Source organism: Tachypleus tridentatus, chromosome 10, assembly GCF_004210375.1.
Source record: "Tachypleus tridentatus isolate NWPU-2018 chromosome 10, ASM421037v1, whole genome shotgun sequence".
NCBI classification, from domain to species: Eukaryota; Metazoa; Arthropoda; class Merostomata; order Xiphosura; family Limulidae; genus Tachypleus; species Tachypleus tridentatus.
In genome coordinates, this window is record NC_134834.1 from 70,813,976 (window position 1) to 70,886,064 (window position 72,089).

At 34.1% G+C, this 72,089-nt stretch overlaps 1 protein-coding gene across 1 annotated transcript; it reads right to left on the reverse strand.

The window, feature by feature from the left end:
* Window positions 1-4,213: 4,213 nt before the first annotated feature.
* Window positions 4,214-46,387, reverse strand: LOC143229530 (synaptotagmin-15-like). Its single transcript, XM_076462005.1, has 8 exons — window positions 45,815-46,387; window positions 28,401-28,557; window positions 24,974-25,204; window positions 17,128-17,252; window positions 15,181-15,314; window positions 12,794-12,955; window positions 11,279-11,396; window positions 4,214-8,409 (listed from the first exon to the last, which is right to left on the reverse strand). Exons 1-8 carry the CDS (start codon window positions 45,906-45,908, stop codon window positions 8,072-8,074), a joined length of 1,359 nt encoding a protein of 452 aa, XP_076318120.1. The 5' UTR covers window positions 45,909-46,387; the 3' UTR covers window positions 4,214-8,071.
* Between the last annotated feature and the right edge of the window lie 25,702 nt (window positions 46,388-72,089).

A 72,089-nucleotide genomic window follows, 5' to 3' on the forward strand; every position in this document is an offset into this window, starting at 1 on the left:
TATACAAACTGTTAAGTGTTTTTTTTTTTTTAACTTAGTTTTGATGTTATAATGGCGTCATCGTACAGTCCAGAAAGTCGTTAAGGTTACCTTATTCTAGATGCTTTCTACCTTTCTTATGCACAGTTTGGGCTTGGCATGGCTTGGTGGTTAGGTCGCTGAATTCGCAATCTGCAGAGCGGTTGGATTCGAATTCCTGTAACTGAACGTGCCCGTACATTTAGCCGTGGGAACGTTATAACGTTATAATAAATCCCATTATTCAGATGTTAAGGAGGAGTATAAGAGATGGCGGTGGGTGGTTTAATTAATTACCTTCATTCTAGTCTATTACTTCTAAATTAAGGATGGTTAACGCAGATAGCTCTCAAGTAGCTTTGTGCAAAATTAAAAAAAAACCCAACAAAAACAGATATTCTTTAGCGAGTCTTACCTAGTCTACATATGGTTAAAGTGTCATTGTAAAATTTCAAAATATATATATATATATATTTTTTTTTACGGTTTATGCTGCACTTAAATGTTCCACTGTGCACACATTATTCTTATGCATTTTCATGTCCATCAATTAATTACATGCAGTTTGCAATTATCCTATCTTGATAATTATCCTATCTTTATAAATCAAATAAAGAAAATTAAGACGTTTTTGTTCAGGCAATCACAACGAAAAATAAACCTGACAATGCTATTAAAGGTAAAGTTAATAAAGCTTGACATTTATACCCAAGACCTTAACTGATTTGTTATATTACTACATATAGCTCCAGGCAATGCAAGATTGCCTTCTATGTTTAGTGTTAACATAATTTTAAGCAACCTAGAGTTCGTTTTCCCTCAGTGGACCCAGCAATTAATCCTTGTGGCTTTACCGTACGAAAAAAACATAAACACAAAGTCTTTAGCTCAACCATTTTCCGACATCATCTGTATTCCACTTGGTTTAGGTACACATTAATCTGTTTACTATATTATTTATGAGTACATCTTCATGTGGATTAACAATAAGTTCATAGAGGTTCTTTTCCACTCGTTTGACCCTGATCAGAGAGCCTATTATACAGCTTGACACAAAAACAAACAAACCAAAGAAATTTGTAATTATTGAGTATGTTTATATGACGAATATGGTGTGATTGAATACTATTCATTCACACTTTTCTCTTACTCTTAAAATTCATAATAAACTAAATTAAATATATATTGTTAAAAATGTAATATGTCTAACACAATGATGCTTCGCCTGTTTGTAAAAGGCGTTCACAGCAGAGTAATTGTTCTTGCAAGAAAGGCGTATACAAGTAATTTTCCAACCAGTATTATGTTTGTTATATCTCACCTAGTCTGAAGAGCTCTGGATTAAGGGAAATGCGTCGTTGGTAATGGTTTGTTGTTGTTGTTTTTTGTTACGCGCAACAATACACAAAGAGCTATCTGTGCTTTCTTCACCACCAGAATCGAAACCCATTTGTACTAGTATAAGCCCGCAGATATACCTCTGTGTCACTGGAGGATCGTCGGTAATGGATATGACGAATCTAATGTTAAACAATAATAGTACTAACATAGTATCTCATAACAAGTGAATTAATCACAATTTATAATTACTAAAAATAAGATGTTTTCGCAATATTCTGCTTCGGTCGTTGTTAGAAAACTGGATATTGACCTTGGATCACGCTTTATCAATGTACCTTCACTTAAATTACTTCTTAAATGCCTCATTATCTAATTCTTACGCTCTCTACTTGTGAATTTAGTTTACTTTTTTTTATTAATTTCAACAATTATGTTTGTTTGTTTTTGAATTTCGCACAAAGCTACTTGAGGGCTATCTGTGCTAGCCGTCCCTAATTTAGCAGTGTAAGACTAGAGGGAAGGCAGCTAGTCATCACCACCCACCGCCATCTCTTGGGGTAATCTTTTACCAACGAATAGCGGGATTGACCGTCACATTATAACGTCCCCGCGGCTAAAATAGCAAGTATATTTGGTGTGACGGGGATTCGATCCCGTGGCCCTCGGATTACGAGTCGATTACCTTAATCTCCTGGCTATCTCTTTTTAGGTATAAGTAACCTTCTTTGTCCTGGTACTGTACGTTACAACAAAAGTCTAAGCATGTACAATATGTTACACGTTAAAAATCTCGAACTGTATTTACTGCATATAACTTTCAACAGATTTGTTGTTAAGTAATCTTAAATTATCTTTCTGCTTTTAAAAACTGGTCTGTAATTTATCATGTTTATAAACTGTCCTCCTCTTTCTTTCAAGCTTAGAGTTGTTGAGCAGATCTTCTTTAGCCAATAATGAAAGAATAAACATAGATTATCACTGAAAAAGCCAAAGGGCCTTTTTACTTCTGGTTGAGATTAATAATCAGTTATTTGAAAGCACTCGCGTTTCTGGATCTTTCGAAATCTATTGTCTTTAGTAAGATGATCCTATAATGCTATGGTGGATTGTGTGGACATTTCGCTGGAACCTAAACAAGTGAGATCTAAATTTGAAAGTAATTTTGTAATTTGTAGTAATTTGCAGTATTAAATATAAACAATTCAATATTTATTTTCGATATTCAGAATAATAGCTGTATTTAATATATATAGCATTGAATGTCTTAAATAGTAACTACTACATTAGCCAGACGTGATAGTCATGATACAAGAAGCTGACCATATGACAATTCTGTTTCACTCAGTGATGTCGAGAAAACCCACTTGTAGAGAAATATATATGCAAAAACGGCTCGTTTGGGTTGAGAAAATATTTTACGTAGAAGAGCGAACAACGTTTCGACCTTCTTCGGTCATCGTCAGGTTCACAAAGAAAGAAAGAGGTAAGTGACCGGAAGCTGATCACATATTTGGAAGGGGTTGTGTAACTAGGTGTCAGAATGTAGAGGGCGGTGTTAGATGTTTGAATATATAATTTTATATTATTTATTTTATTATGTTTAATATAGGTGTAAAGGCGTTCCTTTATATTGGTTTATTTAGGGTTTGAGTTGTTGTATAAGTAAGGCTTCTTCAATTTTGCATTTGTTTATGTTTGTTTCTTTATTTAGTATTTGAGTGATTTCTATGGTTATGTTGTGTTTATTTGACTTGCAGTGTTCGAAAACGTGTGAAGGTGACTTTTTATGTCCTTTGAATTTGGTTTCCATTTTTCTACTTGTTTCTCCAATATAGAAGTCGTGGCAGTTATCACATTGTATTTTATAAATAATGTTGGCGTGGTGTTTGTCAGTGTAGTTTTTACATAGTATAGACCTCAGTTTTGTTACTAGTTTTTGCCAAATGTTGGTTATTTGTCTGCTGATGTCGGGAATATATGGTTTGCAGCAGTATGTGGTTTCGTGATTTTTTGATTCGTGAGATATATTTACTTTTGTTGGTTGATTTTGCTTTATGTCTAGGTGTGTGCGTATAATGTTTTCTACGGTTTGTGGAGGAAACTTATTGATGTTGATGAAGTATTGTTTTATTTTGTCTAATTCATCGTTAATTTTATCTGGTGAGCATAGTTTTATGGCTGTGTTTATTTGGTTTCTTAGTGTGTTGAGTTTTTGTTTTGTTTCATGTGCTAAGTCCCAAGGAATGTATAGTCCAGTATGGGTTACTTTTCGGTGGATTTCTGTTTTGAATAGTGTGTTGGTTCTTGTAATTTTGAGGTTAAGAAATGATATTTGATTGCTTTCTTCCTAATCACATGTGAAGTTAATGTTGGGATGTATAGAGTTGATGTGATTGAGAAAATTAAGTGTGTGTTCTGTAGATGTGAATCTCGCAACCGTGTCATCTACATATCTGTACCAGTATAGTGGTGGATGTAATGCTGTGTTAATTGCTTGTGCTTCAACTTGTGTCATAAAAATATTGGCTAAAACTGGTGATACTGGATTGCCTACGCTCTTCTACGTAAAATATTTTCTCAACCCAAACGAGCTGTTTTTGCATATATAATTTTGTTTCACTGTTCGGTAATTTTGCTAAGCGAGTTCAACCTCGTCAAGCGTTCTTGGGTTAAGGGCCAAAAACACCATAAAAGTTTTTTTTTTTGTAGTTTGCCTTTTAGGCATAATTAAAACTATTTATATTATTATTAATTATAATTTTTAGTGTAGAGTTATTAGCAACTCTTCTGGTAGAATTATTTCGCAATGACTATTTCGAACAGCAGTGATAGTTAAGTGGATGGACAACAGAAATGAAATAGTGAGGTTTTATTGAACATAACATGATACAATCTTATCAAGTTTACTTTCTACTTTGCTGCAAGGTGAAATAGATCTTAACAAGCTTCTCGTATATTATAGTTAACACTTGATAACAAAAGTTTCAAAAACGGAAATAATTTATACATATTTATCACATGCTCATATCACCGAAAAGTTCAATCGCTTTTACATACGTGATTACAAAGTATAGGATCTTTGTAGTTAAGTAATTGAATTCTATACAATAGATCAGTGTTTCAGATTTTTTTTTTTATATTCAACTAGCAGTTCTGTTTGACTGATCAAATGAACAAATAAAATCGAATAATTCCAAGAAGGATTACAACGATATTGTTTGATCTTTCTCTTAATGGATAAAGGTAACAAATAAAGAAGTAAAAATATTTATATTGATCCATTAGTGTGCTTTTCAGAGGATTTAAAATAAATATTTATGTTATTGTTTGTTTTATTTGTCTATTGGCAAATCATTGTTAGGTTTAAATAGGTTTCCCATTACAAGTCTGTTCATAAAGGAATAAACTCGAGATAGAAGTCCACACGTGATCGAGGTGTGTAAGTAAATTCTATTGGTTCAACATCGTCTTAAATTTAAAAGTAACCAAACTCTCCCGAATCCTTAATTGGCTCATTATAATCTGCATTAACCATGATGTAAGTTTCATTTTCAATTGTAGCATTTAATCCTGTGAGAATATGATGAGCAGAAATGGAAGAGTTTTTATGTTTTACTGGAATGTGTTATTTTATACGAGGAGACAACCACCTAACTCGCAGTGGACCCCATTACAGGCACTGACATATGCAGGACAGTAACCTGTTGTTAAGTAGTCACTCTATTAAACCAGAAATTCAAACTAATTGCGTAAGGTAAACCAATTTTTGAGTGATAACTTTATTTCTTTAAAAGCAGATTGAGTGCCGTAACAAAACGTAAAGTGTAAAATCCAGTAACAGGTAATTGAGATGAGCATTTTCGAGAGTTTTCTGTATTTTGTGGCACGACAAAAAATATTTCATGTAAATAATCTACACATATATTTTTGAATATTTTAAAGAGTTCCGTTTTGTTTAACACTAAAGCCATAATTAAGAACAGGAATACAAATTATTATTTTCAAAATTGTCCTCAATATCTTCTTGTGTTTTGACATTTATTATAAATCTCGCTTTTTTTAATAATGTTTAGTTGTTAAAACCAAATACATTTTGTACTTACTAAATCACAAACTCAGCTCTTTTTGCGTTTAGAAACTAAAATTTCTTAATTTTTTTTAGTTTAAACTTTAAAAAAATCACAGACAAGTTTTAAAGTATCTCAATAAAAAAATGAATAATCGAGAAATGAGGTGTAATAAATTACCAGACACAAACTGTAACATTATAAATATAACAAATAACAACTACAAACTGCTTTGATAATACTACATCATTAAGATACAATTAAACATAGAGTTAGACCTAAAGCAACAATTGAACTGAGCAGATGCTTTCATAATTAAGTCAGTTTTTGCAAAGATGGAGGCTATTTGCAGATACAAATGAAGTCCAGGGGCTAGTAAAACTTTGTATACAATTTGCTTGTTTGTTTTAGAATTTTTACATAAAGCTACACAAAGCATAGCCTTTCTTAATTTTGAAATGGGCTACTTTAGTATGACGAAATAGTGTGATTTTACTGTTACTCTTTTTACACACCCTTCGTCCAGAAGTGCCGAGTACATTTTTGTAGTAACAGAACATGAACTTTGAATTGTTGTACTCACAGTTGAGGCACGCTAACTCTAGCCTACGCCCCGTCCTTAGGAGCATAAACTAAACTATCTCATATATGCATAACGAATGCAACTATGAGAAGAAGAAAATATTCCTCAGAATTTTAAATAGGCTCAAATGTAATGTTTCTGTTAGGAAATAGTGGAAAATGTTACTGTAGCAAGTAGTGAAGTTTTGGGTGTGATGGCTAATGAAAATCATCTAGAAAAAGAACAGCAAAATGCAACAGTAGGCGACTAAAAGCCCTAATCCACAGAAACCATAGAGTTCTGACGCTTTGCGTAAAGAAACCACGAAATATTACATATACTAATATTTAGGAAATTCAATATCAGAGTGTGTGTGTTTTTATAGCAAAGCCACATTGGGCTATTTGCTGAGCCCACCGAGGGGAGTCGAACCCCTGATTTTAGTGTTGTAAATCCGAAGACATACCGCTGTACTAGCGGAGGGCGCAATATCAGCGAAAAGTATAGAGTAAATTGGACACCTAGGGTTCCACACATTCATAAATCACTCGTAACAGAAAAATACAAGTGTTGTTATTATTGCAACGGCAGCTGAGACAATGAAGTCAGGTAATATCTTCTAGTAACCCATGTTTCTTGCTATGTTTGCGTGAAATCCTATTTTTCAATAGAATTTAAAATGCATCATACCAATAATGAAAGAAGGAGATGGTTTTATAATGGCGTAGACTAATTTCTGTTGGCTAAGATTTTATCCCCTTAATAGCAAACGAACTTCTACAGTCTGTGCATCTTAGACTCCCGGATGTTGCCCTGATGCATCTCAGTAAACTTGCATCTTCCAAGATGACAGTGTTCCAGTCCAAAGAATCAGAATCTCGATGGTGTTCCTCAAGTACAATGATGACTTTTCTTCTACAATTATCCGACTTGAATCCAATCAAAACCCAAAGTCACTAACTATAAGTTTACCATTCTTTATTGAAACCATAGTGTCCCACACCTCACTAATGCATGATAATTGCGGTGCTCAAAATTCCTTGTGGATCTCTAGCGTTTTATAGCATTAATTAAACAAAATTAATTCAGAATTTGTAAATACGATTTACCATAGAAGAAAAACTTCATGTTATAGAAGGAAGTCTGCTAGATACAAAACAATAAAGTTTTAGCAAGTGATAAAATGCTGACTTTGTAATTTATTTTTCAAAAAACATTGGCGGTATTGTTATTGTCACATTCGTTGGGAGAAAGAGAAAATTTAAGTTAATTAGAAATATATTACATAAGAAATAGATGGCGATACAAGCAAGATGGGGAAGGTAATTACTCGAAATGCTGTGTCTAGTGAAACATTTATAACTTGATAATAGACTTAAAATATACACAGACTTACAAAACACGCAAAATAGAATAAATCTTTGTTTAAAATCTAATGATAATTTTAAAATATTCACATGAAAACACAGATGTAATAGAACTTGTGAAATATAATTTCAAACACGACTTTATAAAACGGATAAAACTGGAAAAAGTATGAAATATTTCATTCTTGAAACATAATTGACAAATACGTATTTGATACACTAATATTTAATATATTTTAATTACTTCAATAAGTTCACCTAAAAATATCATTTTCGTTTGCGCATGTTTCGTTTTAATTAGCGTTGAATTCATCATGATTAATTTTAAGATTCCCAAAAATATTTACACTTTAGTAGTAAAAGTGTTTATTGTTTGAGTTGTATGGAATATGTTAGAAAGCGTGTGATATTAAAATACAGTTTTTTTACTAAGTAAACCTAAACCTATATTCACTGCAAGCTTCAACTGTTGTTGATTTATCTTTAACCTTCTTTACATCTAGTATATTACTCTATAATAATGGTGTAATTTTATCCTTCACATTTTGTGTTTAAGTCACGTATCGAGCTCAATTTTTAATGGTAATTGAGCAACGTCACCAGATACCTTGTAAACAAATTTCAAACCGTGTTTGTTTACATGATAAATAAATCCATTTTGGTATCATGGTTTCAAAATAAACATATTGTGACAGTTTTTTATTTTACTACGATATTCAATTAGTAGCTAAGGATTCGAGATTATGCCATTTTGAAACCTGGTTTCGAGGATTTGTCAGCATTTCTTGCCAATGAAGAAGTTGTTCTCCTCGGGCATACAAAAATGATCCAATCACAATTTTTCCGTATGGTTCATCTCTGACTAATGGAGAGGGACCTGCCAAGAAAACGGTAATGCCAAAACTACAAGCATCAAAAAATCGACCAGAAACAACGAAGTTGAACTGTTCATTAATGTAAATTTCTCCGTCGTTACTGTTTGTATGGTAAAGAGATGTACGTTTGGTCTTCATCATCTTTCGTCCATGGAACAGCTGAAGTTTCACAAAAATCCCTACAAAGACAAATGAAAGTTTCTCTATTGGCATGAAAACATCTAGTTTTCTTTAAATATTTTATTTAAGTTTTTTATTCTCAGGTAGTTTTTTGTTTGTAGTTTTAGCGCAAAAGTACATAAGGACAGTCTGTGAGTAGCTGTTTTTAAATTTGAACTGAACGTCGGGAGTAGTCTAGAGGTTAAAATTGCTGGTTCGAGTTTCGATGCCGTAAAACTACTCTCCGCATTTTAGGATAAAGGCTTAGCTTTGTATTAAAATTAAGAAATAACATGAGAGAAAAGCAACTAGTTAACAGCACCAACCGCCTACTATTGGGCGATTATAGTATGACCGAAGTGAGCTTTACAGCGTGCTCACGGACCCAAAGTGTGGAGGGTGTTTTTGTGGCAACAGATCGCGAAACAGGAAATAGGTACGTTAATTACTATGCCATAAGACTTTTTTCTTTAGAAACTACAGATGTGATTTATAAAGATTTTGTAATTTGAAAAAGGAAGTTTGCATTTTAAGTGAAACAACTACTTAGAAGGTTTTAAAACAGAAAGGATAAAATAGTTTATCTTGGAGAAGACTGATTTTTCTTAATTCAAAAGTTTTAAAAAAGCTTCTCTTTTAGCACAAGTTAAATGATTAATTAGTACAAACAAGCCTTAATAAGTCAATTATATAGAACTGAATAAAAGTTTTGCATAAACACTGATAGATAAGAAAGATCACTTGTAGGAGTTTATATCTTTACACGTCATAATCTTTAAGATAGCGAATACTAATGCGCGCGAATTTATATTTTAATCATGGTGTATATCTTGTATTATCTACTCTGAGATAAAAAATGCTCTATATTCATTAGAAAGCGTATGCAATAATACATATCGGTTTACATGATTATGGAGAGAAACCTTTAGGTTACAATACAAGTATTTAATCATGGCAGCTTGTGCAACAGAAATGACAAGAAAAATGTCAATATGCGTTTCATTTATATTCTTCGACATTCATTTGATGGAAAGTTTAACTTTGTGCAATCTACACTGAGTCTACACTGTTGTCATCTACACCGTGTGTTTTATTGAAATTGGAAGCCTTAGATACCATAAAAACAAATGTAACATGAGTTCAGCGTGTCCCTGTCATTACTATTAAGTGACATTGACAAAATCAGCCGTATTTTGGATATCCAACTGATGTTATTGTATAGAAAATTTAAAACGAGTATATATTCAAATATAATTTACATTTTAAAGGTTTGGGAAACAGACTTATAGAGATTATAGAGATGGAAACCTTCTTAAAGTAACGTCTTCACATACTCAACGATTTTTGCAAGCGTCTGTTCGTCGTTCCAAAGACTGTCTCACATCAGGATAAGTTGTTTTCACTTTAACCGGTGTGTCGATTAGAGCACTCATTTTAAACTTGTTACCATAAATGTTACGTACACAGCAAAAAACGTGTTGAGTGTTTTCTACAGTTTTATTCAAGTTTAATTTTTACGTAGTTATCCATTTTAGAACTTTAATGATTTCCAGGCGTACTTACCTTTCTAGTTTACGAAATAAAAAATTGCTCTTTCCAATGAGTAAAAAGTCAACAATTTTCGATAGTTAGTTTCTTTTTTTGTTGGGTTATTGTTTTAGTTTGAATGTTAATATTACAGTCATCGCATGTTGGGTTCTATTGAAGAGGATAGGGCTGATATTTTCTGGACGAGTTTTGATTTGAAATGGAAATAAAACAAAGCCAAACAGAGATAGTTTGGGTCATGTTGAATTTGAAGCAAACAAGATAGGAGGCTGGAGTCTCTTCAACTTGAAAAGGTTTGGAGTAAATAAGGTAGTGGCTAGGTGGTTAAAGCATACTCCTGAAAATATTTTAAATAAATATGGGAAGAAACAGGGTTCATGGTCTCCAACAGAGTAGTAGATTAGATTACACGACAAGATTGGGAAGACGTAGAATAAAAATCAAGTTACCCACAGATGATCTATTTTTCACCACATTGTACAAATCGAGACGAATGTAGAAGAAGAACACGTGCAGTTAACGTGATGTTTATAACAATTTTAGGCCTATTGATTTCCAATATTTCACCAGCTTTTGATATTTAAGAAGCAGTTTTTAGAAAACTAAATTAAACAGTATCTGACTTATAGGATTTGATGAGATTTAGAAAAGTAGGGTGACAAACTTGGACTTTATGTTCTTAATAAGATATGGGCAGTCAGGGTATGAGCCAATATTTCAGGGGTTACATTAAACTAAGAGGGGAATTATGGATAAATTATCTGGGATACTGGGGTTTAAGGATCACGTGGGGGTTGGAGTAATTGGCATAGAGTGCAGAGGAGTTATTTCAAGACTTAGTGGTAAAGAGATTAAGAGACTTCCATAAGATAGTAGTGTGTAATAGTCTTGGAGTAAACAAGTTAGGACATGCTCTTGGTAAAGCTTGGAATAAGCAAAAAACAAAAACTGGAAAATCAAAGTTTTTATACGGTTGGTGATATTTAAACTGAATAGTTTGTGAAACTAAACATTTATTTAATAAAATTGTAGCTTAAAATAATGATGAAAGAAGAATGTTCATCTTGTAATTCTGTTTTATTGTGTTTCTTCTTATCTCTGGTCATGTAATGTTCCAGTGTAAGACTTAACATTCATAACGTTTACTTACTAGTCTATTCCTTAGTCGAAAAGGAAATTAAGGTATAGGATTTCTTTCTTAAATTAATCGGTGACAGTTTTCATTTCATGTTTACATAAAAGACGACAACATTGAAAATTGAGCTTTGATACAGTTTATCTTCTTTTGAGTAAAATAAAAACATAATTCTTTATTTAAAATCGCATAATTTCTTGACTTACCAGCTTCTCCACCGTCTATCCCAATGATATTTCGAATTCTTTCCACTACTACTTTAATTCTGTTGTTTGAGGGACTACAGGATAAGCCCACTTGAATCTCTCCCAAAGAACCGGAATTCTTTATGTAAAATATTTTAGAATTAGTCCTTGTTAGTTACGATTATTATATATCTGCTAAGGTAAAAAAAAATGAAATATTATTTGATAAAATTATAGAGATGCTATAGTATTTTAAAAATTTATTGCAAGTAATAAATAATACTAGTGTACTTGGTGTGTATCTTCGTTTTAGTAAACGTTGTAAAATTCGGAAAGGTGTACATACATATAAATACGTACATATAAATACATACACACTATTTTTGCGAACTTTTTTATAGTACAAATTTTATGGTAGGTTAAGATAATTCAACAACTTACGATAAAAGTTCTGTGTCAGCCTTTAAATTATCTTTCAAAATGTAAACAAATTTCAACTTTACTTAGCCCATTCTTTAATAAGTATTCTCATGGCACAATTATCAAGTTACATCCTCAAATGACCCGCCGGTAATGAGATTCGTTTTGGTTTATTTGAGATTAAGCACAAAGCTACACAATTGGCTATGTATGCTCTGCCCATCACGGGTATCGAAACTCAATTTATAGTGTTATAAGTCTACAAACATACCGCTGGGGAGCAAGAGGATTCCCAAAACAAAATATTTAACCTGTTAAAAGTTAAAAGTTGTATAACATATGGAAAAATAATATAAAACAATGAAATTTCCAATTGGAAGTAATAATCATTGAATGTTAATGTAATAATTATTACATTACATTAACATTCATCAGGCCCGGCATTATCGTTGGTTAAGGTGCTCACTTCTTATCTAAAGGTTGCCGGTTCGAATCTCCGTCGCACCAAACATCCTCGCCTTTGATTCGTGGGGGCGTTATAGGTGACGGTGAATCCCACTATCCGTTGGTAAAAGAGTATTCTAAGAGTTGGTTTTGGGTGGTGATGCCTTTTATCTAATCTTACACTGTTAAATTAGGGACAGCTAGTACTCGTGTATATTTGTGCGAAATTAAAAAAAATTACCGACTTTTTTAATCTATCGCTCAAAATTGTGTCATGGTGATGAATGTTGTAAGTGACTGACAAACAAAATGAATTAACAGAAATCATCCATTTTTCTATGTGAAGTGCGTATGATATTACAATAATAATTATTGGAATTACTTGCAATGTTGATAGTATGTTCTAGACTTATATATCGTTATAAACCTTGTAATCAACAGATTAATATGCTCACAAGCAATTTGATGTATACATAGTCTGGAAAATGCGTTTGAATAGCCATAACATCATATAGGATCCGTTGCTGATATTAAGATTAAAGAAATATTAAACCTATAAATCATTATTGGCGCGTGTTTAAATCAAAAATAATTCTTAACTTTCTATTGTTTCAGACATCTAAATGAACCACGAAAGACGCAGAGGTTTTATTACTTATGTATGTTGCTTACCTGAGTAGTGCGCTCCAGATTTCTCCAGTTGACTACGTTCTTATGAAAATCGAACGTTCCTAATGGAACACGAACGTGACCTAAAGAGTGACGAACCTTTCTTTTATCTACATCATAAACAGCCAGTCTCAAGGTTCTATCGGAGATATTCTCTTTGTTTATCTGTAAAAAAAATACGAGATATAAATTAAATGTTCAAAACAGAAGCCATGCAAACGTGACAAAAATATCTATAAGAGGTTTTTTCCCTGAAATATACCACAAGTGTTTATTATACTTCAAATGAAGATTAATTATTATAAATTTCTGTTTTTTAATTCTCTTTAATGTTTATTGAATGAAAATTGAATAACGTTGGCTATTATTTTAAAAACAAAAACAAGTTAAAATGCCTCTAAATAAATGTTGGAAAGAGAGATCGTAATTGAACTACGTTGGAAATGATAAGCATATTTCCTTGAGAAAGGAATATCATAGAAATATTCAAATATCCAATGGTGGTATGAAGGTAGGAAATCTTCAATTCAAGGTCTTTGACCTTCTGAAGCTAAATGTTTGTGCTATTAAACAGCTTGAATAGTGTTTTCGCAATAAACATGGGCAGTTGATCACACTCAGAGGACAGTCTGATGTGGAAGGCTCGAAAAGGAAGAGTCAGAGACAAGTTGGTTTTGGCTTTGAGTGTCGCTTAATATGGTGAGTCGGATGTATAAATCGTTTGTAGACTAGAGAACTATTTTTGATTGACTTATGATGGGTCGTTATTTCACTATAACAGTGACCAAGGTCCATACATATCCCTAGTAGACAATAGAAATAGGAAAGTATTAACACCAGTGTTTTCAGACTGCCTTATTTGGCCTCCGGTTCTCGAAAAATAAGCCAGTCTTATCGTTCAGAAAGGAAAAATTGTGTTAGAAACATCTCTATTGAAGCAATAACAGAGAAGCCAATGTTCTATTCGTCATTAAATTAAGTTCTGGAGAACGCGTCATGAACAGTTTTTAAATTGCTGCATTCAGAAAAGAAGAAACTTTGGAGGTTATGCAATGCCGGCTGGCATCTTCATTATCATTGTTTATGTATATCGAAGTCTTATAGGGTTACTTTATAAATGCTCTTCGTTATACTGACGACGTCCTTGAACACTATATGCATTTGTGTGCTGATGTTCTGTGAGATTATGTTATCCCAATGAATGATAATATCAGATTACATAGAACCAGGACTGTGGACAAACAACTTCAGTTTGTGAAATAGAAAGATACGAGTGATCGGCATTTTCTCCAGACCTTAATCTGGCAGAAAACGTTTAGAATGTCCTGGGAAAATGTATACGGATTGAAACCACCCAGCTCTATCCCTGACCATCTCGCAGTAGTTATTTTTGAAGAACTGACCAACTACCTCATTGAGAGCACGAGTAACTGGTAGCATGCTTAGCAGCTCGATGTGGTCACATTCCCTATTAGCGAATTTTTTGGCGAACATTTCTTTATCGTACTTTATTTATCTTGATATAGTTTGTCCAATTTATGATTCTGTTTGAAGTTTGTGTGTGTGTGTGCGTTTTCTTTCTTCTTTTTTTGCATGCGTATCGTTCACAAGTAAATTGCATATCTCAATTTGTAATACACCTACACGTTTTAAAACCAAAGGTACTTTTGTCTCCTGATGGATCAGCGGTAGGTTTAAGGACTTAAAACGCTAAAATTCAGGGTTCGATTGCTCGCGATAAACAGAGCACAGATAGCCCATTGTTTAGTTTGCATTAAAAATAAGCTTTCTGACGTGCGTGTAAAAGTATCTACCAACGTAATCGTCTTTCATATTATGTATTGTTTAATGCTATAAGAAAACGCTAACGTGTTGGGTGGTGGAGCTTACATAAGCTCCCTTCCCCAGTGGCACAGCGATATGTCTACAGATTTAAAACGCTAGAAACCTGTTTTCGATACCTGTGGTGGGCAAGCACAAATATCCCTTTGTGTAGCTTGGTGCGAACAAATAAGCTTAGACAATTTATTTTAAATTTATTGTTTGACTTGTAATATAAATCATGTCAATATGCTACTTTTAGTAGTTTGTGTATAAAATACGAATAGGAAATGACGTAAGTATCATTATATGTCAGATTTCTGTATTTTATCGACATTTTAAAGCTCACAGTTTGCACAGAATTTTGTGATTTTTTTCGGCATTAGTTTAAAGGCTTAGAGAAATAGAAATTGTATATTATAGTCTGAAATTTGTGTTTTACACACCCATCTTAAGACCAGATTCTGGGTCAAACAAGTATTACCTTGAATGATGTGAAGGAACTTCAGATAATACAAACAAATATTTATTAATTCTAACAAATGTTTAACGCTATTCGAGTTTCTTACCGGAAACTTGAAGGTTTCATGAAATTTGGGGTTTAGGGTTCGCTTGCGAACTTTCGATTGTTGAAAATTCTCCTCATCAGGTAGTAGGTAGAGTTTCACAAAAGGATCCCTGGGTGTCTGGTTGGGTGTTCGTCCTAGAAAAAAAAAAAGATAAAAGTAACAAAATAAATTTAAACTGCAATTAGCCTAACAAGGCAAGTTGCACATTACAGGCTTTGCCTTGTTGGATTACTCATTAACTAGTAATTATTACGATTAAGAATTAATTTTTTCACTCCAGGTTCTTATTTATGTGTTTATAGCGCAAATAAATAGTGTACCTTGTAGAGTTTTCCTTTGGTTTATATCTTTACACTCTCACTAGTTGTTTCTAACTAAAACCATTAATCGCTCAAAAAAGTTTCACTTTGATACATGAATGAAATAAAGTGAATATTTTTTACTTTGTACATTTGTTTGTGTACCTACGCCTAGTAAATAAACTGCTTGTCATTGCTATTGTTGCTCAGCTGGTAATTCTAAGAAAGTGTTCGCGAAGGCAAAGAACACTTTCTGCTAATAACTACACTACATCTGCTATACTAGTGCCGACGAGGTCGTTTGTCCAGCACACGGGTTCATTAGGTCAGCTGGGGGCACAACATAGTAGTGGTCTAGGCAAAATTTATGTAATCAATTTTCATGATAAACGGCTAAACCATAGCTTTTACAATACATCTTGCTTGTACGTTTATTGCACATCTCTCTATTCACAATTCACCTCCTTTAAATACTTTTCCCGTCTGATGTAGATTTTTGTTTTTACACTTTTCTTTATGTTCTTAATTTCGTGTGTATTACAGGCTGTGCAACGTTTTTAATCATGTGTACAACATCACTGTTTTTCTAAAAAAAATGTTGATGTCCTACGAAGCATTAATAACTCACTTTACTAACAAAATCAAAACCAAAATTGTTTGAGAAATGTTCTTGTCAAAATATCAAAGCGGACAACAAGATATCACGGAGTGGACATTTATGTAATTTTGATGCAAATTTTAATTCCTATACTTTCAAAATGTTCCAGTATTTCAGAGATTCACAGACAATGGAAGGAAGTATCATTAAAACCTGTTACCCATTGTCTTGACAAAGTGATTAGCGTATCAAGCTGCGTCTGGTTTAAAGTGAAATATACTGCTAAGCAAACTCCACATTCTATGTTGAAGATGCTATGAATGTGATAGTCGAAACCCGCTACTTCGTTCACATTATCTTCATAGACGACAAGTTGTTAGTTAATGATGCTTTCATCTAGTCACCAGTTCCAGATTAGAAATGTCTGTACATGATCCCTAACGGTTTCTGACTTGATAATTCAACATACGTTTGCATAAGGTGTTGTTTAGGTTGTATTTTCACCAAAGCAAGTTGGTATTGTAATAAACAAATTTGTTAAGCTATAAATTCCACTTTCAGCTTCTCACCTTTCTTCTTCTACTATACAATGTGTTAGGTTTTTCTTTGGTAACTGAAGAGGTACATCCGACATTCAAATATGTCTTTTTGAAAAGGGAAGCTTCTCCTGTTGGTCAGTTGTCTTTTTAAGGAGTTAGAGCGCTAAAATCTAAGATTGATTGCGCACAAAAACAACAACATGGAAAGAGAGACCAATCCTGCCTTCTAGCATGTAAATATATTAATTGTAGATAATATTTTTATTTATAAAAGAAGGAGAGAACATAGTTGTGTTCTCTAGTGAATGATGAACTAAACATAACATTTAGGAACTGAATTTCAGTTACTATTAATCTTTTTTTTTTCGATGTTAAAAGTGGAACCTAGTTCTGCCCTTTAGTAAATAATATCTTTATAATAAAACATCTGTACTTCGTCTTAAATGTATTTTATCTTGTTTTAGGCATTAAAATAAGAGCTCAGTTGTGGCCCTTGATGAGCTAAACATACCTGGTAAATTCTTCGCTTTAACTAGGGTTACTTCTAATAACTGATCTTCTTCTTGGTAAAATATAGAGAACCATATTCGACCGTTCGGAAAAGGAGATCCCATCAGCTCGTCGTCTTGGATACTTCTATTGTGGACAGACGTAAAATATCACCAAATTAATAATTTACGGATTCTAAATTCATATCTCATTATTCAGTAACCTCTAAACATGTGTTCTTCAGATTCAACCATAACATATAACTTCTAAACATTTGTACTTCTAATTATACCATACTTTGCTATTAAAAAAAACATACGAAAGAAATAACAAATGTGCGTAAATAGCTTACCCTTTAACTATGACAAAAAAACAACAGTTTTTTGATACAAATAAATTTTCACTTCTACCTGTTTTGAAGAAATTTAATTTTTTACAGTAACAGATATTAATTGATCGCTAACTTTACTATGAAACGTAATTGAAATAATAGGCTTATAGCAGAATATTAGTTTCCCTTCTTTGTGGCGAGTTGAATTAAAATAAATAGTGTAGAAGTGCAATTGATCAATATCTCTGACAGAAGCGCCATCTATGAGGAAAAAGAGGGTGGATCTGCAATATCAGACAATTGTAAACTAAAATAAAATTACTGAAAGGACAGTTGTGCTGATACTAACTCAAGACGGGGCCGTTTAAGTATCTGTAAATTCTTTCATTTGCTGGTAACATTTCCCTAAACATATTGAAAGTAGATATCGAGAATATATCATGTACCGTCTTTCGTTTTATTGCAACCTTGTCGCTGCTAAACATTTCTACAGACGGAGAGAAGAGTGACATTGAACTACACAGAGAATATTTTACAAATTTTTATTTAGGTTCTTCTCTTTTAAGTGTAATTCGGGTGCATGTCTTAAAATGGCTCTCCCTGTTGAACATTGGAGAGGATTTGGACCTTCTGGCTCTCCTGGTGGTGGTGCCCATGGTTTGTAACTTGCTTTGTTTATACTGTTGTAGATTGTCCAGAAATAAATATTATTTTTTATTTGAACTGCAAAGTTTGAAAAAAGTATAAACCAATGTTGTAACACATGCTTTACTCAAAGTAAGGACCATTTCCTTGAACACACTCTTGCCAACGTGTAACAGTGCTGTTCATGCCCCTGCTGTAGAAATCAGAGTTTCTATGGACAATGAGTTCCCTGAAAGTTTCTTTTGCAGCTTCCTGGTTTGGAAAGCACTTATTGTTCAAAAAGTTGTCAAAGTGCTTGAAGAAAGGAAAATCTCTAGGCGAGAGGTCTGGGGAATAAGCTGGATGAGGCTCAACCTCGATTGCCAATTCGTTCAATTTTTGGAGCGTCATTCTTGACAGGTCTCATAACGTCGATTTCCTTAATCTTCAGTTAGCTCATACAAAACCCACTTATCCAACTTCTTCGTCTTTTTAATCGCACTCAGGTGGTTGGCAATGCTTGATTTGCTTGTGCATAGCTTTTCTGCAAGTTCACGTACTGTTGAGCGAGGGTCTTTCTCAACCGTTTCCCTTAATGTGTTTTCATCTAGGAATGACTTCCTTCCACGACCTTCGTGGTCTTCAAGACTTCAATGTCGAACTCTTGGGAAAAAACGCTGAATGTTCCTTCAGTAACAGATCCATGATCGAATGCCTGGTTGATGTTCCGTTTAGTTTCGGTAGCTTTTCGTCCAAGTTTGAAGTCGTAGAGGAAAAATCAGACGAAAGTTCTTATCGCAGACGATTAAGATACCTTGTAAGTAACAAACTATTGATTAAACTACCCAATAAACGATAAGTTACTTTATATTCAGCTTCTAAATGTCATCGTGAGAATTCCGGCATTTATTTCTGTACAATCTAATAGCAACAAAAACATTTTATCTTTTGGTAAAATGCTCTTATTTTTACACGAATTTACACATTCCCTGCCACTTGGTGAGTTTGAAACACATGTACTATTTTATGTAATCGAAATTGAAATAAATGTCAAGTATGATGGAAACCTATATTTAAGAGCGATCTTTTATACCTGATTTCCTGAATTAAATAGTAAAGAGTTAATTATTATTTTTAGAAATTTCATTCAAATATATAACATCTTTACAACAGCAACAGAGAAAATACAGTTTCAAACTAGCCAAGAAAGACACCTGCGGTGAAACTAACGTCGCAAGAAATAATTTCTTTTTAAGTATGTACGTCACATGTTACGTATGACTTATTAATTATGTACGTCACATGTTACGTATGAAACAGTTGGTTTGTTTATTGAATTTCGCGCAAAGCTACACGAAGACTATCTGCGCTAGCAGTCCCTAGTTTAAAAATGTAAGACTAGAGGGAAGGCAGCGAGGTATCACCATTCACCGTCAACCCTCGTGCTACTCTTTTATCAACGAATAGTGAGATTGAACGTCACATTATAATGCCTCCACAGCTGAAAGGATGAGCATGCATGGTGTTACGGGATGTATAAAACAGATAAGGCTGGCATATGGAAATTATAATAAGAGAACAATCGAAAAATACTGTTAATGTTTTCTTCTAGGAATTTACTATTTTTTTCTTGTTGTTTTTTCGTAACACCTGTTCATATTTTATCCCCGAATTTAGGTTTAACTAGAAATGTTTTTGGATTAACATTGTAATTTTGCTTGCGTACGAGAGTTGATTGTTTTTTAGAGCAAAGCCATATCTGTTGTGTCAAACTCCATATTTTATCTTTTTAAGTCAGTAAACCTACAGCTGTTGCACGTGAGTGGGGGGAGCTTTTATTGGAAAATGTAAAACTCCAACTGCTAATTAATTTATTTCATTACTAGAACCAGACAAATCATGTACTTTCATTTCAACACTGGAACCAAAAAAGGCAGGTTCTTGTATTTCAATATTAGAACCGCAAAAGGCAATGGTATTTGTGTTTCAAGAATTGAAGTAGCAAATGTGTAGAACAACTGAATCAGATATACACATTCTTGTCTCATTTCTATGATACTTATGGTGAAAAGTAAGTTGATACATTAAAGGAAGCCCCAGTTACTGTTACTTCCCACTATATTTCAAGTTTGGATTCAGAAACACAACTGCAGTGAATTGAAAGTGAGTACCATGCTGAAGATAATCACTATCAAGGTCTCTTTTAAGCCTTTTTCTAGCTACCCAATTGGAGTTGTAAGAGAGGGTACTTAATCGAAACGGTCACTTCTTCCTGCACCTAACTCCACACTCTTACTTGTTAATAATTTAGGGATATATCTTGATTTGTCACATTGCTTGGCACTTATGTTCACTCTTATTTTAAAATTGACATGCAATCCATACCTCACCAGAACTTAAACACGTGGTCACTGTTTACTCACTTTCATTGATTTAACCAAAGTAACAAAACTTGAAGTTAATGTGGCGCTCAAAATGTCAACAGAGAAACTAGAAAATAGGATAAATCTTCAACAACAACCACTAGATGATAAATAAGGCAAAACGACAAGCAGCGTGGGTGGGAAGTCGTTTTCATTCAGAAACACATAACTATAAATTTTGTGTGAAAGTGAGGCTCACTTTATTATAGAATTTTGAAAAAGAAAAATATTTTCAATCTTAGACACTACGTTCAAACTCTTATTTACTGCTTTCATAAATCACTTTGGCAACTGACCGTATCGCATATAACTTCACGTTAGAATAGGCTGTGTCTGCTACATAGCAAGATATCGTTGGATGCGGAGAAATAAATTTATAATATCAATTTCTCAGAACACATTTGGCCCGGCCTTGCCAGGTGGGTTAAGACGTTCGACTCGTAATCCGAGGTCGCAGGTTCGAATCCCTGTCGCATTAACATGCTCGTTCTTTCAGCTATGGGGGCGTTATAATGTGACAGCCAATCCCGCTATTCGTTAGTGAAAGAGTAGTCCAAAAGTTGGTGGTGGGTGATGATGACTAGCTGCCTTCCCTCTAGTCTTACACTGCACAACTAGGGACGGCTAGCGAAAATAGCCCTCGTGTAGCATTGCGCGAATTCAAAAGCAAACAAACATAACGTAACCAGCGTAACAACAGCGCTCCAAGTGGGCAGGTTTAGGTAGACGACAGTGGCTTCTGTTCAAGTTGGTTGCCATGTAAAGGATTTTTGCGTTTTTATGGAGTATACATGTTTAATATGTTCACCATTTATATAAGCAAAATCGAGCGACAACATACTCTGTTTTACTGTGTGGGTTTAATAAAAAGATTAATTATATATTTCAATGCGATTTCCTTGCTTTAACTCTTTAAACATTGGTTTTTGTTTCTTATATTTGTTACTACTCGCGACTTTATCCCACGCACTTTAGTATTCCATCAAGTCACCACATATTTTTTATCAAGAGACGGTACGATAATTCGATTCTAATATAGTAAATGTTGTTATTCCTGATGTCGTGTACTCATATAGCGTCCTGGTAGCACTGGCGTTTCATACTCGTAGGAAGTATATAAACAGATTAGCAAAATGTAGAGCATAAAAATATGTTACATTTGTTGTATCCTTATCACATTCTACACGAAAGTAAAGCCGCGCCAGCTTCTGTAACATTCAACTTCTCAGATTTTTAAGGCTGTCATGGGAAACATTTCGAGGATGAAATCGTTTTAAAAGTGTACCATACACAGTAACTGTTAGCTTTACTTCATGCTTTACTATGCATACAATCTCGTGTATTACCAATTTCTTTATTGAATATTTTGTTTCTTTCATAAGTTTTCATTGTTTATTTTGTGATTGACAAATATGGTAAGATGTGTGCGTATTTTATAAACTTTAATGAAAATAGTCAATCTTATATGAAATAGTATCCGATGCCTTTCTTTCGATTTTTACCACAAATAGTTTAAATGCCTGAACGTAGCACTTCTTCCTGTCTAAATTCAGTTGACATGATGTGAAAGGAATGTATACTATGGTTCACAAACTTTTAAAACATGTATCTTTAAATGTGGTCATTTGTTTGAATTAATACAAATTAAATACGAAAATACACAAATATTAAATTATATATCTTGAAGATATGACTTATTGTCAAACGTAAGAACAATAACAACGAATAAACATCCTTTATTATAAGATATAAATTTCTTAACGCACGCGATTAAATAGGCGGCTTTATGGATGCTGTTCAATTTGCTTCGAAATGACCCGATTCAAATTTCATTAAGACTACAGAGATAAAGTGGGACTTCTTAGCGATATTGGTTCTTTGAGTCTTATTCAAAATTAGAATATCAGTCACACTGTTGGCTCAGCAGATTATAAACATTTTCGCCAGTACCACTAGAGTACATGTTGTAATCAGCTTAAATTAGAAATATTTCATTTTGGTAATCTAACCTTCACATCAAGTTCTTATCAAATATCGGAAAATTAATATACAAACAGTTACTAATTCCATCTGGAGTTTATCCTCAGAGAAACTGGAAGCACAGTCTTCATTTGCAGAAGTTAAAAATATTTTAAAGAGTTTATCTACCAAATTTAACATTATTTCTCAGTACAAACGGAATTTCTAATAAATTATAGAGAAATGCATCGTCAATCTAACTATCAGATAATATAAACAATGAGACTTAATAACTTCAAAAACCAGATATGAATTCAACTTGACTCTTCAAAACTGAAGTTTAAGTATTTCTTGGATTTACTTAATCAAAGTGTAATATAATGCCAGAATGTGTGTGTTTTGTAATATACTCGGCAGGAAGAAGTTAGTGAAAGCACATGTTAAATTTATAATTTTATCTGCAAATTAACAAGTTAAGATTCTGTTATTAAACAATATTTATAAACTGACTAGCCACTGTACTTGGAGCCCTATACACGTACGATTACTAATATAAATATATGCATGTTTAAAAGTATAAAAAAGCCTGATCATGCGATAACTCAAGCAATAAATATAGGTGGCACAGTTGTATTACATTTAGTCTGTAAGAAAACTGGAAAAAGCAATTATCCATACGACGTACACAAGAGAATGACAGTTGATGCTGTCATAGAAAATTTCGGATAGATTTCCTTGTCAGATAGCAACAGTTATACGTTACATAGAAATTAAGCGTAGGAAAGAAACACTGATGATTTGAATATCCGATTAGTTTAATTATAGCTTTAAATTAAAATATGCCCGACAAGGCCAGGTGGTTAGGGCGATCGACTCGAAATGTGAGAGTCGTGGATTTGAATCCCCGTCAAACCAAATATGCTCACCATTTCAGATGTGGAAGCATTATAATGTGATGGTCAATCTCACAAGAGTTAGTGGTGGATGGTCATTCCTTCTCTCTGGTCTTTCACCGCTAATTTACGGATGGCTAGCGCAAATAGCCTTCGTGTAGCTTTGCACGAAATTTCAAAATAAACAAAGAAAAAATAAAATAATGATTATCTACGAGTATAAACCATCTTTATTGTTTATTCGTTATTAAGTATAATACAGCAGAATGGTATCTCTGTGCTGTGCCAACCACAAATTTCGAAACTCAGTTTTTAGCCTTAAGACTTACCGCTGAGCACTGGGGGAGGAGAAAACTTTTTACTTTATTAGTTAAAAGTATAAGTTAATATACAATGATGCACCTTAAACGGTTGCTTGTTCTTATACAGAGATATTTCTTGTTATAATACATTTAACTTCATTCATAATAAGTTATTGTCAAATGACTGAAGGACATTTCATCTTCATGAAGTCACGCTCCTTTGGTCCAGTGTGTTTAATCAAAACGTCTTCAAAATTATTAAATTTAGCTTATATTTTAAAGACAGGAGACAACTATAGTTATTAAAGAAAGCTGTAGACTTATGGTTAAAAGGAAAATAATAAACACAACTACTGTAGTATTTTCTGTGTCCATAGTTTCATAATTATACAAAATTAGAGATGTTTATTACTTTTCTCCAGATTTAAAATGGCAAATGTTTTACTTTATCCAAAATACACCTTTATAATACGTGCGAAATTTCATTGACTAGTTTTGCTTACTTTTCCCATTTCCAGTTTTATCCAGTAATAATAAAGGAAATAATACGAGTATTATTTTGTTAATTGTATGAATGTATAGTGTAAAGCTCTGGGTGCACACTTTGCAAAGTTTGATTGTCAACAATGTGAGATCTGCTTTAAAGTGGCTTTTAAAATGACTTTAATTTCGCTATTATCCGCCGCTAAGAGGAACCATTATAAAAAGTATACGTGTAATATAAGCAATGAATGAATGATAACAACAGGATCGACTGAATAAAATATATTTTCATTCTCTTCATCTGATCACTCTTTCTCCCACGGTTCATTTCGCATAACTCAGCTCATAACGAAAAGGTTCATCTATTGTCATTCCTGCTTCTGATTCCTTCTTTCTCACGAGAAGTCATTTTTAAAGGTTACACACTTTCCAATTCTATATAGTCCACATGATAATGTAAGTACTACTAGCAATATTTTATTTACTTACTGCACGTGTTGTTCCCCTTTAAAGGTCAAGTTAAACAATGCCGATTACAGTGTGTCTTGGATCGACGTAACAAACAAAAATACATGAAACCCATCCTATAACGAATGAGCAACAAAATTTTGGTTTAACTTAAAACAATAAAGGATATCTCATGAACACAACAAAACAGAACATTGGCATAATTCATATTGTATTAAATTACTGTAAAAGTGGATATATATTAACTCAACTTCTAATTCACAACATCTCGTTTTGGAAATTATCCTTAATAAATTATCCTTAATAAATTACCCACGTTTTTTTTTCTCTCAAACATTTCTCAGGTGGATTTCCTTAACGATAATTATTTACATTTTCAACAAACCTGTAGAGATCTGGTTGAACTGTTCCAATAATGGTTGGCTGATAATGTGTGGTTCCTACAGTATTCCAACGAGATAACTTTGCTTTGGGCTGAATACTTTCGGAGTTTGTTCGAAAAGTGCTTGGTACATCAACAGAGGCCGATTGAAAGAGACCAACGTGACGTGAATGAGGCGTCACGCTCCAGTTACGTCCATAGTCGCTGATTTCTTCCCATCCAAACGATGCTAAACTTCACAGATGATTTAAATATTCAATCATTAGTCAAGGTGTTATACTGGCATCTAATAAGCAAATAACTGTGATTTCTAAATCATTATGCTATATGAAGTTACTTGAACTATCCTCTTAAGAAGAACAAACTTTAATTACAAGAATATTATACAAATATTTTAATCTACGACTAGGATTTTTACGACTGGGATCTTTCGGCTCCTTAGCTTTGATTGATAGAATGTAAATAACTGGTTTTCAACAGTAGTAACATCTCAACGCATCATACATTTACAGTAAAACACATGAAACGACTTTACATCGTGTGTAAGTTATTTTAATTGCAATGCATGTATAAGCATACAAACATTCTTACTTATATACGTACATATATAAGGAAAATAACGATACCACGTAATATGGCAATATTGATGAAACATTTGTAAACAAATAAGGCTTAACCTCTAATCCAGTTCCTTGAAAATATTAATTATTGTTATTGATGAAGATAACCAGACAGCCAAAGTTTTGCCCAAAAACATGATACAGCTCACTAAGATGGACTAAATAGTAAATAATTCTTGACGTAACCAGCCTTATGTATAATTCTAATATTATTAAAGAAAACATTGTCGTATTTACCTATAACGTACAATACAATAAATTGTTAATATTGAATGGTTAATATGTATTTTTTTTATGTTCCTCAGCACAAGCACAAGCTGGAATTTAGTATATTGTGCTAAGTATTCACATTGTCTCATCCACGGTTTGTTCCTTAACGTCTTTTTGTATGGACAACTTAGGACTTGACAAAATGGTTCTTAAAGATGACGTGTTCTTAATACATTTTTCAAGTTAAAACTCCTGAAAGTTATTTTCATCATCTCTCCTTTTGGTTCCTGGTGTATAATCAGGGTGGTTTCAGAAGATAGATCTGTGTAGAAAGAGCTACTACACTAATGATTCTTTTGACATTTTCGTGAATATTAGTTTATTGTTTTATTATAAATATGCCCTTTAGCTCTCTTAGTTCTGAAGTGTCGAAATGACTGCTGTAGGCTGTCTGAGATATGTAGAAAGTGTCATTCATTTTACCTTTTTTTTCAACACTTGTTGGCTGATTAGGCACATATTTAAAATTTAAGAACAGAATCAATTTACCATGTATCATTTAGTGACCAGTAAAGAAAAACAAATATAACAAATGAATATTTCTAAGCCTTTACGCTAAGAAAAGGCTTCATTTATGATTAATTATGCAAACTGTTTTAGTAGGAAGAAGTCAAAGAGAGTGAAATGAAGTATTTATTTTTCGCATTAAAAAACATTTTAATTTTCTTTTCTAACAACCTTTTATTATATGAGTTTGTTTAGATTGCTTCTAGTAGGAATATTAAGTATTCGAGATAAGGAAAAAACATTTCCAAAAGTTACATCGCGCTGCCTACACGATATGAATAGAGCATGCGCAGTTTACCTCATGCTGTCCAATTGTATGCTTGGCATTTCCAGGAAATCGTTCCTAAAGTCTTGAGGTAATCAAACTTGTGTAGTTAATCTTAGAGAGAAAGAAAATATATTACTCTTGCATGGCAAGAACCTTACTGGTCCCTTAAGTGAAAGCCTTTACTCTTTCAGGAACCAAATAGCTGTAGAGAAAGTGCATGTTTGTCCTAAGTTTTGTCTTTAGAAGAAGTTAGATGAAAAAGTACTGTATAACATTTAACTCGCCAACATACCATGATTTGAATACTATAAATTTCAAGGCAACGAATATAAATAAAACTTATGTGTGTTTATGCAATTTCTGCTGAAATTTATTAGTGATGTGGTATGAATTTCACGCAAAACTACTCGAGGGCTATCTGCGCTAGCCGTCCCTAATTTAGCAGTGTTAGACTAGAGGGAAGGTAGCGAGTCATCACCAACCACCGCCAACTCTTGAGCTACTCTTTTACCAAAGAGTAGTGGGATTGACCGTAACTTTATAACGCCCCTACGGTTGAAAGGACGAGCATGTTTGGTGTGACGGGGATTCGAATCCTCGACCCTCGGATTACGAGCCGAGTAACTTAACCACATGGCTATGCCGGGCCCTTCATTAGTGATTTGTTTTTATTATTTCAAACACATTTTTTTTTTAAACAAAGAAAAAATGCCAACATGAAATATGTCGGATTTTGATTTGCAAAAAACTACCTGAATTACTTATACATCCAATACAGTAACTTCAGAAGTCAGAAATCATGGAAAATTTAAATAAAAATATAATTATGGACTAAATAGCAGCGAGGGCGATATAATGTAACGGTTAACTTCACTATTTAGTGGTAAAAGAGTAACCCCACAGTTGGTGATGACTAGCTGCCTTCCCTCTAGTCTTACACTGCTAAATTAGGGACGGCTAGCGCAGATAGCTCTCGAGTAGCTTTGCGCGAAATTCAAAATTAAACAAGCACTAACATAGGTACCTTTTCTATCCACAATACTATTGTTATTTTATAGTTTTTGTTAGTTCTTTTTCGTCTTTTTTTGACTAAAGCGGGTATGTTTTGGTCTAATGCCTCGTAATAATTAATTCATTTGGTTAAGTTTCCACACGTTCAAGATATATCACCTAAAATAATCAAGAGAGTTTTAAAGAATGTTGCCACGGACAATAAGTTTCTTTCAACATGAGCTCCTTTCTCTTCACTAGCATGTCACTGCAGGTACTTTGGAATATTATCCTTTATTTTTAAATTTTGTGTCTCCACTTAAAGCTCGTCAATAGCTCGATTACATTAGTCAGTTTTGTGGATCAAATAGCTATTTTAAATATTTGTTAACCTTGTACTTTTTTGTTCAATGATATTTCTATTAGAAATGAGTCAGAAAAATACTGACACCATTTTTAATTGTTGACAAACTTCTGGCAATAATCTAATTTTCTAATTATTTATGCTCTCACTTTTTAAACAAGAAAATATGAGAAAATGCGAGATTATAAATTTTGACAAACGTTTGTCAATATTTTGACAAAAAAACAAATATTGTAGTAGCAGACGAGATTAAATTTCGGGTTCACAGAAGGAGTTTATTCGTAAGTAATAAGATTTACACCTTTTAGTTGTTGGTAATTATTCTTCAAGCGCCATTCCATAAGCGAAATTTGATAAAAAATAATCCAAAGAGATTTTCTACAATTGAGAAAATATACAAAGATGACTTACGTTCTGTCATGGCAGATATCCTGAGTTGAATAGGAATCTTTTGAAGTCTTCATGTGATTTCTCGATTTTCGTCTGAAGTACAACCACACAGTAACAATACAGACAGTAGCTACAACCAGGCAAATAGAACCACCGACGATAAACCATAGATATCGGTCTAAGAACGAAAAATGTGTGAAATAAGTAGAATTCTCTTAAAACTAGCATTTTGATACATAGATGGAGTTAATGAAAATATTACGTATGCAGTAAATTAGCTTGCCCATATAGAAACTCGTAAGCGAACGTATTATACGGAATTTCGAGACATTAACAAACAAAACATTTAATTTTGTTTTATTATTATTGTGATTATTATCACAATATTTAGAGGTGTGATGTTGGCGAGTGGACGTGATTTTACGTGAAGTAATTATGAATTTCTCGGAAGTTGTGTAATGATAGTTATGTTCTTGGGCAGGTTTAATTAACCTTCAGAACTCTAATAACTTTACATATAACACACTACTTCAGATTGATAATACTGACTTCATTTTAATGTTTGTGATAAACTAGAAACCTACTTCGAGCCTATTGCTATAAAATAAAGAGAAAACAGTATCTTGTTTTAAAGTAATTATAATGATGTTTATGAAGAAGGTAAAGTGTTTTCTTTTGTTTTCTACTCGAACACTCTATATGTTAACCAAAGACTAAATTATTGAAACTGCCCACATATTCCAATCTATTTGTAACTATATCCCACACATGCTTACACACATTCATATATATTAAATATACAATGTTGTGAATAATTACGAAAGCTTGCGGATGGTAAATATACAAGTTACTCAAGTAATTACTATTTATTGTCCCAACTAGTACAGCAGTAAGTCTACGGATTTACAATGCTAAAAATCAGCGTTCGATTCTCCTCGGTGAACTCAGCAGATAGCCTGATGTGGCTTTGCTTTAAGAAAGACGCACAAATACCATTTATTCTTTTTACAAAAAAAAACATTATTAGATAACATACAGATGAAAACTATAAAATGCTCTTGAATTTTATGTACATTTTAAATGTCAATTTTTTAAGCAATTACAAATTACTAAATGAATGATAGCGAACTGTTGTTTCTGTACTTCTCTCCACGATTTAACGGCGTTGTTCGGTTGCCATTTGACCAACTCAGATGCCATACAAGTTCATGCAACTTTAATGATATTCATTCCAGGTCTTTGTGTAATTCAAGTCACTGTTGCGAAGGTTAAATTAGCTTCTTTTCTTTCTTATTCTCAAGTATCTTTTATCATATTTACCACGTGTTTGAAATCAATGTGTGGCTGGAAACATTAGCAAAGCCACATCAGGCTATCTGCTGAGCCCACCGAGAGAAATCGAACCCCTGATTTTAACGTTGTAAATCCGTAGACTTACCGCTGTACTGGCGGGGCGCATTAAAAGTAGTACCATTTATTGAAAAAATATTTTTTTAAGAACTTCAGTTCGGGTAAATATTTTAAGGATCTTTGTTTGTGGTGTCATTCAGCAGATGGCACAGGAGTTTTGGTTACATACATAGATACTGATATACACGCCACGTTCATTATAGTAAGATGAACTGAATTTACAGCTTTCTTTGCGAATAATTTTAGTTTCTGGTATCGAAGCTTATAACAAAAAGCTTGTTAACACTATATCGTAGATGTGAAGAATGCAAACAAAATCTGTGAAGTTCGTTAACATTAAAAAAAGTTGACAGGATGAAGTTCATAGCAGCTTAGAACGTATGTTAACACTAATTAGGCAAAGGTAATCTTTTTTTATGACAATGAGATGATAGAATAAGTATTTTGGAAACAATGCATTCACACAATTAGATATTGTATTAGTGCAGGTCTACTCTTTACGTTTGATAAGTATATAACAAAAATATATTGAAAAGTATTTCGTTTTCACGATTACATATATAACAAGATATTTTTTTTTCTCTTTAACACAGTTATTAATGTTGGGTCTTTCTGCTTAGACAAAAACAAGAACAGGAAACGAGTTCTAAAAGCTTTTTTTCAGATTTTGATAACGTTGATGCTGTTCATTGATTGATTAGCGTGGGAAGGAGCCACAGGTCAATGTCCTGAAGCCTTAGTCTTGCATAATAAAACTAAGTGACGTGAAGATGTTTTGGGGAAAAAAACAAAAGAGGGAATATTTGCTTGAGGTAAAAATACGAAAACATTCTCAAGTTGCTCTTTCTATTTTCTTTTTTAAAACTGAGTAACATATCAGGTTAGATATAGAGTATTTACGAAAAGTAATTACCAATTAGTGCAAAATGATGTAGTTTCTAGATTAGTTCTCACTGATAGGCTTCTAACGTATTCTGAAGAGAAGGGCGAGTAGCATATGGGTCTTGTAATAACTTACTGGTGTTGCTTCTAAATCACTTAAAGCTTTCGTGTTTTAAGCCTTAGTTTATAATGTTTTCTACGTATTTTTCTTGTTTGTTTTTATAAAAGGAAGTGTTGTGCGCATTAACAAGAGGCAAACACTGGACAAGTAAAACTTGCACTGTTTTCTTGATTCAAATATTGTTGATGTGAATACTGTTTATAATGCATTTTAATTTCGTTTTTTAATCAAAAGGCCAGGTGGTTAGGGCACTACATTAGTAATCTTTGTCACTCCAAATATGCTCGCCCTCCTCTTCATGGGAGCGTTAAAAATGTTACAGTCAATCCCACTGTTCTTTGGTAAAAAAGTAACCCTATAGTTGGTTGTGGGTTGTGATGACTAGCTGCCTTCCCTCTAGTCTTTCACTGCTAAATTAGGTATGACTAGCGTAGATAGCCCTCGTGTAGTTTTGCGCGAAATTCAAAAACAAATAAACATAACCCAATACGACCCATTGTTATTTACCTGTCATTTTTAAACTGTAGAGGGTTTTATGTCAGTAAATAAGAAAGAATATAGTTTTATATTAGCTTCTAATAATAAAGTGCAATTTCATAATAGGTGCAGAGAATACAATAATTTTTCATAGTTATTAATGAGAATACACAATAGCTTTTTGTAAGTTTGGTTTGTTTTGAATTTCACGCAAAGCGATACAAGAGCTATCTGCGCTAGCCGTCCATACTTTAGCAGTGTAAGACGAGAGGAAAGGCAGCTAGACATCACCACCCTCCGCCAACTCTTGGGCTACTCTTATCAACGAATAGTGGTATTGATCGTCACATTATAACGCCCCCACGACTGAAAGGGCGAACATGTTTGGTGTGAAGAGGATTCGAACCCATGACCCTCGGATTACGAGTCGAGTGCCTTAACCACCTGGCCATGCCAAGCCGCTTTTTGTAAGACCTATGAAAAAGGTGCTGTATTTTCAGTAACAGGTATGAAAAAAACGTACCGTATTCTTATTAACTAACGTAGAAGCACTGTAATATCAGTAACTGTTAAAAAACTATATCCACTTTTGAGAGCTAATATAAAAATCGAATTATACTTTTCTTAATTATTATAAAAACTGTACTGTATTCTCAGTTATTGTTAAGACACCTGTGCCAAATTCTCAGTCACTATTACAAAAATGTATTGTATTCTCTGTTTTTATTTTATTACGACCTTAACCTCAACTATTTTAGTAAGCCAAAAGGTTTACACTTAAATGGTTGGACTAATCGGCAAATGTGTTAGGCAACGGGTTCCAAACTCAGGACCCTCAGATTGTGAATCTAGTACCCTAACCACCAGACCATTCTCGTGACTATTATAAAAAATTACACTTTATTCTCAGTACCTGTCATGAAAGCTGTGCTCCATTAGCAATACACACACACACACACACACACACACAAACTATAATGAATTTCCAGTTACTGTCATCAAATGCACATAGACTCGGGGCTCAGCATGGCTAGGTGGTTAAGGCACTCGATTAATAATCCGGGTCGCGGGTTCGAATCCCCATCACACCAAACATGATCGCCCTTTCAACCGTGGGGGCGTTATAATTTGACGCTCAATCCCACTATTCGTTGGAAAAAGAGTAGCCCAAGAATTGGCAGTAGGTGGTGATGACTAGCTGCCTTCGCTCTAGTCTTACACTGCTAAATTAGAGACGACTAGCTCAGATAGCCCTCGTGTAGCTTTGCGCGAAATTTAAAAAAATAACAAAAACAAATGCACAAATGAAGAATTTCGAAATAATTCATTATTTTGCCACTCACACTATACAAAATAATCTTCGTTTTTCTGTTAGTGTTTCCAGACTGAAGAAAGTCAATTTTGATAACAAACACTCAGAACTAGGCACGTGTTTTTTTTTTATTATTTATGTATCCGAGTGTATGATAGCTAGTCTGACAATATAATATTTTCTCGCAGTTCAATCGAACTTGCAAGAATGTCGTAATGCCATTATGATTTCAGCTGGAACTACAGAAAAACAACTGTTATATAACGAGATTATTCAAGCTCACTATGGAAAAATAAAAGAACGAAGGTTGGTGAAACTTTTGCAAATCCCTTATTAATGAGCTTTCAGTATCATAGTTTGACTGTGAAAGCACTGCATGTTTCGTAATGTTACCAACTTACGAATTATACATCCTACAGTCTCATTGCAATAATGGAAAAACAAAGACCAGTTTACGCCGAAATTCCTATTGAAGGGAATACTCGAACAAACATTGGAAAAATATGGTTCGTATGGGGATATATGTTAGTTGGTCATTAATGTTGAAAAGCATATCCTATTTCGTGCTCATCTGCTTTAGCGCAAAGCCACATTAGACTTTCTGTTCCGTCCACCAGGGGAATCGTACCTCGGATTTTCGATGATTCGTCAAGAGTCTGTTCTGTCCTGTAGAAGGTGTAGTAATATCACACAAGTGAATCGTTATTGGTATATTTTTATCATTAGTTGGTTTTAGTGCACTGAAGTCTATTACAAAAAAAGTTGCATAAATCTTGAAACAAAAATTTAATAACACAATATGGAACGTTTTACTTCAAACTTTGATATTGTTTAAGATTAGCCACCCATGAGAAACATCGTAACTTTACTTAAAATGGTAATAGAAGTGAGGGTCCGGCAAGGCCAGCTGATTAAAGTACTCGACTCGTAATTCGAGAGTTGCGGGTTCGAATCCCCTTCACACCAAACATGCTTATCCTTTCAGCCAGGGTAGGGTTGTTATAATGTTACGATCATCCCACTATTCGTTGGTAAAAGAGTAGCCCAATAGTTGGCGGTGAGTGGTGATGAGTTGCTGCCTTCTCTCTAGTCTTACACTACTAAATTAGTGACGACTAGCGGAGATAGCTCTCGTGAAGCTTTGCGCGAAATCCAAAAACAAACAAACGTAATAGAAGTTACCATAAATGATAGGTAAATCTCACTATACCATATTCTTCAGTCTTAAGGAGATTTTTCAAAATATAGAAAAAACATTGATCTGAGAATCACGTCAAGAGATGAAATTCATGTGATAGTAACTATTCATTTCCGAACTGGTTTCTTGATTATTTCTTTTGTCTTAATAATACAATCCAAAGAAATACAAGAAAGTTAAAAGTCAATAATTTCACATGGTGAATATTAATGATTTTTTAGGTTATTTGGTTTCATTTAGCAAGAAAAAAGACATGGAAGTAAAATTCGAAATTTAAGTTTTATATATTGGTCTATAACATACTTTAATTTCTTTGTGACGGAAAATATTATTAGAAAAGTGAAAACGATAGGGAGTCAAACCCATGATCCTGGTTGCCTCTAAAATACTGTATCTTAGTACATCATCCGACAAGCGAGGGGCTGAAGTCTCAACTGTGCTAAGCTTTTAACTTTATAAGATAAAACTGCTACTTCTGTCAGTTTCTATACATTTTCACAATAATTTATTTGCTCTACGTTTCGGTAAGCATGAACTTGTCGTATGACGTGTAGATAGTCAACCTAAGTTATTCAGCACTTCACCGGTGATAAGTTATTTAATACACATCTTTTTCATAGCTATTTGATGATCTGTTCACTCGACGAGATTCGAGTTTCTACCCACACACATAACCCACGCAAAACAGATTCAGAGGGGAACGCTGACTTGTGACGTACACGCTTTGTCTGTAGTTGCGCATGTTCAGTTTCTCTATTGTAGTGCACCAAAAATTGTTTTCTTTATTTACATGTTTATCAAGTAATTAAGAAAAAAACACAGAAAAATTATAAAATTGAATAATTATCATATCTCAACATATTGTTAAAACAATACGGAAATTAAAATTTCATATTATTTTAGCATCGAACAGAACGCAGTTATTATTAAGTACGGTAGTACCTAATTGTATGGATCGTGACAAAACAAAATGGCGGCCAAAAAATCACCCCTTTTAAAAATTACTTTTAGTACGTTCAAATATTAACAATGATCATTTCACAGTATTGGCTGAGTAAGACCAAAGTGTACTGTACTTATAAAGCCGCTATATACATGCTTATGGAGAGAATCGAAATTTCTTTACTTCAACGAATTTTCATCTAAGTGACCTTTCCAGAAGTGTTCATAAAAAAAAAATGACGTCTGGTGTCTCAATGATTTCTTTCTTGTACTGAAAAGAATACCAGTATATTTATATAAAATGGACTGTACACTACTTTGGGCATGTAATTAGATTTGAGGGTGATTTGGAATAGATTCTGATGAATAATAGATATACGCGCATCCCACACTTAGATGGCACCAAAAAGTATTGCTGATAGAAAAGAGGAAACAAATAAGTATAATAAAAATGGTAATTTTATAAAGACAAGCAGGAATTAATATATATGTAACCTAGCTAGCTATAATAATATAGAAACTTTTAATGGTGCAAAAATTACAGAAACAAGAAAGACAAAATTATAAACATTGAGTTATTTAAAATTTTGTAAATTTCACATTTCAAATGTTAAGAAACTCAGTTTTTGTAGTTTTATTTTCTTATTTAATACCTTTTTGTCGCATTGTAACTTTCTATATTACTATAGTTAGCTAGGCTACATATATATCGATCCACGCTTGCATGGCCGTAGAAAGTGACAAGGTCAGTCACGCCATGGCGTGTTTATCAACAACTTGGATGTTAAAACTTGCTTATTTAAGTTTAATGTATTACATTGTGTGTATGCAGTATTTGTAGTTAAAATGGCCCGAGATTCAGTCTCATAGCATTAAGTTTCAAAACGTTTCTGGAGAAACATGAACCCATACTCCTCTGTAAATGGGAATACGGCAATGCCATGACCACTCCAAAAATGCTTCCTAGAGCAATGACTTGTCTTTATAAAATGAATATATATATGTATATACTTGTGTACCTGAGAATTCCTCCAGCTGTGTGAATTGAATACACAGTCTCAAAATATGTAAGGATAATGCTTGCATGGCCGTAGAAAGTGACAAGGTCAGTCACGCCATGGCGTGTTTATCAACAACTTGGATGTTAAAACTTGCTTATTTAAGTTTAATGTATTACATTGTGTGTATGCAGTATTTGTAGTTAAAATGGCCCGAGATTCAGTCTCATAGCATTAAGTTTCAAAACGTTTCTGGAGAAACATGAACCCATACTCCTCTGTAAATGGGAATACGGCAATGCCATGACCACTCCAAAAATGCTTCCTAGAGCAATGACTTGTCTTTATAAAATGAATATATATATGTATATACTTGTGTACCTGAGAATTCCTCCAGCTGTGTGAATTGAATACACAGTCTCAAAATATGTAAGGATAATGCTTGTTTTTAAAATCAAGGTTTGAAACATGAATAACTTCGTAAGATTCTTAGATTTCGAGATGTTCTTTCTGTCACTTGCTGTCCTATAATGTGGTAGTCAGTAAATACATGCCACTCTGCATTTACATTTTGAGATTTCCTTTTTTTCTGTTATTACACTTTAATGTATTATTAAGTAAGTGCATGGGTTGCCAATCGACATTTGATTCCCACGTTTATTTGCTTTCTGAATTTAGCGCAAAGCTACACGAGAGCTATCTGCGCTAGCCATCTTTAATTTAGTAGTATAAGACTAGAGAGAAGACAGCTACTCATCACCACCCACCACCTACTCTTGGGCTACTCTTTTACCAATGAATAGTGGGACTAACCGTCACATTATAAAGCCCAGACAAATGAAACGGTGAGATTGTTTCGTGTGACAGAAATTCAAGCCTTCGCCCCTCAGAGTCGAGCGCCCTAACCACCTGGCTATCTTGAGCCAACTACATTCAGTTCCCGCGTTACGGAAAGGATATGTTCTTGAGAAAAGCTTTCCTAACTTGAAAAGTTATTTTCCCATTAAATCCCATGTTATAACTGTAGATGTGTTCTTACGGAAACTTTTTTCGATCCATAAAAGTAAAAAAACACGCATACGAATCTAAGAAAACATTTGTAAACACATATTTAATGTAACTGACAAAGTTTAATAGTTTTACTCATCAAAAATAGCATTAGATTCACAAAAACATTTAAATTTTCCACAGAGAGGAAGACTCAGTGCTGAAACACCCTGTAAATCATGATGATCATCATGTTGATGTGATGTAGGCTTAGCTCTTTTGACGAAGATTGTGTTGAGAGTCGTTTGCTGCTCCTGCTGTTTCTCTCCTTGTAGTTGTGCATGACATCATGTATTCCTTTTTTGACTTTTAGGCTGAGATCATTAACACTAAGGATTTGCACCACTAATTCCACGAGGGCAAAGGATTTGAATGAATGGTTGGTATCAACTGAAGTTACGTGGGTGGCGCTTCAGTAATGTCCTACTTTTCTGCTGCTTACTCTTATTCTAATATTATTAGATCTTCATTCGACACATCTCCATGGGACTTTTGCAACTCAACTACATCTTCAAAACCAACCTGTTTTGCAAGTGTTACAGTGTCTTGGTGAAATTTCCTTGAATTTTCTGCTTGGGGGAGCCCTGTAAAGTCGTTGGTACACTCTGGCTATATGTTCTTCAACATATTATTCATAGTTCACTCTTTCAACTCATCCCACGACCCGGTGATATTATCTATAGAGTCAATAATGTTATATTTATTCCGTAGCTTTAATCAGTTGTTTTAGAGTACTCTGTAAGTAATACCTCTTGAAATAGAAGGTAACTCCTTGATCAATTGATCGGAGCAATGCAGTTTTATTTTGGGGGATGTACTCAACTCTTATTTTATCGCCCCCGTGGCACAGCGGCATGTTTGCGGATTCACACTGCTAGAAACCGGGTTTCGATACCCGTTGCGGGCAGAGCAGAGATAGCCCATTGTGCATCTTTGTGCTTCAAGACAAAAAACAAACAATCTTACATTATCAGAAAGATAATTCAAGTTCACTGAGTGGCTTGGTACATTGTCTAAGACGAGCAATGCTTTGTTGGAAATATTACGTTTGGCACATTAATATTCAACCACAGGTTAGAAGAAATTGAAAAAGCAGTCTTGAAAAACACTTATAGTCATTCAAGTTTTCTTATATGAGCGCGAATTAACTGATAAGTAAGATTTGCCTAATTTAATTAGAGCCGTAAGACTTTTAAAACTGCATACTAGTTAGGGCTTTAATTTAAACATTTTCAAAATCATTATTACACACAAGTAGAGTCAGACGATGTTTCGAAGCCTTGAACCCTGATGTAGACTTCTCTTCCCTAAAAATAAATGTTCTATCTGGCATGCACTTCCAGAACAGTCGCATTTCACCCACTTTGAAGACTTGTTTTGACAGTAACTCCTTCACCAATAATTTTACTAGGGTTCACTAGGGTACTTTTTGCACCTTGTACATTAGAATTCACCACTTAGTTTAATGTAGTAGAGACTAACGAGCTTTCTGAACCAATGAACCACTCTTTACTTGTCAGGAATGGCTTTTCTTCCAAACTACCACTTTGTTCCGTCACCATTTCATCATACACGTTTTTTTTTTTTGTCTTAGCTTGTATTACCATAGTGTTTAATAGCACGTTACGTTGGATCTGGTCCTTATGCCACACACTGGAAAGTTTTGTTTGTTTATTTGTTTTAAATTTCGCGCAAAGCTACACGAAGGCTATCTGCGCTAGCCGTCCCTAATTTAACAGTGTAATACTAGAGAGAAGGCTGTTAGTCATCACCACACACCATCAACCCTTGGGCTTCTCTTTTAACCAACGAATAGTGGGATTGACTGTCACATTATAACGCCCTCACGGCTGTAAGGGCGAGCATGTTTGATGCGACGGAGATTCGAACACGCGTCCCTCAGATTAGGAGTCGAGTGCCTTAACCACCTGGCTATGCCGAGCCCACTCAATAGTCTTTCTATATCAAGCATTACTTCATTTCTATCAAAATAAAATGTTCGAGCACTTAGAGATGTAGTTACTTTAGTTTTTCTTTATTGTTACGTATTGTTAAAACATAAGTAGCAAGCCTTATGTTTTAGTAATGGAGTTAAGTTTCTCTGACATCAAACTTCTCTTAAAACATCAAATTTCATGTCAAAATAGTTCCTTTCTATATTCTCTTGGGTGTACTAGTTGCATATGATGACATTTTTCCAGACATCTAGTTTGTTCGTTTGTTTTTGAATTTCACGCAAAGTTACACAAAGGCTATCTGTGGTAGCCGTCCCTAATTTAGCAGTGTAACGCTAGAGAGAAGGCAGCTAGTCATCACCCACCGCCAACTCTTGGGCTACGCTTTTACAAACGAATAGTGTGATTGGTCGTCACATTATAACGTCCCCACAGCTGAAAGGGCGAACATGTGACGGGGATTCGAACCCGCAACCCTCAGATTACTTTAACGTTTGGAAAGGTGATCTGCATTTCTAAAAGAAGAAGAAAAACGATTTTTGGACAAATTATTATTATTGTATTTTGTGTTTAATTTTTTTATATATTTACTACAAAATTCCATAAGGGCGAATTTACGGTTTGTAAACTGAATTTATTGATCACGTTTTATAATTTCCATTTGGGTAAAATTCTACAACCTGAACGCCCTTAACGCAAGGGCAGAGAGTAAATATAAAGTTCAAGGTGATATTTTTTTTCCAAGTAACTACCTTCATAGTCAGAATAATCTTAAGGTTCGTGAAGATGTTTTGATTTCTTCGTTATCTGTGCTTTGTTAATGATTAAATACATGAATCGCCAGATTAGAAACTGTTATTTGATTTTGGAAAATCCTTAAGAGATATAACAAGTTAAACACTATAACTTTAGCCGTTTGAATATCTTGACATGTAAACACCGTTATATGTGACGACATTCATAACTATAATATGAGATCGCTTTATAAATATGGTCACTTTCATACAACCATAAGCGAATTATATCTACGTTTGTTTTTGATGATTTGTTCAAGGCTTTAATGGAAAAGAAAGCCTTCAAAAATTGGAAAACAAGACTTGGTTTATTACATTTTTCTTTTCAGTAACAGGGGAAAACACTATTCTTTAAACATTTGTGGGATAAACAGATGCTATTTGAAATATACAATATTCTTAAATTATCCAGAATCAATACCCCTGGTGGCAGAAGAAAGAGTAATACGAAAGTATATAATTCATTGAGCCTGTTTCTTAAAAATTAACGATTTCTTGTGCACCATTGTAGTTATATCAATACTCTCTAACAGAGATGCAGAGAGGGTGGGAAAAAGTGTAGGTTTTGATTTTCGCGCAAATCTACTCGAGGGCTATCTGCGTTAGCTGTCTCTAATTTAGCAGTATAAGACTAGAGGGAAGACAGCTAGTCATCACCACCCACCGCCAACTCTTGGACTACTCTTTTACCAACGAATAGTGGGATTGACCGCCACATCATAACTCTCCCACGGCTGAAAGGGTGAGCATTTTGGCGTGACAGGGATTAAAACCCGCGACCCTCAAATTACATGTCGAATGCCTTAACCACCTGGCCATACCGGCCCTTCTAATTAGTCATCAACATGATATTAGTTTATTCGTTATGGTTAGGGCCAACTGTAGAGTCTCATCAATAATAATATTACAACTCTAAAAGCAATGGTTCGATTCCCTGCGGTGGATTCGGCAGATAACCCACTGTGGTTTTGCTATAAAAAAAAAAAAAAAAACACACACAAGCAATGCCACAAAATTAAATGACATATGTTAATTTTGTACCTACTGTTCAACTGTAGGATACGTATTAATGATTGGTTAATTTATAATGCTAGCCATAGAGGAAAGATGTTTGAATAATCACGGGTTATCATTTAGTGATCCTATCAGGTTTACTGACGTCATGTCGTATTATGTGTCACTATATTTACGTGAATTAAAGATTGCATTGAAAATTTCCTATTAGATTAGTTTTTTTGCAAAATAAATGAGATCAAATCACCGAACAGTATTACATAAGTCTCAACTTTAATGTAATGTAATATATAAAAGTATTACATAGGTCTCAATTGTAATGTTATATAATGTTTAAGTGTAAATGATGAAATATCTTTGATTTTAATACAAACAAATAGTCAGATGAGTTTACTTACCATGTCCAGTTTTATGGTGTTCCGTTCGTAAAAGTATGAGACACCAAGATGAGGCGAGCAGTAAATGTGGCTTCAACAGATGCTTAGTTTCTAATATAGGTATGCAGTAACCTTAGTTTGATCTACAGCACTCTCTTTATAATAAACTCAAATCCAGCAATACAATGTCTGTAAATGTATATATATATACCGAATATACTTCAAAAGTAAATTTATAACAAGTTTAGAGAGCAGGGACAAAATTGTCGGTACTTAACAAATGATAAAAATAATATAAGTGAATTAATGGTAAAAATATATAAACACAAAAACTGCTGTTTTGTTCTTAGTCTGATAAACGAATGTTAATTACACGTAAACAAAAATCAGTTGCATAATTTTCATCAGTATGTAATTGAATTTTGTTTGGTGTTCTACTTTCAAAACCAACGCAAACGAAAAAACGACAACGTGGTCGAAACATAATTTTTTGTTTTAGCTTCGACGAAATTTATTTTGAACAATTGAGAAATGTATTTACTTGGAAGTATTTAATGGTAATTATGTACACGTCTGAATTTGTGATACCTGAGACAGGAGTACACTAAAATTAACAACTGTTGATGTAACTTCACAAATAATATCACTGTAATCCTATGTAGAAACGGAACAGGCAATTTTTTTTTCTTCTCAAAATATCAAAACAGAAGCAAGATATTCTATGATTTGAACAAGAGTAACTTACTTTAAAATATTTACTTGTTTAATTTAATCAACTTACTCTGAGTTTTAATTTTTCTGTATGTAGGTGAGGGTTATTAGTAGTTACATAGGAATTATCTGAAGATGTATATCTGTATGTGTATACATAATTTATTACGATGAAGGCGATGCATATATGGAAGGCTAGTGTTACGAAAATAATAGTACAGATGTGTTATCTGTACAAGTGTTGTACAGATGCACAATAATTTACATAACCTGTTTTCCAAATGTCGAGCAGCACTTGTAATATTAACGAAAAGTAAAGTTAAAGGTTATCTAATTTTACATCTAAAATGTAAGAACCAACAATATATTATTTTCTCTCTTTAAATCTATATTATGAAAGTTGAAAATTATATACTGAAGACAAGTATTAACATCTATCTATTTTATACTAATAAAACTGTTCCTCGGTCTCTAATTGTCCAACGATAAAGTTGACGTCTTATAGTACAAACATTTGTTGTTCGATCCCTGTGGTAAATATAACACAGGTCGTTCATTATGCAAGTTTACTCTCAAAACAAATTATTTGTTATTAATTTTATACACTTTGTGTGAATACTATAGGGCTTCAAAACCGAATACATGAATATTACATGAAGTATACTTGGCTCAGTCTATCACGATTATTTTTTTATACTAGCAGTTAGCCTGTCAAAAATGACGGGATAAATAATACCACTCTCACCCCATAGTATATCCTAAACTCACATATCATAGCTAACTGAAATAAACAAATTTTGCGAAATGAAGCTTGACCAACAGAGAGGGAAAGAACTGTAGTCGAGAGAGTGAAATGTTTTTAAATTATTTTGTGAGAATCAAAATTAAAATCCTTCCAAAAATGAATTCATGGTGTATTCACAGAATAATTACTGATAAAAATGAGTTAAATTAACAAAGTCTGTTATATATAAAGACAGTACGTTTTGGTAACATTACGCGCTCTTTTTAACAAAGTATAACTTAATACTGTTGTTAGTATATGTAGTGGAAGTATAAAATGTATAGACAACAAAACTGGAAACAAATGTTTGTTGATTTCTGAATTGAAAGTCTTAATTAAAGAAATTTGTTTTGTTAAAAATGTTGGTTATCTAACAGAAAATAGCTTAATTCAGAAACGATTTAAGTTTAAAACTGAATTGATATTTTCACTTGTATGGTACATTTTGTGCACTCGGCTCTAATCTTAGTAATCTTAGCTTATTATATCAACACTCACTACACTTACAAGGTTTTACGACACGATCCTCACGGTTACCTTGGATACCCGTTTCTAAAATCGCAATAGGCAGATGGCAACCGAACTATTCTATCTGGATAAATGCACTTCTATGACTTTACCTATTTCGAGAAAAGAAGCGTGACGTGACACACAAACTGGCTTTTATTTAAGTTAGATGGTGGAGAACGTTTTAAGTTTAACTTCTTTGAGTATATTTTTAGTGTTATAGATGCATATAATATCTGTGTGTGAAGTTTAAAAATAACTTTTGCTTATTTTAAATAAATAAAAAATCGTATTTATCTATTTATTGAAAGCGCAAGTTTCGTTAACTTTACTAGTCTGTTGAAAACAACTGATTTTTTTTTAACGAACATGTTCATTTCATCGCAAAGGTTGAAATAACAAAGACAGTAAAATAAACAGAGATGCATGCGTCCTCATGCAGATTTTAACGGAAACGTAGAACATTTCAAGTCTAGTCTTTGAGGCGTCTTTGGACGAGGAAAGGAAGAAATAGAAACAAATTTCATCTACATTTTCATTGTATGACCAATTACTCTTATCTATTGTAGTTCTTTACTTTCAGTCTTCACATGACGCAACTATTCGGAGTCAGAAGAAAGTGCATCTTTAACAGGAAGTTTTAAAGCGCTCTGAAGAAACGTTAGCCGTAGAGTTTTCAATAACAATTTCAGCCTAATTTAAAGATTATATAACTACATGTGATATAAACCTCCATCTTCCAAGGATCCTTTCAGAGCAACTTATCGTATACGTTAATATATGGGTACAGTGTGTCCATGAACACTATATACAGAAAGTAAATTATTAATTCTTTCCATTTGCTTCTTTCGAGCAAGATCTTAATGCCTTAAGAAATTATGACTTATGAACTTGATCACATATGATAATGAAGAATGTTTTTCTTTATTCTTTTGGGCGCGGTATGGCCAGATGGTTAAGGCACTCGACTCGTAATCTGAGGGTTGCGGGTTCAAATCCCCGTTGCACCAAACATTCTCGCCATTTCAGTCGTGAAGGTATTATAATATTATGGTCAATCTCACTACTAGTTGGTATAAGAGTAGCCCAAGAGTTGGCGGTGGGATGCCATGAATAGCTGCCTTCCCTCCAGTCTTACACTGCTAAATTAAGAACAACTAGCACAGATAACCCTCGTGTAGTTTCGCGCGAAATTCGAAACAACCCTTATTCTTTTGTATGTGTGCGTACGAGAGAAATGGAATTATAGAAATATTTAATACTGCCTATCCCAGAGAAGACTCAAGGAACGTTTAGTATTGTTAAAAATTACCGATAAATTTATTGTAATTCACTGCTAAACTCAAATGGTTACACACGATACAACATTAATCAAAAATAGACATATTTTGTAAATCTTTAATTGAGATTAAAATTCAGAATTTTTCTATTTTCTGTATCAGAAAGTCACACGTCAGATTTTACAAATCAGAAGCTCGATTCCCCTCAGTGGGCTCAGCAGATAGCTCGATGTGGCTTTGTTATAAGAAAAGACAAACAAACAAACACAGATTTTTACAATAATGAGTAGTTTCCTATTCGTTGTGTTTGGAGGTCAAAGTAGGATTAATTTCAAAGGTTAAGATGATTTGTAAGGTCATGTAAAGTGTTAAGTTTTCAGCTAAGAAGCGTTGTTGGTCCTCGAACTGTGTTTCCTTAAGTGGGATTGATGTTGTTTTAACTTAAAAATATTTTATTTTATCAATGTTAAAGATATAACAAATAATATTTTAACAACAAATTAGGTCGCACATCAGTTACGATTTAAATAGTTTCCCAAGTAAAATCAACGGTACCCCTGGGTGTGTTTTAGGCTTTAAGCATAAATATCCATGGTGAACTTAAAAATATGTGACTGTTTTATTCAACGGAACCTGAGAAATAAATTCGTATAAGTTAAATAAAGCCGCTTTGCTGGTTTATATCAGAAGAAAAGCAGAAGGTCGTTGATTTTATGCGTTACCCATAGGTACGAGGGAAGCGGGGAAGCAAGTTGCTCCATCACTAATACAGGGGCAGTTTTCCTTTCCCTCTCCCTCAGAAAAGAAATGTTGATATGATCACAGTTTTATTACACTATCTAAACAAACAAAAAGGGAAGAGCTGGCTTTTCATCTAGAATTTGTGTATGTGATGTGCGTGCGTTTGTTATTGAACATCGTTTCCGGCGAAGGATTAATATAATTGGTGGAAACGATGAAATTCTGTTAACCAGAATATAATACCCAAGATTGAAAATTTAAACTGCTATTAATTAGAATGAAAATGCTGTCGATTATCATTTTTAAAAAGTTATATCATTACCTGATCTTTACAAGAAACAAATCCTGGTCAACGTGACTAAAGTGCTCACAAGAAAAAGACTGGATAGCCTAAAAGAAAACATGCTTTTTTATTAGGGGCCCGGCATGGCCAAGTGTGCTAAGGCGTTCGACTCGTAATCCGAGGGTCGCGGGTTCGAATCCTGGTCACACCAAACATGCTCGTCATTTTAGCCGTGGGGGCGTTATATAGTGACGGTTAATCCCAGTATTCGTTAGTAAAAGAGTAGCCCAAGAGTTGGCGGAGGGTGGTGATGACTAGCTGCCTTCCCTCTAGTCTTATACTGCTAAATTAGGGACGGCTAGCGCAGATAGCCCTCGAGTAGCTTTGCGCGAAAACTCAAAACAAACAAACAAACAAGCTTTTTATTAGTGCAAGAGAGATAAACTGTACGTGTTCTAAAAATTTACAATAAAAAACGGCTCGTGAGCTTTATTGAAAACTTGCACGCCACCTGTGATAAGATATTTTATACGAATAATAATAAAATTGCAATTGCACAGAAAACAACAGTATGATTAATAAACGTGTATTAGATGACTTACTTTCGATGTCAGAAACTTTCCTTACTGTATTCTCCTTTACGATATTCATTTCTGTTTCATTTAGATGGTGATCATCCGACCGACTGTCTGACATTGCTACCGTATGCCACCTGTTATATACCCGGCACGACACTTCAGCTGAGCTCTGTATCCAATGGAAAGTACTCGAAACAGAATAACGTGTCTTGAACGGTGACTGTTAAGATGTTAAGTTTTTGTTTTAGAAATGGAACATTCCGAATGAAACTGTGAGAAGCTCAAGGACCTTGGATACTTCTTTATCAATCTAATTCTTATCTATGTGTATATATATACATATTCATATACTGTAGTGTATGTATATTCTACATACTGAAGTTTTTGAACTCAGTTCTTCGACTGCTAGACGGAATTGTGGGTAATTCGACAATGATAAAAATGTGTATCACTCACTGGATGTCGAAAACAAAATTAACCTCTCTAGGATCAGATTACACACGGAGATGGTTAAGAAACAAAACGCAAATAAATAAAATGTCGACTTCAATCGTCTGAGTTTTCACTCCAATGAACAGCTTGATCCAGGGTGGTGAATTAATAATACGAGGCGAAAAGAAAATTCACCAATTAATTCATAGAAGCTAGCCTGTTGCAGCTGATACGTAGCTATACATGGTTTCATAAAGGATGGAAATTTCGTCCACGTGTCGATGTGTGGGTGGTTTAAAGCCAGCTCAGTTAGCTTAAGCTTCAAAGCGAGCTCGATCTCTGTTAAAAATGTCTCGCAGTGATAACCGCATAGTGAAGTGACAAATTATCAACCAGGTGGCGCGACGTTTGTATCGAACGGCAACAAAAGAGCCTGAAAATTAAGTGCTTCCATGTTTTTAGTGGTTCCAAAGTAATTTAAAGTAATATCTTTTGAGACATTTTAATATAATAAAAAGATATATATATTATTAAGATATATACCAAAGAAGTTTTAAATATTGTATTATTTTGCAATACAGTTGATAATAAGGTTTCCGATGTTTTAGTTATCTTTATTACTATTATATACTATTCAATAAAATTCAAAATTTAGGCTAAGTAAACGAGGAAGTAAGAGATTGACAATATAAGAAGTTTGCGAACGTTTGTACTCATTTACCTAAACTGTAATCAAATTTATTTAACATTATAAGAAATCTGTGTAGCACAGGTAAAAGGACTGTTCAATAATTATAATTGCAAACACAAATCTTTATTCTCTTATTGTACGTGTTAAAGCCTGTGGAGTTTGGTTTCTTGACCAAGCATTACTTCTTAAAAATATGAGAATTCTGGTTGGAAATTTTCTTTGTATTTACTTAACAGGATCTACAAGCAAAACAAATAATCTTTCAACTCATTGCCATGATTAGTAGGCTATACGATTATTTAAGTCTAGTTATTAATTAGTTACATTTTTATGTGCAGGGTGGATAGCATACAAGTGTTTTTACTAAGAGGAACCTGAACCATATCCTGACCATCACAGCCACAGCCATTCTCAAGATTTTACCGAATATAACAACATACCTGTAGCCGGAACGTATGATATAAACTGATTAGCAATAACTATCTAGTAAATTAATTATTAGTTCAAATGTAGACTTGGTGATCGTATAAATTTGTAAATGTGAAAACGGTCGATATCCAATCGTAACAATCTTAACTTGATGATTGAAAGATAGAATAAGTTAAAAAAAACAACACATACATCTTGCTGGGTAGTATTAAGCTCAGTAATTGTACAGTAGGTCATGTGTACACATTACTGCAGAACACAAATCCAGACACAACTCTGTTAGATCACGTGCGCACACCTTGCTGGGAAATATAAGCCTAATAGATGAAGTATACATTTATGATGTTGCCAAAACACGTAGGTTCAAGACGTCTTGACAGAAATGAATAAAAACCCTGCAACTCGAGTACTTCCGAAAGGTGAACTCTTCTTTTTCAGGTCGATCTTTCGAAAGCGCATGGGTTATAGGATGAGGTATACACGTATTGATATATAGTATAAACAACAATAGGCTTGACAGATCGAGTGTATATACGTTGCTGCGTAATATAAACCACAGTTAGGGCTACAGCAGACTTTCCCAGAATAGCCGATTGGACTGTACAAGGAGTGAATCAAGGACTATTGTTGATAATGGGAGAAAATAGACCCTGTTCGTACACTTATTAAAGCCCATCAGGCCCATAAGAGAATTTCTTTGTAATCTTATGTTTCCTAAATATTGTGTTATGATGAATAAAAGTTAATTATCTATTGAAGTGTACTGACTATAAAGTTTCACTTACGGTCGAAGTTCTAAGAATTTGAGGATTGATGATAGCTTTATATGTTCGTCAATGAATTAACAACTTAAACAGGTCTACTAGATCAGATGTTCACATATTGTTGTACATTATAACCCACATAACTGGTCTCAGAGATCAAGTATGCACATACTGATGTAGATTATAAACCACAGTATAGGTCTGACAGATGAGGTATTGTTCCCCAGTGGCTCAACGATACGTCTGCGGACTTACAAAGCTAAAAACCAGGTTTCGATACACGTGGTGGGCAAAGCACAGATAGCCTATTGTGTAGCTTTGTGCTTAATTCAAAACAACAACAGCTGAGGTGTTAATACATAAGTGCTAATAAGGTTACAAATATATAAATAAGTAAAGTTTCAAAGTATTAACAAACTTGTTATAAATTGTATTTATAGCTCCCCTGTAAATCATACTTTATCGTGCTGATGGAGGACAATATAGAGTATAACACTTGCACAAAGTAGAAAAAGTTAAGTTTAAAAGGATTGGTTTGTTTAGAATTTTGCGCAAAGCTACTCGAGGGCTGTCAGCGCTAGCCATCCCTAATTTAGCAGCATAAGGCTAGCGGGAGGACAGCTAGTCATCACCACTTACCGCCAATTCTTGAGCTACTCTTTTACTAACGAATTGTAGGATTGATCATCACATTATAACGCCCCCACGGCTGAGAGGGCGAGCATGTTTGGTGTGACGGGGATTCAAACTCGCGACCCTCAGATTACGAGTTGAGTACCTTAACCACCTGGCCATGCCGGGCCATAAGTTTAAAGGGAAGATTCAGATTTTCATGAAAGTAACTACATATGTAACTTTTAATTAAACGAATACGTAATTGGTATAATTTTTCCCAATTTTTGTAACCAAACTTCGATAAAATTAAACGAATGGATAATCCATTTAAAATTACCCCCTGTCTTCGTGTAAGATTGTTTTGCTTTTAGTGTTGATTAAACGATAGTTAAACGGATATTGCTCGAAGTTTCGAATCCTTATGGCCAGGTGGTTAAAGCCCTCGACTCGTAATCTGAGGGTGGTGGGGTCGAATCCCTGTCACACCAAACATGCTCGTCATTTTAGCCGTGGGGGAGTTATAATGTCACGGTCAATCCCACTATTCGTTGATGAAAGAGTAACCCAAGAGTTGGCAGGGTGGTGATGACTAGCTGCTTTCCCGCTAGTCTTACGCATCTAAGTTAGGAACGACTAGCGCAGATAACCCTCGAGTAGCCTATCGCGAAATTCAGAAAACAAAGATACTAACTAACTTTACCAAATTGTATCTGTGGGGCCTGGCATGGTCAGGTGGTTAAAGTGCTCGACTCGTAATGTGAGGATCGTGGGTTTAAATCCTCGTAGCACCAAATATGCTCGTCATTTCAACATGATTCGAACCCCCGTCACACCGAACTTGTTCACCGTTTCAGTCGTGAGGGTGTAATAACTTGACAGTCAATGACACTATTCGTTAGTAAAAGAGTAGTCCAAGAGTTATCGGTGTGTGGCGATGACTAGTTGATTTCCCTCTAGTCTGAGACTACAAATTTAGGGACGGCTAGGACAGATAGCCCTCAAAAGTCAACAACAAACTTACTTGTTGTGGATAGTTTTGGAAATGTAAGGTTTGCGTAAATGGAGCAATTTAACTTGCGTATATTAATTGCACGAACGAATTAAAGGGAATGAAAATTAAGTGGATAACATAAAATACGAGGGTTTTAGAATTAGGTACTTTTAACCGGTTTACGTATTTTTATGTTCATGTGTTTAAGTAAAATAATTCATTATGAAGAATATTACAGAAACACCAAAGATAACCGAATTTTTCTCCTATTGCTTGACATATTTCTCATATAAAGTATTTTAACAATTTCAGTGTTTAAAACTATAAGAATGTCACTCGACTAAACGCAAACTTAGTTTGCTTTGGACAGCCATATGTACCACTATGACAACTAAAATCTCTTTATAATTGAATACCAGCTTAAGTGGGGAATGTTACATCTTACATTTAAATCTCTGAAATTTCAATCTAGGCTCAGATTAAAGTTTTGGTTGAAATGTTTTCGTCTGAGACCATTACAATCTGTATCTAATTGTGAGCTTAGTTTAAATCTAAGCGAAGGCAATTTCCATATAGGTCATTAAGTTCTCCACCTGTTACTAGGTTACTTTAAATCTTAGTGATGACATCTTCCACAAATACGACTAAAATCTCTGTCTACACTAAACTTACGAAATGAAAAGTTACAATCTCATATTAAGTAAATGAAATCAATAATTCATAGGTTGAAAACTGAAGTTTTATATATAGTTCCTACTCTAAGTTAGTTGATTATAGATTTTTTTAATTAATTAGAACTTTTTGTTAGAAGTTTATGCATTATAAATGACGTAGGTTCATATTTTACAAACACCATTATAATATTTTAGTTTGATGGTATTAATTGTACAAAAAATTTTGTTTGTTTTCTAGCTGTATTGTAAAGTAAAAAAAGAGACAATACTTAATTACACGTTTTCAACAGAATATTTTGATTTAATGAAATAATTCAACCTACAAGTGACCAATTTTGGGATTCTTGTTTCGTTTATGTTTTACTTGAATCATGCTGGCGAATAATATTTGAAGAGTTTAGTTGGCTGATTGTTTGCACATAGCTACACAATGGGCTATTTGTGCTCTGCCCACCATGGTTATCGAAATCCAGTTTCTAGCGGTTGGAGTTCGCAGACATATCACGTGCCACTGGGAGGCAACAGGAGTTTAGTTTCACGAACTACGTGCAGCTACTCGAGAGCTGTCTGCGCTAGCTGCCTCTGATTGTGGAGGGCAGACTAATCAACAATAGCTATTACTAAACGTTGGTTTACTCTTTACCTGTGAATAATGTGATTTATTGCTATATTATAACGTTCCAACTCTTGAAATAGTTTTCATATGCATTTCGATCCCACTACCCAAAGATTGCATGTCGAGCGTCATACCCACTAGTCCACACCCATTGTGTGAGACTGTATACAAGTAAATTCATGTTTCATGCTAAACGTGTAAATATACACACACACACACGCCCTATATTCCACCAAAAAGTTTGTTGTTTTACATATTGTTTATTTTAAACTGTACTCTATATACCTATGACCCAAGTAAGTGTTGGTGACAACACTAATTACATTGTTAATTAATCATATAATGCTGACTCTGTATTCATGAACTTCTCCTGTCACATATACCACATACCCTACGAAATCGTCAAGAGAATGATGACAAAGTTTACCCTGTTAAAACTACTAAATACAAATTATATTGTTTCTATGATCTTTCCGTCCAAACTGAATTCTATAAATTCACCAGAACAGTGTGGATCTCAATTGCTTATTGTTGTATGGCGCTATTATATTATTACAACATACTGTATCTAGGATATTCTAATCTACCACCCCTCGCCTTTCTCGCCATGGGTGTTGTTTGGTGGTTAACTACTCGGATTGTAAACTTTAGATTATTTGTTCATGACTCACTAATTTATAAAATTTCTTATTTTAGGACCTTGGAAGCTATACGTACTAAGGCTACATAAAAAAACAGGAGTGTTGATGGATGTTATACGTATTTCTATCCACCTATGTTCTTCTTGCACGGAGTTTCATGTAGGTAGTTTTTAAATAATCCATAATGTATTTTATTTCAACAATAAGTCAACCGTTTATCTGTTTTTGTATAAAAACTGTCATGTTGGTTTGCAAGAACCTTATACAGCTGAAGATGACAGATATTTAAACCAGTATAATAAACATATCACCGAGTTCTGCGTATAAGGATGTGCGTAGTAGTACAGTTACAGAACCAAAATCGTATTATTTCTAATTTGTAAACATTTGTATTGTGAATACTAATATAAAAATCGTAATGTAAAAATTACAAATTCACTATGTACAGCAATACCACTTTTCATGTGTTTTGGAATAAAACAAAACAGGCGAAAAATAGTTAAAGACTTTCGTAGCAACTGCAGCAATTTTTTACTCACGTGTTGCAAGATTTGTTTTCTCTCAGTGCAGCGGTTACATACAAATAATTAACAAATACTGTATATTAGTTTCTGAAAAATAAAAATTCGTGTAGGAATAAATCGAGATCACGTGCATATCCTGGAAGGTACAAAGTTTAGTAGCTTGGAGTAAAAATCACACACTATCGTTATAGAAGCCAAAGTAGACACAAACCATTTTGGATAAAACGAACAGCTAATGCCCAAATTATGGTTTATTTTAAAATCAAAATAAGACAAGTTTTTGTTCGTATTTATGATATTAACCCTTTTTAACTGACCCCTTCTGTTCTAAACAAAATAATGTAAACGCAGTAACTTGTCAATAAATAAGAGAAAAGATTTTACAGCAGAAAGGCTTCAAAATGCAATGGAAACATGCAAGTGATTCAACCTACACAACATTAACCTGAGAATGCCCTGCATGAAGCGTTAAGGGTTTTTATGGAAACAAAACAGAATGAAAGAGGCGTAGTTATAAAAATGAAATTCATATAGTTATATAATTAAAGTTGGATAATTATAGAACCAAAGTTTGTACTTCTGATAAAAGAATTAAGAGGAACCAATGGATTTTTGTTTTAATTACAGTTGCAAAATTAAGAAAATGAATAAAACCAACTAAAACTTCAATATACATGAAAGACTTAAGGCAATAAGGAATAACTTTCAAGTAGTAGAAACTGGTTAAAAAGCGTTAATATGAATAATTGGATGCTGTGTAGGTCTCACTATGGTCGTCCGAGATAAAAGAAAATTCATTTAGTTCACGAACACAAAATTGAAAAGTACCGACATGCATACAACATGACTTCTTTCATTGGATGTCTTACGTTGCTGATCAACATTTAGTTTCAAGAGGAAAGGCGAAGCTGTTAGATCAACATTTAATTTAGAATGTATCTTGTGAATCCACAAAGTTTCTTTCGTGCCTAACATCTATTTGCTAGCGGTTATGAACGACATTTATTTCTCACTCTTGTAAACAGGGGTGAAGCCTGGACGATTGACATCCTGCCCATGTTCTTTAATATGTGAGCTAAAACATATTATAAAACCTACATTGCCAAACTTACACTTTGGACATGTAAATTTATATGTGATGTCAGAGCAATTCGTAATTGGAATTATGTTATTATATTTAAAGTAATTACTTACACTTCACAATAGTATAAACGCAATTTTAAACTTAATGTGAGCGTAAATGGATTTAATCTTTTTCTTTAATTCTACTAGATGGTTACCAGTAAAAGGTAAAATACAATAAACTATTTTTTCTTAAACATATTTTGTACTTCTTCATGAAAAGAGGAAAAAGAAGTGATTGTGTTATAGACTCGATGAATTTAAATTATATTTAAGGATATATCAGTATACAAAGACTTGATGTCAAAACTGACAATACAGACAGACGAGTCAAAAACCAATGTAGCTACATCTCTGATGAACTTAAAACTATTTTATACCGTGAAAGTGCATATAATAATATAGGTTATAATATATTTGTTGTAAAGTATATTTCTTTTTACTTAACTTGTGTCACATTCCCCCGGAAAAAATGACAGATATTTTAAATTTTTCATCTATTAACCACGTTAATAACTGTCCAGAGTGTAGCACTTAAAAATTACTCAACTTATATTGTTGTATTCCAAAAAGACCAAAACAATGGTAAAATTATTATTGTCTTACCCCAAGTAAAGATAAACCGAACATTTGCTTCGTGTGCAACAAAGAATTAGCAATGAATATTGGCCTAAAATAATTAGTTTGGTTTGTTTTGAATTTCGCACAAAGCTACTCAGCGGCTATATGCGCTAGCCGTCCCTAATTTTGCAGTATAAAACTAGAGGAAAGGCAGCTAATCATCATCAGCCACCGCCAACTATTGGGCTACTCTTTTACTAACGAATAGTGGGTTTAAATATTCTAAAAAAATAAAATCCTTATAGTGTTTGTTACTACAGTTATTATTTAACGCTCCCAACAATTTGTTTAAGTTGTGACCATCCTGATAACGACATTACGTCCTAGAAGAAGTAAAATCTCCCCTCAAACTTCCCAGAATTACAATGGCATTTTTTTCTTGTTAAGTCACACAGTTGGACTTCGATACTCACTGTTGGACACAGCAGATAGTCCAGTATGGTTTTTCTCTAGAACAAACGACCTTCACTTGAGGAAGTCCCATAACCAGGAACCAGCAAAAGTCGATTCGGAAAGATATGATACAAGTAGTGGCGAGTGTTATGATTGATTTAAAATGGTTTTGGTACATTCCATCACGACTGGATCTATTTCATTCTTCATGGTTGTATGCCTATCCATAATTGTGTCGTATAGACGAATGGAAACTCACAGACACAGCAGAACAATCCTGATATTCTTTAAAGATTATCATCTAGTGCAGTTCTACAGCTGATCGTATCCTGAGAAAATTATTTTTAAATGTTCTCAATGATTGGAAACGTTATTAAGGGTTGTTGTAGTCGTGTGTCATATAAGAATTCTACAATCTACATCAAATTTGTACAGAGTGGTACTTGTCCTGTCTCACATCCATCACTTGTTAAATAAATTGTTTACTTAAACGTGGTGTATTCAGCATTTATATTCAAGGATGCTGACAAAAATGCTCGCTTTTCTCAGCTTTACTAACAATTGATAGCGTGGTTTTTGAAGGTGCGAGTCTATCGCCACAACGTACCAATAATTTCTCAATTTAAAGATGTCGCTTAAACAGTTTGGGTGATTCCTTAGGTGTTAAGCGTTTTAACATTCAATAACTGTTTTAGGTTAGACAAGCAATCAATAATAATAATGATGGCAATATCCAGTAGTTGTTAAGGTGATGATCCTGGTGAATCATTAGAAGATGTTGAAATACACAAAAGTGATTCTTTACTTATGGAAATAAAATATTTTGTCCATATGCTACGCATGCTTCGTACAACTTATATTTTCAATTACTTGCACTAATTTTATAACTACCCTGTAGTTTTATATTTATGTTTATTTAGACATTCACTGACTGAAAATTATTCAACTTCACACAAATATACAAGACAATGAGATGTGTTTCAAAGATGCATTTGTTTTTCTGTTTTTAGATAACCGTTTCTTCTAAAATCTTCATCATATATTAACTTGATTTTTGTAAAATTTATTACTACACAATTAACACAATTATGTGGTTTCACGACATTATATGTATATCCAGTCAATGTCTTTTTTAGGACATCACGGGCTTTAAGTATCATATATTGACGCACATCTCGCAAGTTTGTTTGTTTGTTTTGGAATTTCGCAAAAAGCTACTCGAGGGCTATCTGTGCTAGCCGTCCCTAATTTAGCAGTGTAAGACTAGAGGGAAGGCAGATAGTCATCACTACCCACCGCCAACTCTTGGGATAGTCTTTTATCAAAGAATAGTGGGATTGACCGTAACATTATAACGCCCCCACGGCTGAAAGGGCGAGCATGTTTGGCGCGACCGGGATGCGAACCCGCGACCCTCAGATTACAAGTCGCACGCCTTAACACGCTTAACCATGCCGGGCCATCATCTCGCAACTATATGGTTTGTGCTTATGTTCGCAAAGTTATGAAGTTTTAACTGAATTGTTAGAAAAACTTTTACCATAGACATCAGAGCTCTAGTACTCTCATCAGTATATACACTACTAATAATTTCAGTTCATTATTATTTTCAAAGTTATTGCCACAAACACACCTTGAACAAGTATGGTTTGTCATCAACATGGCAAAAGTTTTGTGGCTTGAATTGTTTAAATTTTTTTACCATAGACATTAAAAATGCGAGGTTTCTCACCAGTGTGTATCATGTATTATCTTACTTATTTTTCGAGCACTATTTTTTTATTCAAAGTTTTTGGCAAACATTCCTCAGATGTATGGCTAGTCTTCAGTGTGGGTGAGCTCATGATGATTTAAATGTAAATTATGTGAAAATATCACACCATAGACATCACAACTATAAGCTTTTTCACCTGGATGGATTATGTTATTTTTAAGTCAGATTTTTAATCAAATTTCTTCCTACATGAAGAACTTATTTTCATTGCAAAGATGTTTCATATTATCTTTGCCTAAAGTTTTACAAAATATGAATGTGACGGTTGACCGCCTATATCTGCTTAATTGTTTCACATGGTGGACTAGAAGATTTCTAATTCAATTGTAAACAGAAATTGTTTTGACAAAATGATTGTTCATGTTTGTATCTGCGTCTATAACTAAAGGTTGTTATATACAATTAACTATAGTGACAGTTAAGTATTCTATATTAAAATGATTTTAAATATGCAAATCAGCAAGTCACGTAGCTACCAAGGTTATAAAGTCTTTCTGAGGAAATTTACAACTCATTGTACCCAACCCGAGTAATAAACGAAAAACCAAGAACATAAAATCAGTGGCATAAACTGTACTCGTGCCCAAGGTAACAATAACGTCAGATAATCAAGAACGATCTTTGCCTTAAAGTGCAACAAAAGTCACACGTACACAAACTGTTACCACAACATACTTGTCAAACCGCCGCTTACTTTAAACATAAAGAATAAAACTGATATCCTCCCGATTACATACAATGTACTTGTCAAGTCATCGTACACAGCGACTGTTACGAAATGGGCGCTGGGAAAATAATGTCATCCTCGTGCACTGGGTTGTTTAGGTATTTTAAATTAGATGGACTTCCGCAGCGTCCACGCGAGTGTTCTATTTCGAAAGTAAATAAAGCCACAACTAGAAGTAACAAATATTTTTATTTCTTGCTTTTGAAGTTCATATATCTTGCTGTGTTGTATCCTACAGAGTGCACGATTCTTCTCGTTATTTATGACAGGCGCACGTTTTACTGGTAGTACAAATTGCAACGTTAAGTATTCTTTATGTGAAATCATTTTAATGTCTACTGACTGACTGACAGAAAACATACTGCGTGTGGTGCGAGTGGATATGACAGGTGGCCCCTCCAGGCGGCATTGAGCCCCCTTTCGGGAAAATGATTTCATTGATGGGAGGGAAGATTTACACGACAGTCTTAGAAAGGAATCGTTTGTAATATAAACAACGATACGGGGCTATAATCAATATTTGCGGTCGTCGAATAGAATGTGACAACACAGTGAGAGTCCAAAATTACTTTGATATAACGTACTTAGCCTCTGTAAAAATTAATAAATGGCTATTATAATAATTTGAAAACTTCTTAAATGAATATTAAAATATAGCTGACAAACGTCATTAAAATGAATTTTGAAAATGAATGTATGTTATTCAACTTAACTAAAGAATAAGTTGTTTGTAATGGAAAGATGCTGCTCTAATTAAGCTTTTTTTCAGAGTAGAAATTTACATTCCAAAGGAATGTCTCAGATATTTAGAAAAAAAAGTAATGAAATTTAGCCAAATCTACTAAGACAGAATATTTTTAGGATAAATTATTGAATATCAAAATACAACCACTAAATATATTCCTGCCAGAAAGTAAATGCTAAAAGAAAACGCAAGAGTCAATTTAAAGGCAGAAATCTATTAAGACAAAGAATGATTTTTTGGATAAAGTATTAAATTTATAAAATACAATCACTAAGGAGTCGTACACTGCCAGAAAGTAAATGCTAAAAGAAAACGCAAGAGTCAATTTTAAAGGGTCAGAACATGGTGTCATAACACAACAAAGAAGTAGATTTGCTTGGATACAGTAGTAGTTTATAAAATACAGAATATAGTAGAAGGAGTCGTGACACAACAAAGGAAAAAATATGTTGGATAAAGTGGAAGGTTGTAGAACACAACCATGAGTTTACAGAATATAGTAGAAGGAGTCGTGACACAACAAAGGAAAAGATATGTTGGATAAAGTGGAAGGTTGTAGAACACAACCATGAGTTTACAGAATATAGTAGAAGGAGTCGTGACACAACAAAGGAAAAGATATGTTGGATAAAGTGGAAGGTTGTAGAACACAACCATGAGTTTACAGAATATAGTAGAAGGAGTCGTGACACAACAAAGGAAAAGATATGTTGGATAAAGTGGAAGGTTGTAGAACACAACCATGAGTTTACAGAATATAGTGGAAGGAGTCGTGATACAACTTTGTTTTCTCTCTCTCAGCCAACGTACGTTTTCTTAAAGTAGTTTTACCAAATCCACGCGACTTTCTTAGCTCATCTCCTATATTGCACTTATCAATAGCTTTCGGAAAATCTAAGTGCAGTAGGTCCAATCCTTAAAAAAAAGAAAGAGAGAGAGAAAAGTATAACAGATAAGTGAGACAGAATTTCATTTTAGTGATTCCACTTTAATATTTTGCTTACCATAAATATAGTTAAAAATCCTTGTTGTTAGTTTATCACTATTAGCCAGGCGATCCTCTTCGCCCTTTTTGATTCCCTTAGATCTGTTTGAACCAAATCCTTAGCTTTTCTGTACTGATGAACATCTTCCATCCTGTTTGTCAATTTCAACCTATAGTGTTAAGTCCGGATTTTATCTTTCATGCCTTTTAGAAGATAATTATGGTTCTTCTTCTAGGAACATGTCTGTCATGAATCACAAGCAATGTTTTTTTTTAAACAAGTTCTCAAATCTGTCCAACATCTTTTAACCCATTATCCTTATTAACTGATGATAAATCTTGTCTCATATCTTCAAAATTTACTTTTGATTTTTCTTGATCTGAACTTCTAGCAAGACATCTAACCTAATTATGTAACGATCACTTTTCCTCAGGAGTTCCTTAGCTTAACCTCTTGCAGCTATATCTTATGAACAATGAATCTAAGATAGCATCCCCACTTGTTGGTTCCTTGTTCAAATTGTAGCATGGAAACCACCTTTAAACAATTTCACTTGCCTTCATATTATGTAGATCAATATGTCTAAGATTAGTCTTCAGTGATTGTTTCTTTTATATATTTTCTAGTTAAAACCTTGATTTCATTACGAAATAAGTGGTACAAATCAAGAGTATATTTTCAAATAGTAGTTAATACTCACAGATTCATGTAAAACCTGATGTAAAGTAATTACGTCAATTTTATTATAATAATGATAGCTTCCACCAAAAACCCTGCTATGATCATTCGATAAAAATTACAAATAATTATAATTAGTATTAATTATGAGTAACAGACAGACAAACAACAAAATATGTGTTCGTTCTGTTCTAGGTCATTAGTTGTATATCCTCACTATGAACGTGAATTAATCACTCAAAGAACGTTATTTATTTCCAATCATTCCTCTTTTCTATACCCTTTGTTCCATGTGCTATACTGGATGTGAACACATTAGTAATTAGCAAGTTTACTGGTATAAATATACTGTTATTACTCCAAATTTACGTCCGCCCTTTACTTTTTAGAAAAATCGAATTTACTCATAATCCCATATAAAGTGTAGACTTCAACTATATTTATGGGGACTTGTTTCATACATCAATCACTCTGTTAGAAACCATTTTAACTGGCTTCTATCCGGACTTTTCCAAATATTAATGCTGTATGTTATTTTACTTGAGACAAAATATAACAGAAATAAATCAGATCTATATCCTATCGATCTCATAGATAATTTGTAAATTTCAAAGTAAAATCAGTTAGGAGATATTACTATATCCTAGTAAGATAACTCTTCTATCCCTGGAGTAATCCTAGTAACCCTCTTTTGGACCATTTGCAATAGTTAATATCCTCTCTTAGATATGAGGACTAAAACAGACAGATCAATGTTCATCAAAAGCCATTGTCAATATCAAATTCATGAAGTATCAATAGCAATAATAACGAATCATGAAAATAAAATAGAAAAAAGAAAAAATAATTCCCCAGAACAATGTTACCCACTTCCCAAAAGGACAGCAATAAATTAAATAAGTTAACATATCAAACAAAAAACATGGCATACAAGCCTAATCTATTCTTTGATTCGCTACTTGCGCTGCAGCAGACTAGTTTCACTGAATTCACTGCTCTTCAAGAACTTAATACCAAAACGTCTCCGCTATGAGAACATCGTACTGATGTCTCAATTCGCAAATCATTCTTAATTTATTCAATGCTCAATAGGGGGCAGGTGAGTTAGAGTATAAAACACACAAAACATAACTGAATCAAACAACAGAGAGAAAAATACATAAACGACAGACAAAATCACAAGTAAAAATAAAATAGAAATGATTTCATAGTTAGGCTTAACTAGTGATTTGAGCAGAAAAATAAGTACCCTTTCCTTATTTGTAATTAGTGTCTACAAATAAACCATAAAAGTCTAATAACTCTTCTAGCAACAGAGCAGAGCTTCTAAGACTTGCTTAAATACTTATCTACTTCTATGCCAAAACATGTTTCTTCAGCCACACTAGTGAAAGGGTTCTCATATGTATTAGTTAAATGATCCAAATTATAATTATATCTATCGGTACTGCCTTTCACATATCATAATTAAAAGTAATTTGTCAAATATTTGGCCAGCCTACATTATGGTAGCTACAAACATCCAGAGTTCAGTTGTTTAATTTAATCAGTAAGTCTTCCTGTATACTTAATATTTAGAAAAGGCCCTTATTAGTATTATCATAAAATCCAGTTTTCCCTGTGATAAGTTTTAAGATACTTTTACTCCAGAAGTCAGTATCACTCCGTCACCAACTACATCCAATCAGCCAAAAGATAAAAAAAAACCAAACAAATTAAGTGTGACTCTTAATGCCCACAACAAAACACCTCATATCATTCTATACATTTTAACTATAGTCATTTTTTAATATTGTCAGTTACAAATCATTACTTCCAAAATTCTCTACTGTATAAACAGATGTATAATTGAAAAGACTACCACAACCCATATAGTTTAAATCTAGTCACCTCTAATTCTTCTTTGTTCCAGAACTAAATATATAGAAGGTGAACTTTCTTCTTAATGTTCAAATTACTTAAATCCGGTATCATCTCAACATAGGATTATATGGATGCTTTAAAACAAGATCTAACCATTTGGTCAATCAAGACTTTTCATGGCTTTGTAATCTTAAGAAAAAATTATAATTTAAACCCACATTTATTTTAGGATATCATATATTAATCTATTAAACTCAATAAAAGTGCTACGGTTCTGGCCTCTGATACAGCTGAAAGCAATTCATTTCACCAGCCTGGCATGGCCAGGTGGGTTAAGACGTCCGACTCGTTATCTGAGGATCAAGGGCTCCAATCTCCGTCGTACCAGACACGCTCGCCCTTTCAGCCATGGAAGCGTTATAATTTGACGGTCAATCCCACTATTCGTTTCGACCTTCCAAAGAGAGCGTTAACCTTTTCATAACCTTAAGATGACGTTGGAAGGTCGAAAGGTTGTTCTCTGCTTATCGATACAAATGTTAATACCCATACCAGCCGTTCTGAGATACATTTGCATTTCAAGGAGGTTTCTCGTTATCAAAAATTACGTCACAACTAAAAACTTACGTAATTGACTACTGAAGCAAATTCCATATAATACACTGACTTTAAGTAAATAATGTCATCAATCAATGCACAAAAAACTCAAAATGTATTGATTTTAATGCATTTAACTTATTATATGCGAGCCTTGCTTTTAACACTGTTTCTAGTCTCAAATTTAGTAATATTCCACTTGCTTCGGCAATTATTGTTTGTAGTTAAGCACAAAACTCCACAAAGGGCTATCTGTGCTCTGCCCATCACGGGTATGAAAACCCGGATTCTAGCGTTGTAAGTCCGCAGACATACCACTGTATTACTGAGGGAACACTTCGTTATTTAACTCAGATTCTTTTTTCTGTGTGGGGTTTATTTTGTTTTTAATTTCGCACAAAGCTACATGAGGTCTATCGACGTTAGCCGTTCCTAATTTGGCAGTGTAAGACTAGAGGGAAGGCAACTAGTCATCAGCATTACCCACCGCCAATTCATGGGCTACTCTTGTATGTATAGATAGTGCGACGTACCTTTTTTCTTTTTAGTGTACCTACAGACCTAAAGTATAAAGCGCATTTTTTGCGGCAAAAGTACGCGAATCATGAATCCTCGAACCCAAAATACTAGCACACAGGCCATGATCAGCCAACAAAAACACGCTATACTATTTGTAAATAGAGGTGTGCTGTAAGAGTGACAGTCAAATCGTATTTTTATGTGACCTCAGCCAGGCAAAAGTGGCCCAAGAGTTGGCGGTGGGTACTGTTTACTAGCTACCTTTCGTCTAATCTCAAAGTTAGAAACGTCTATAAACAAATAGACGTTGTTTAGCTTTTCGCGACAATTCTAAAAGAAATACAAAACCTCTCTAAGCGTCTTGTGAACTTGCAGACTAACTGATAAAAATAAATAATTATGTTTGTTTTTCGCTACACGAGAAGGAAGGCAGTTAGTCATCACCACCCACTGCCAACTCTTGGGCTACTATTTTACCAAGGAATAGTGTGATTGACCATCACATTATAACGCCCCCACGGCTGAAAGGGGGCGAGCATGCTTGGTGCAACGGGGATTCGAACCTGCGACCCTTGGATTACGAGTCGTGTGCCTTAACCACCTGGCCATGCTGGGCCAATCGATAAGGAGGGATGGCGGTAACGTATGGTAATATCGCCAGCTTCTCGCTGCTAGCAACACATGACACAGACGTTCACTCCTATCAACACAGGACACACTTGTTCTCTCCCCTTCAGGATAGCTTTCAGCTAGTTTGTTCAGAAAATCACCCACTTGACTTTTTTCTTTAAACGCATGATTCCTGTTTAAACACTTCACAGCTTGATCCGCAAGCAACGTTCGAATTTATCTTTTAACCTAAAATTGCATTTTAGAATTTCTCGTGTATTCTTCCTGCCTGTATTTCTTATGCCTTGATATGTCGTTCTAGATTTAATATGAAATCAGTCTCTGATTAGGAAAAAAATTCTATTCATTATAAAAAGAGTTGTGTTGCACGCCAATCAAAGTTTCCTTGCTTATAATATTTCTACTTGTGACAGTTTTTTAACAGGACAGTAATTATGTCAGATAAGGAATGGAGTTAAGAAGTTTACAGACACGTGTTTACAACTACGATCGACTCGAACAATTTAAACAACAACAAAAAAATTAAACAGATCGTAGATCCAACGCATAACAATCCATTTGGGCCGGTATAGCCAGGTGGGTTAAGGCGTTCGACTCCCTGTCGCACCAAACATGCTCGCCCTTTCAGCCGTGAAGCGTTATAATGTGAGGTCAATCCCACTATTAGTTGGTAAAGGAGTAGCCCAAGACAAGAATTGGCGGTGGGTGGTGATGACTGGCTGCCTTCCCTTTAGTCTTACACTGCAAAATTAAGGACGGCTAGCGCAGATAGCCCTCGTGTAGCTTTGCGCGAAATTCTAAAAAAAACAAACAAACAAAAATCCATTTATTAAGAAACAATTCAAAATATCACAATAAAAGAATACTCTGAAGCCACTATTTATTACTTGACACACCTAATTCAGATTTTAACAAAAATATAAAACTTATTTTGAATCAGATCTTGTTTTATCTTACTACTGAGTGAAAGTTTGACTAAATTCTTGAGATACTGTAGTCAGGCCTTGAGGTATGAATAGCTATTTAAGATATGTTGAATACAACAAGAAATCTTTTTAACCTGGATATTATGAAAGTTTTAGGAAATTCTCATAACGCGTAGAGGGCGAGAAAAGTTTTAATTAAATAATTTGATTTGTTTGTTATTAAGTATAAAGCTATACTATAGGTTGTCTGTGCTCTGTCATCACGGGTATCGAAACCCGGTTTCTAGTGTTGTAAGTACGTAGACATGCCGCTGTGCCATTCGTGGACAAAAAAAATCGATTTAAGAACTTTATCTTTTTATTAAACCCTAGATACTCTCATAATATAAACTGATTATGCACTGATCCATTAAGTTTATATTTTTATTTCTTGATCACAAATGGAAAAAATTTTAACCGGAGGGCATGAGAAATAATTTGCAAAGCGAACTGTGTATAACACGAATACAATATTTTCTGCACATGCAAAAAGGGTCGTGAGAAGGCATTTCGTTTGTTTCTGGAAATGGAACGAGGGAATATTGTTACTTGCCAACAAATCTGCTTTATAAGCACGCAATGAAATGAAAACAAAAATGTTCTAGCTATAATATTATAACATGGAATCTTTTTTCGTACCACCACAAGATCATAAAAACTATGGTCTATGCAAAATTATTACTGTGGGTCGATTGGTTAGAATTTTTCCAATATACAGGAAACAAAAACCTTCATTGCAGAGTCAATCCATGGTGCAATTAGTAGTAGAAATGTGTTACATAAACTGTGCAAATCTTTTGTAGCTTACCATTCAAATATTTCATTACATCAATTATCGTGTTTATGAGTCAAAATCAGGTAATTATTAATTAAAAAAACGCTTTTATTATACTCCGTGACACAATTTGTAGTTGATGGAAATTGGCTATGGTACCTTCAATGGACAAAGAGACCTATTTCACTCTTTCTGATTGTGCACACTCATAATTATGTCATAAGAACCAATAAGAATCCACAGGTTAAAGTAAGATAATCCTTACATTTTTTATGGGTCATGATAGAGTGTGGTTTCACAGTGGACTTTTATCCTTATCTGAAAATCAAATACCTCAAGACTTGACGAACTGCACAGTAAATGCTCAATATCATCATAAAATAACAGTTCGTTTCAAACACTTATCACACCAGAAATTCAACAACAAGGATGAGTCCAAGATGTCACATTTATGCGATATGTTTCCTCACTCCATACCCACTACCTGTTAAGTAAATTAACTTAGATTTTTGGCTAAATTGGGGTTTCTACCACCACTTATATTATGCCTGACCATAACTGTCATCTGACCTACCCTTTTTTAATCACTAGTTCTCGGGGTTTCTATAGCTTGTTTAGTAATATAACTCAGCAATTATTCTTCAACTGACTGATGTCATTATGATAATGTTTCGAGCTATTCATGGAGAAATCTCAAGTGCTTAAAATTCAAATACAACCGTTAGGATAGATGCAGTACTAAAGATATTTGTGACAAAACTGAACAGTGGCTACAGTAGTGTTTCAAGTACCAGCTCCAGAAACTCTTTATAATTCATACAAACAGTTTCACTGTATGTCATATGCTTTACCCTACAGATACCTTTACTAATTTCATAGCTACTCTTTTTAACAGTCACTATTTGTAGTTATTATAACACTCTCTAGATAGAGACCCCATGAAAAAACAACCAGCATGGTTTAAAAACAAATATATTTCATACACTGACTCTATACATGGAATGTATGAAGAAACATGTATAAGAAAAGCAGCATACATCATTAGAAGTGGATAAAATGAGCAACGCATTACAATCAACACTCAAAATAATTAAATATACGTAATTGAAGTAACCCATATCAATCCTTAAAATACCATAACAGGCACCTGCTATATCATATTACGATAATTTATGAAACTTTCCAACTTAGGATAACCAAGCTGAAAGTAAAACAACTGATGGTACAAACAGAAAGTATAGCAACATCACTGGGCAGAGAATGGGCATAACACCTTTACTATCCTACCTCCGTAATATCTAGAAATGATTAGTTTAGCCTTTTCATCGTAGAGAAAGCAAATATATTTTTATTCAGATATATTTATAAACATTTACAATATATTAGTACTGAATGTACGTGCTTAACTTAAAGTTATACTTGAACAAGATGTGTCCAGATGTGAATGATATTAATCCTGAAAATAAACTGTTACTCTTATTGACCAATTCTCTTATATCTAACTCTGTATGTATCAGTGGACTAAATAAATCATAAACTATTTTACCACCACATCTGACGAGCTGGACACAAGTAGGTACAAACACATAGATAAACTTAATTTCTTTAATAACGAGTCTAGTCTCCTGATATGGAAGCATAGCATTCTGATAAGTCCTGAAAGAGCTTGAACTTGAAATTTGTTCAAGGGTAGATATATTTTGTCACGTGTTACCACAACTGAGAAAATACAGATTCTCATAAACAGCAAAGTGATTATTAAAAAAAAAGTAATTTTTTATTTCAAAATTAAAGAACTCTGTCAGCTTTTTCTGTCTAAAGATCTCATATATTCTTACTTTGTACACATTTACTAAGAACCTCTTGTTTATGGCGCTTAAGTTAACATACCTATCGATCAAGTACTCTTCAGAACAGTGCTTCTCAACTGTGGTGAGTGGTTCACTCTGGGGCTAATGACATAAGAATCAGAGTGGATTAGTATTGCCAATCATGCAAGAAATTAAATAACAAAAAAGTCATTTGTTATTATTATTTACTTTAGTTATAGTTTGATAAATACGTTTACTTTTTGTTTATGTTAGATTCTGGATATGGGATGGGATTCTTTTACAGTAGCTGTCTGTGATTTTTTTGGCAATAAATTCGAACAATAGACGGGCATCACACAATCCACTTGCTTTAAATTAATGTATTCAAAAAAGTCAAATGTATGTACAAAAATTCTTTAAACTATAGGATATCATAGTTCTGTTTAAAACTATAAATAGTTCTTTTTTTTCTGTTATCACAATACAACTAGTGATAAGTTCACTTAGGTTATTCCGTGGGTAAACACAGTTGTATAGAGATTTAAATGGTTTTATATTACTTCAAAAATTCACACAGATTGATTCAGATATTTTAGATCCGAATTAGAAAGATAAATTATTTTTCTCTACTCTATTTCTTACAACACTATCTGTTATAAATTCACCTTCGTTACCCAGTGGGTTACCACAGTTATATTTAGAACTTTAAATAATTGTCTCATTTTTGCCAAAGTTCACAGAGATTAGTTTAGTTAGTTAGAACAGCCTTTGGAAAAAAAAATATTCTCCTCATATCTGTTGAAGTGGGATACTTACTTTAAAATATTTCCCGTTATAGTTAAATTAACAATAACGTAGTCTAATTTCACTTTCACTAACTTCTTCTCGTTTAACTTAACTTGTGTTTATTTGTTTGCCTATATACACAGACTGCCCAACAGAGGCCTAAAACTTTCTACAAACTATGAAACGCTATAACGTTAAAATGCTCACTTAGGCAACGAGAAGGTTCGAGTAATGTGACATCACATTACAACTGTTGAACTACAGAGACAACGTACGACTTTTACTGAGTTAAGTAAGGAAATTTCTCATACTAGCACCTTTAAAATAATTACTTTTAACACTCTTGTTACGAAAACAAATTAATCGTTAAATGTTAGGTCATTGAATGATGTAATTACTAACCCTTACACTAAACAGTTTTGTATGTCCAACAGTTTATTTTATGTTGTTTTCATTCCAATTGTAGTTTGATGTATATTTAATTCATAATAAATAATTTTGCATTTTAATTTAGTTCTTTTTGTCTTTTTTTAACTGGATGAGTGAGCTGTTGTGAGAAATTACAGTGGTGAATGATATTGGAATAGGTTGAGAAGCAATGATTTGAAAGACCAGGCTTGTATTGGCCTGACATCTGTTGCAGATATTAAAACTATTTTTCTAATTTTTATGTATCACGTTAGTCCATTATTTATGTTAGTAATCCAAGTCTATAAGTTTGTTTTCATAAGCTAAAATATTGGTTACTCAGTTACTGAGTTTTAGGGCAGTTGCTATACTGACTCTCATTTGTGTTTCTGCTTCATATCAATGTGTCTAACATCGAAAAAAACAACTTTATAATTAGACATAGGCCATATTATCTGAATCAACAGAAACTGATAGATGTGTTGGCTCTGTGTAACTAGACGTAAACTCTATTATCTGTATCAACAAAAATTAATGTTGTTTTTATCTTCAAACAGTTTGAAGACAACAGAATCTTTGAAACAAAAGTGGCTGATGACAAAACAACTTTCAAACTAGGAAATATATTTGTAGATGGGCAGATAAGTATAACTCGAAAGCTGTGCTGTCTTGGCAAGATAGAAAACTCAAAGTTCCAAAATAAGATATGAATTCACTGTTCTCTTCTTTCATTAACGCCTGATATTGGAATGACATCTTTAGCTGTAATAACAATTTAACTAAAACATCACATGGTGTTTTAATATGACGGACTTGGTAGTATCCATTCATCTAAGAAGACGGACAGAAATTAATCAAACTGTTGTTAAAAGAGGAAAACTGTGATAGCTCTGACGTTTTAGTTCTTTCGAAAATTTCTCAGTTGCATTGAGACCTATGACTGTACAAGTTGAAAAACACAACATGTAAACTTACTATGATATGAATAGTGTTTGACAACATGTAAACTACTTCAGTATTGTTCAACAGATTTCTTCCAACATCATAACGTGGGTTTGATCAGTAACAACACTCCGGTACACTCCAGATGTTTTTACTTTTCCAGAGGAATAAAATCAAATGTTTCCCTTGATATGAGAACATTTTCTAGTACAATACACATAGTACTAAATGTCTCATGTGATTTCAATACTGAAAGTGTTTTAAATGATTCAAGAGACAGCTTTATATATTTCTATAATTCATTGCAAATTGTTTGTGCTTGCGCTCTAAACACAAATAAAAATATATTTTGCTTTTTGCTTTTGAAGTGACTAGTGGCTATATTGGATTTTAATTGTTCAAAAAATCAAATGCGTAGCCAAGAAATTCAACATAGAAGTCCGGTTGAAATCCTACAAAACATTAAAGTCTATTTTGGTAAAAAACAAACAGAGACCTACCAAAGAGAATCTCAGAAACATCATATACGAAATTCCGTGCTCCTGCAACGATACATACATTGGAGAAACGAGAATAAAACTTGCGATAAGAATAAAAGAACATAAAAATAGTACAAGACTCATGAAAACACAAAATTCAGCCATTGCAAAGCACGCGACGTCAACTGAACACAAAATTAACTGGGAGGAAACTAGAATAATCGACACAGACAAATTCTGGAAGACAAGAAAAATCAAAGAATCATTTTATATTAACATCATTAAACCTTCATTAAATAGAGATTCCGGATTAGAGGTGAGTAACCTGTGGTTACCATTGGTTGAATCTACAGGAAATCTCTTCTCCAATCAGAAATAGTGATAATCCTACCAATCGTAACATGCCTCCACAATCCACCAGAACACTATAAAAGACCAATAACAACTTAAACACACACTTTTAAATAATATTTCTATAATATTTCTGTGAGCCTGTTTCTAAGAGTTGGCAAGTTACTGATTTGGTGTATAAAATTTACGGGAGTGTATGATGATAGTCTTTATGCTGCTCTTAGTATTTTGTTTTGTTGTATTTGGATTTTCTGAAGTGTGTTATTTGACACATTATATGTGACTTGACATCCATATTCTATTAACGGACGGATGTAAGTCTTGTATATTTGAATAATGGTCTTTGGTGAGCAGTTTGAGTGTTTGCTAACTGAAGTCATTAAATGTGAAATGCGTTTTCTAATTGATGAGTGTATGTTGTTAACATGTTTTTTCCATGTTAGTCTTGTGTCGAAAGTGATGCCAAGGAATGTGATGTGTTTGCTCATGTTAATGGACGTATTTCCGAGTGAGAAGTTTACTTTTTTTCGAGTTTTTCTTTGTCTTTTTAGTTTCCTGTAAAAGGTGATTGCTTGTGTTTTGGTTGGATTTGAAACCAAATCTCGGTCACAGGACAGGTAAATCTTTCGTCGCCTGTCCTGAGAAAGTGGGTTTTTTTGGGGCACTCCCGTTTCCCCCCACAGCCAAATCTTAGGCATTGGATCTTTAGATTCCAGCCAAGGCAACACTATTGCCATGCCCTGAATCGAGTCGTCTCGCGTTCATGTTCATATTTACTTTGACATCTGCTTTTTGGGTTCTGACCTGGCTGGTCTCTCCGTTGCTACCTTTCTTTCGCTCATCAGTACTATGACCAGCCTCTCTCCTTCACTTAAAAAGAGTCAAAATAAAAGAAAGGCAAAAACCCCATGCAAATTTCAATAATCTTTCACGAGAGAGGATGAAGAGGAACCACAACGTTCCTGATCACCCCAGTTGGAGAAATAATTTTTCAGATTTTTCTCTCTCTAAACTAAACCCCTCCCACGTTCGTTTGCGTTTACACACATACTCAAGCAGAACGGTGCCCATGGAAGTCGAAAGCCGCTAAGGAGTGTGCAACAACTCACCGGCCAAAGCAACTAGCCCTGAAAATGGATGGCGCTTGAGCGTAGAGCCCACACCAAATACTTTTTAAGTAGAATATTTTTAAAAGAAATTAAATAGAAGATAAGAGATAATTTTTTTAATCCGGAGCTCGCGGGTTCGAATCACACCAAACATGCTCGTCCTTCCAGTCAGAAGAGGATAGGACAGTTCCATGCTAGTCACAGAGCAAGCAAGACGTTCTGATATCTCTGCCATTGTGCTGTTCAAGACGTAAGGATCAACTACGCCAGTTATGCCGCCGGTATCGCCGGTAATTGTCGACGGTCTACCGTTCATCGCCCAAGCCAAGCCGGGGGCAACCATCGAACCTTCAAGGACCCGAATCCTACGCCGGGGCGGAATTATCATCCAGCCTGCAACTACAGCAGATCAAGTTTATCTAAGCCAGCCATGGAACACGGAAATAAAAGTAAGTTGTTCTTCAAACAAAAGACCTGTCAGTCTTTTCTCAGTATTCCTCAGGGGCGTCGACCCAACAATACAACCAGAAGAAATTAAATAAGCCATAGAATTTCAATTCTATGCCAAGTTACATGCTGTACATCGAATTTTCTCCAGAAACACCAATCTACCTACGTACTTCATGAAGATAGTGACAACGTCGAAATACAATACTGACTGTATTTTACGTGACGGATGTTACTGCCACATATTTCACTTTAGAGTCGAACGCCTGCATCGCTGACCCTTCAACTTGTGATCAAATAAAGTGCCCAGACAATATAGCCATTCAACGGACAACTTTCAACGGAAAACTACAGAAATACTGCCGAGTTCAGAACCAGCCAGAAAGAACACGAATGTCGTTCCAGGCAACTCAACTCCGAAGACGACCACTCCTACTGTTAACACGCCAAGACTTAACAATCCAAGGAAGACAACTGCCAGATCTCAGTTCCAGTTTTACGGAATACAACCATCAACCAGACTCATACCATTCACAAGACAACTATCAAACAGGAAAACAGACCACAATCACTCAGAAAACGCAAACCAAAATAACAAGAAGAAACAAAGCATCCCAGACCAATGAAGAACAATTTACTGAAGAAGAACAGCCAGTTGATTCACCGCCAAGCTTGCGTTTTACTCTATCACCACTGGACATCAGGTGTGAACGCAAGTTCAACCTGAAGTTTCTATCTGTTTCACAAGACCGCAGCTAGCAGTTTCCCAAGTTACCAGACAACCAGCCACATGTATACCATTGCTACAATCCATCAGTTTTCTTTTTATTCCAAAATATTTCAAAAGTCATGTTTTTCTTCCCAGCTACTTCTGGGCACGGTCTGGGTAGATTGTTCGGCGCCCAGGCCGTGAAACTGGGTTTTCTCGGGGTACTCCCGTTTCCCCACACAGCTAAATCTCTGGCATTGGGTCTGTAGATCCCAGCCAAGGCAACATTCTTGCCTAGTCATGAAAAGAGCCGTTTAAGTCAATTTTAGGTCAATCTCAAGTCAATGTGTAGTAATCGCCAGCCATCAGGTTATTCTGACCTCTGGCTCATTTCCCTTATGCCACCCTCGTCCAGATTTCCCTTCTCTCGCGTCACTTTCATACCCCCCACCTCACTTTTTCACCTTGAAGAAATTAAAACAAAA

Bases quoted from the DNA above. Each gene is read 5' to 3' on its own strand.
- LOC143229530 (XM_076462005.1), bottom strand. From the start codon at position 45,908: ATGTCAGACAGTCGGTCGGATGATCACCATCTAAATGAAACAGAAATG. The intron at 15,315-17,127 runs GTATGTTTAGCT...TTTTTTTTCTAG, and splicing joins TAAAGCGAAGAATTTACCAG to GACGAACACCCAACCAGACA. The intron at 12,956-15,180 runs GTAAGAAACTCG...TTTTTTTTACAG, and splicing joins ATGAAACCTTCAAGTTTCCG to ATAAACAAAGAGAATATCTC.